A 72089-nucleotide genomic window follows, 5' to 3' on the forward strand; every position below is an offset into this window, starting at 1 on the left:
CCCCCATCTTACTATAATTCACCAAATGTCCGTCCGTCTGTTTGAAGGTACCGTAAAAATTGCTGAACCGATCGCAAAGATATTTTGGGTGGGTAATCCTGGGATCTCCAGGAGTAAAATAGGCTATTTAGTTTTCCCAATTTCAGCTTTGGTCTCCAGCATTCTCAGGTTTGGACTCCCGCATAACATTCACGTTCGCATAACGTTCATTGTGACGATGTTCTCATTGTGACAATGTATGTGTTCACGGTAGTGTTTGACGTCACGGTGTGAACGTAATTTCGTAATGTTTTTCCTTTTGTAATCCTTTAATGAACGTTTAATGCCCTTCGATGTCCGGGACCGCAGGCGCGCTACACTGGACGGGCCAGCTTGTACCTTGCCCTTCGCCGTCAGGCTCGAGTAAACCGCTGAGCCCCATCCGTGATGGGGACTGGGGCTTGAGACAGTCCTTCATTAAAAGTATAATAAACGCTGTCTCCATCGACCTTGCCAAGGCCGTAACAGCCGTAACGTTTAATCTCTACATGAGAGAATTCCACATAGCTATGTGGGCGGTGAATACGCCAACAGATCGCTGTCTCCATCGATATTGCCAAGGCCATAACACCTATCGGCTCAAAAGCCTTTTGTTGATTTTGATTGACGTTGATTGTTGATTGACGTTGATTGACGTTGAAAATCCTTGTTCCGTTGATTTTGATTGTTGACGGGGTTGGCTCAACAAAACTGTTGATTTGGTACAGTTACACGTATCGGGAATTTGGTACCCGTATCGGGAGTACATACGACATAGCGATTGTGGACACGATTATCGATCACGATTCATGATCACGATCATCACGATCATAGCGTATCGATCACAATTTGAAACACGATGGAATAATATTTACCGATATGAACAGTGATGTGGCTTTTATTTAAATTCTAAAGATACTGTTTTGATTTTGATGATTTGCGTGTGATGTGATTTAACGGATGTTTAAATAAATCGTTTAAAATAAAATTTAAAACCTTCACTTTCTGATATTTTGCCTTTTCATTGGGGCCTCCCAATTGAAGCCCCGCCCATAGGGCGGGTACCGTTGCTAGTTACTATAATCCATCAGTTTACTTAGGCTTTGTAATATTATACTCATCCCATAAACTTATTGTAATTTGCAGTTACACCTCCTTCAACAACCACAAGCAGGTAGTTCCAACAGGGTAGCGGCACACAATGGCCTATCTCTCGAGACACCGGAGGATCTCCAACGTCCACAACGTAAACGGGGACGGGACGGCCGGCTTTTCTGTCGTCATCAGAAGTACGTGCTCCGAGATGCAGCACCACCTTTCCAGTTATGTTCGAACTTTGAACCCAAATGAGACAAATCAATGAAGACAATGGCACCAGCACGATCCTTTGTGTACGCCGGACAAAGCGAGCTTAAGACACGCGAAAGACAAAACGTTGTCGGAGTAGTGGAAGGAGAGACGTACCGGAGTATCCGTCCAACCACAGCTGGTATACCTCTTCATCAATCAAGGTCGTGTTCCCCACAAACACGTCCATTTCCAGACTCATGACGACGTTCACAAAATGACTTCCAACGAGAGCAGAAACACATTCACAATCCGCTTAGAAGGATTTTTTTGTCCTGCTCTGATCATCGACAAACATTTATTGCTTTATTTGATAAACATCGATGACGAAACCAGTGCGAAAATGACAATGTAAACGATGAGAACACCCAGTCCAAACCACAATGACCCCACCGACATTTTACTTCCGGATGGACACGTGACACGTCACTCTTTAGTCTTTTCACGTGAAAACAATTAAAATTTAAAAGGAGAGAAAACGACTGATGTTGGGTAAACGGTTTCGATGTAACTGATGTTTTGTAAAAATCACAATTTCTGGGTGGGAATCTCTACATTGATTGGTCGACCGATTGCGAAGCCGAGGCCATTTTATGACCCCCGAATTGAGAAGCTGCTTGCCGAGCGGCGGCCATCTTGTCACCCCTAAATTGAGAAGCTGCCAGCCGAGCGGCGGCCATCTTTTGACCCCTAAATTGAGAAGCTGCTAGCCGATCGGCGGCCATCTTGTGACCCCCAAATTGAGACGCTGCTTGCCGAGCGTCGGCCATCTTTTGACCCCCAAATTGAGAAGCTGCTCCATTAAAACAAGCGTCTTAAAAACCGTGGTTAAGCTCCACGAAATCGACGACAACACTTTGTACTTGTACTTTACACACTTAATCTTGTGGTTTTTGCCGTATCATGAGTATAATTGTGATAAGTAAAATGCCTTCTTGTGTAGCATTTACAAAATAACGGGCACCCTTTGCCTGTGGTGAGTTAAGTTACCAAGTATCTTGTGGAGAGCTCAACAAGTCGCTTAAGCACTCAAACAAGCACTCCATTCAAAACCGTGAATAAGGAAAGCCTGGCTTAGCAAGCGCTAACGAGCTGCTTAGTGATTGAACACTTCCCTGTTGTCTCTCCTGGACAAACATTACAAAAAACATTTTTGCTGTGACTGTTACAGCAAAGAAAGTCCTGGGAAAACCACATTTCAAATCTGGCCTCCAAAGCCAGTCGCCGACTGGGCATCCTCCATCGTGCGAAGACCTTCCTTGGCACACCTGAGCTCCTCACCACATACAAGGCTTTCATCCACAGCTCAATGGAATACTGCTCTCCCCTCTGGGCTGGTGCTCCTGCCTCACACCTGGTTCGGCTTCACGCTGTTGAAACCAAAGCATTCAGAATCATTGGAATCTCCCGCGATGAAGCTAACTCCGAGGGCCTCTCACTCACTCACCGCAGGCAGGTTGGTGGTCTTTCTGTTTTCCACAAACTCCTCTCCGGCCTTGCCCCCCCTGTGCTCTGTCCCCCAAATATTCCTACAGGTCGCACAAGATCTGCCAGCAACCCGCTTCTGATGAAACTGCCAAAATCAAGACTCTCTGCCTTCCAAGACCTTCACTCTTTCATTCCTCTTTTCTCCCACCTCTGGAACAAACTCCCCCACTCTCTTCAATCCCACTCCTCGTATTTAAAACAGCTGTTCACCACCATCTCTTATCTTCCCCCATCCAAAACCTTGATCTTTTCTACCCCCCTTGATCCACTCTAAATCCACCTCCTCTTTCAAATCCCATATTCTTTCCTGGAATCCCATGTAGTGTCCATCTTGCTTATCCCGTGTACCCCGCCCCAGCCCTCTCTCTTCCACACATCTTCCGATGTCCCTGTTATCTACTGTTGTTGTACTTCCCTCTCTCTCTCCCACTCTCTTTATTATATGTTGTGTGTTAGCTCTTACATGAGCCTCGACTGAGTATACAAAAAATTAAAATGAAAAGGTCATTCAGGGCCTTCATGTCTTGGAAGCCTCTGTTCTTAAGAAATTCATGCAATACAATTCTATGACTCATTGGGACTGACACAATCTGTCAATTTCCCGACCCGGATCTCAGTCAACGGAGCATCTTCTCTTCTAGACTTGGTTATGACTAACTTCCCTGAAAATGTCTGCTGCTCTTCTGCTCCAATCGGCTCATCTGATCATGTGCTTGTTAAAGTGGACATCTCTCTGACCATTCTCAGAGAGCCTCCTCAGCGTCGACGAGTCTGGCATTTCACTCAGGCCAACTGGCACGGTCTTCAAGCAGCCATCAATCATCTGGACTGGTCTCCCATCTCTACCGCCTCTGACATCAACTCATCCTGGGAATTCTTTCAAAGTAAATTGCTCTCTCTCATGCACAGATTTATCCCATCTCGTCTTCAGTTGTCATACCCTTCCTCCCGTCCATGGTACACGGAATCTTGTGGTGAGGCTGTTGCCTAGAAACAACTTGCCTTCGCCTCCTGGAAAGCAAATCCAACGGAAGGAAATCTCATTTCCTTTCACAAAGCCCGAAACAAGTGTGTGTCTCCCCTCAGGAGAGCCAGGAAACAATATCTCTACTCTCAAGATTGAACTCTCAAACCTGTCTCCTTCCTCCAAATCCTGGAGGTGCCTGGTCAAATCCGTTTCTGGTGTTTGTTCCCCCTCCATCCCCTCCCTTACCTCAAACGGCTACACAGCTGACTCCGCACGTGAAAAAGCTGAATGCCTCAACTCTGTGTTTGCCTCTAAATATTGTGTCCCAAACCCATCTCTCTCTGTACCCACCTTACCCAGCTGTTCCTGGACTCTGTGTCCTTCTCTCCTAACAAGGTGAGGTTTCTGTCAATCCTTGACTCAGATTCTGAAACTGGACCTGACGGCATCAGCCCACGGGCCCTAAAACCCTGCTCTGCCGCTCCATCTCACCCTCTCTCTGTTCTCTTCACCCTCTCTTTTGCTCAAGGTCATCTGCCATCAGCTTAGAAATCGGCCAACATTTCCACTTTGCACAAAATAGAGGTTCCAGGGAACCTGAACTCAACTGGTCTATATCAATATCGTTAGAATATGCATAATAGAACCACAAACTATATAGTTTATATGTGCTAAAGAGGTACGGTAACGTTGAAGGTATCTCATGGTTAAACAGGAAACTAGAAAAAAATTGAGTTTTAAGTGAGGCATGAAAAGTAAAACTACAATTACTTTTCTCAGATTTCAGACTTGAATTTATTTAGAAAGACATGGCCAAACAATATACATGTATGGTATTGAATCAAGATATGTTGAATATTTTAATAGATGTGTTCAACAGGGTTTAAGTATTCATTCATTCATTCATTCATCAAACAAACAAACAAACAAACAAGCACACACACACACACGCACACACACACACACACACACACACACACACACACACACACACACACACACACACACACACACACACACACACACACTCGTTACATTACAACTTAGTCATTTTCTCTTGAATTATCCATACATTCTCACACTGTCAATAGTTTGAAAGACTAGAACATAGACAGGAAAAACAGTTGCTTAGTTGTGGAGTGGACAAATGCGAGATGCTCTTTTACTATGTTCCTAGATGATTGTTCTAGTAAACAGCTTTCCAACATTTCGATCTTGAACTGTACGACTCATCAAATTCAAATTTCATCAAATGCAAAAAAATTAAAAAACACAAAAAAAAAACATTTCAAAAAATTTGATCAGTATTTGTGACTTTTAGAGCTTGGACGTCGTCCAAACTGATGTTTATGGGTCGTCATGTCATAGGTCATGACGAGGTCATTTTTCGGACATCGTCAAAACCCGTAATATATGTGTTGAGGTTTGTTACATATTGTCTACACACCAAGTTTCAGCCTTCTAGCTACATTAGGAAGTACCAGATTGACAAAAATGGATTTTTCAATATGGCCACCCTGCCGCGCCCATTTTTGGGCGTCCAACGCCCAAATGCAATCCCAAACTAGTTTATGTCTTAAAGATGCTGCATAACAAGTTTCATCAAATTTCATCAATATTTGTGACTTTTAGAGGGTAGACGTCGAATTGTTTACAGACGACCGACAGACAGACAGACGACGGACACTGGGTGTCGACAAAAACTCAGCTGGACATAGTCCAGTTGAGCTTTAAAAAAGGTGCAAAAACAGATCCTTGTAACTACAGACCAATCAGCCTGCTCCCAATTATCAGCAAAGTCATGGAATCCATCATTGCTTCAGATATCAAATCCTTCCTCTTCTCCAATGGCTTGATCTCCGATCATCAATTTGGATTCAGACCTGGTCACTCTACCCTGGACATGCTGCTTCTGCTGTCTCAACAATGGATGGAGGTCCTCAATGCCAAACAGGAAATTAGAGCCGTCTCCCTTGACATATCACGTGCCTTCGATACGGTCTGGCACCCCGCTCTGCTCACCAAACTCTCCTCCTTTGGTATCCATGGAAACCTTTGCTCTTTGCTTATCCAAGTTCCTTCTGACGATTAAAATGCAGTACTTATTTGGTTTTTCATTTGTTTATGTTTGTACTATATCATGATGCTGTGTTGACGGCGCTTCCCCGCGGACCCCTGGTAGCTTGTACCTGTTGCTGTGTTTGTGCCTCGGGAGGAACTGCTGAAATCTATCTATCCGGGTTCTTCCCGACATCTTTGATATTTGTTTCTTTCAACTTTTTCACATTTCTCTTTCTTCATTCAAATTATTTCTTTTTGTTCAATTTCCACTCTTTCATCTCCCCATTACTCTTCATTTCTTCCTTTCTTTATGGAGATGTCTCAGGAGAAATGAATTCTTAGGAAAAATTATTTTGTGAGGCTCACTGAGCTGCACCAGGATAGCTTTTAGGGTCGTGCAGTGGTGTTGAAGGGTGGTGGATATATCCAACATATATATATACCACTTCGGGCTGGTAGGATGGCCTATAGGTATGCAACCTTGCCTCGAAACTGTCTAGCCTAGGTTCTAATCTCAGGCCAGGTATAAAACGTTAGAGATGCAGGATGATTCATCAATTAATATCCCTTGGATGGACGTTAAGCTAGGCGTCCCCTCTGCCAGAATCAATTGGTGGACGCTAAATATCCCACGGTGTCCTTTGCGAAGAGTATGTGAGCTATCACCGGTATCTTGAACAAATTCTAAATTTCCTGCCCTAACTACTGCTAGGAAGGCCGTGACAAACCACCGAGCATAACCATTGCAAAGAAACTGGTTCGGCATCACCGACGTTTTGTAACGGAGGATGGTACATCAGAATCAGATTATACTACTTCATGGAAAACGATGCCAGTCTGAGGCATTAACTTTGTTTTGAAAGTTACTCAAAATAAAAATGAAAGGACGAGGTGACACCACACACGGTTGATGTCCCCTCGCTGTTGATAGCAACCCAGGGGTTTGCCAACTTTCGCCCGACCATCAGCAGTGCTCCTTGGTCGACCAAGATCTTCAAAGAAACCAATAAATCCAATGTTGGGGTGAGATATGTCCGCTCTGGTTGGCTACACACACACGAGGCATGCTGCGTTTGGAGCAAAGGTGAACGCATCTCAAGATCAGGTATAGTGAGGACGTTTCCCGGACGGCTGAGCAGAGAGCAACGCAACTGCAGCAGCTAAAATTTGAAAAATCTGCATTCTAATCGTTGGCATTTGTTTTATTGAGAGGATGCATAACTTAAACGTCTCTTATCGAGAGTGAGTCTGATGAAAGAATGCAACAAGACTGCTGATCATTTCAGAGTCCATTTCGATGGTCACGGTCACAGCGACAGAATCAACGCGTTCAAATGTCACTCCAAAATATAAAAGGCTACTTCTTGTTCGCAAGAAATACTTAGTGCACTGAACACGAGAAGAGATGGAGAGAAACACACAGTACTGAAATGGTTTACATCTGACCAGTTACAAAGCAAAAACCTAAACGCCCTTTTGAACTTTTCGCTCCACAAAGCAAGCAAGAAGCTGTTTATGTCCCAAATTCTATGTACAGAAGATTAATTTAGAAAAAGTTTACCTTAATGAGGGACACATTCAATGATGGAAACGAGTGGGGTTAAAGGGGAGGATGCCCGATAATGGCAGGAGGGTTCGTTTGTGGCGTGGCACAATTCACTTTGCAATGCAAAAAGGGCACAAACCAAACTGAAAATAAAAGTACAAAATCTTTCCGAATACACAAGCTGCGTAAATTGTTTAAATTCTGCAACATGGGCTCAAAACCAGTTATGATGGAAAGATAGAAAAGACCTGAGTAACTGGCATAACTGATTTAGTTTCGAGATTGGAAACCACCAATTCAGCTGATAAGAGAAAAATATGTTATTTGAGCGTGGCGAGTTTCATGGTGGGGTGGGTTAAACAGAGGCCGAGGCTCACGGGGGAACTGGAGAACAGGGTGTGAAACCAGCGCACCTGTGACATCACGTCTTGCATGTGGCCGGGCGTACCTCTGCGGCACGTTAATGTTAACAGCCCGAATGACAATGTTGATTACAGACATTGGTGATGACTGCAATCAGGCAGGCACACTTCTTTTACTTCATTAAACAGGCATAGCTGAAAAGTTCATACATGGTGACAGTTTTGGAATTTTTCACCTTGATTTTTACAAATCGTTATGTTTAAGCTTCTACAATAGGAACTGAGAAAAGTGATCAATTCATCTGTTGTTAACTTCACATTACCATCACCGGTGCCAGCTTCTACTGCGCTTGTCCTGCATGCCCGTGATGCGGACCTGAGGCAGACCGGGTGAAGGCAGGGCGGCACCGGGTGAGGGGGGCATCGGTGCCCGGTGAAGGGAGCCGGGCAGGGGTGGTAGTGCAAAGGCGCCCTGTGGTACGACTGGGGGTGGCGGTGGATGCAGGTGGCTGGGTGCGCAGGGCAGAGGGGGAAGTGGAGGCGGAGGTGGGTGCCCTAGAGGAGGCGTATTCGGAGCTAGATGGTGCGGCGGTGGAGGAAGGTAATTTCTTGCTGGCCCATAGGCAGGGGGAGGATAAGACGGATGCGGTGGGGGTGGGATGCTGGGTGGTGGGGGTGGCATCGACGTAGGTGGGAAGGAACTTGGTGGTGGTGGTGGCGGTGGAAAATTGGTCGGAGGTGGTGGTGGATATGGAATTGGTACAGGAGGAAGAAAAGAATGAATTCCGGTGTAAGTAGAACCCGATTCTGTGTAGATGGCAGAGGGAAGCGATTTAAACGAATCTCCGCTCATGAAGCTGTTTGCTGTAGTCAAACACGTGGAGAAGTCAGAGGGTGGAGGAGGCTGGACAGGAGGTAGTTGTGGAGGAGCAGCAGGAGGAGGTAGAGGCGGGGCTTGTGGCAAACCTCCTCTGATTGGTCCCTTCAAGGACTCTGCAAGATTGGTGGCACTCGCATCAATGTCCATTGAAACAAGAGTGATGTTCGATGAAAGGCGCCGTTCTGTGGTTGCCAGATTTGCAGGATGCACTGAGGACGAAAAATTAAAAATCAAATAAATGATAAACATGTTTTGTGCCTCCCAAAAATAAACAATTCAGTTGAAGATTACTGGATTCAAAGGAAGGTCTCTTTGTCTGAATGAATGAATGAATGAATGATCGTTTTACGGCCATTTTCTTTGTCTCATCGAATGAATACGAGATAAGAGGTTAGTATGTTTAGTGCTGCATCGGCCAAGAGCTGGAATCCTTTCATTGGACATCAGAATACTGGGAAGTGCAGGAATTACTTCACCCTGAGCTCACCGGTTTAAATCCAAATAAATACAGCACTTGAACAGCAGAGGCAGGACCACAACATCCAATGTAGGTTGATGGCACAGTTAAAGAATCATGATAGAAGTGGGTGGAAACAATTTGAACACAACAGAAAAATGTGACAAGAGCCAGATGGTGAAGATATTTGGAAATAATAATAAACTAGAGCTTCCAGGGAAGCAGAACTCAACTGAACACTCTGGACAACTTTAAAGTAGGCCAGTTGTCTGTACTAGATTTGACTTAAATGAAAAGCCAACAACCTTGTTAAAGTCTTATCGTCAATTCGGAGCTGAAAACAATATGGCGGCCTATGGTGGCCATTTTGTGACGGATCGGGTTGGAATGCAATAGCAACCTACCTTGTGTGGTAAGGGTTAAACATTCTAAGTTTGATCAAAATCTGTTCATATTTGTGGACGCTAGATTGTTAACGTCGTTTTCATGACCAAAAACAAAATGGTCGCCTAAGTCCGCCATTTTTCAACGGATCGGGCTGAAATTTAATACCAACCTGGTCCTTGGGGTAAGGATGCTGCATGTCAAGTTTGATCAGAATCGTTTGATATTTGTGGACGCTGGAATGTTAACGTCGAAAAGTTAACGGACGACAGATGACGACGACGACGACAGACGACGGACGCCGGAGGGTTTAGTATGTGATTAACTCAACTGGATGGTAGTCCAGTTGAGTTAACAAACACATTGGTGTAATATCAACTCCAGTGAAATGTTTCCCAATGTTTGTGAAACCTTCCTCAAGTATAAGCAAACATACCAGGTATAGGTTGGAGGGCTGGTTCCACCTTTTGCACCTTGGGTCGCGGAGAGTCTGCAAAATGACAATCATGCAACAACGTCGATGCACAAATGGTAGTGAAGCAACATATCAGGATAAAAATCTCACTCTTATTACAAAGTAAACGAGGAAAGTTTTTGTTGATTTTTTATTGTTTTAAAGAGGACACTTAAAAACACTGGAATTGCACGAGGTAGAGCGCATAACTCTGTCAGACTGAACAGTTCACATTTGTATCCCACCGATAGGCCAGATATGGATCCAGACCTGAACCAAAATCGAATCTGCTTGTTCTTATCACCTGCCCAACTCGTCCACCTAACAATAATTGGCCGTTGAATTCCATAACATGATGTGCAAATCCTCTTGAAATTTCAAGTCAATCAGATGAAAATTGAGGATGCTAGAGTTTTAAAAAAATTTTTGGATACAAGATCGAGTCTCGTGAAAGAGCTAACATTGATCACAAAAAGACAAACTGACACATAAAACATAAAACGTATGATAAAGGGAGTGGGAGACAAGATGGAGAGCAGGGACATTGGGAGATCTGTGGGAGAGGGCTTGAGGGGAGGAGGCATGGGAAGGGGGGTGGGGGGGGAGAGATAAAAAAAAAAAACCACATGGACACAGCTAGAACTTCCAGGAAAGAGGTCAGTATTTCAAAAAAGTGGATCTGGGGTGAATTAGCGGGGGTAGAAAAGATCAAGGTTTTGGATGGTGGTGAACAGCTGTTTTAAAGACCTGGAGGGAGGGGTGGGATTGAAGAGAGTGAGGGAGTTTGTTCCAGAGGCGGGAGAAAAGGGGAATGAAAGAGTGAAGGCGAATAGAGAATCTTGATTTTGGTTTAACCATAAGAGGGTTGCTGGCAGATCTTGTGCGACCTGAAGAACTATTTGGGGGACAGAGCACAGAGAGAGCTGGGGGAGCAAGGCCAAAGAGGAGTTGGTAGAAGACAGAAAAACCACCAACCTGCCTGCGGTGAGTGAGTGAAAGGCCCTCGGAGTTAGCTTCATTGCAGGAGATTCCAATGATTCTGAAAGCTTTGGTTTCAACAGCGTGAAGCCGAGCTAGGTGTGAGGCAGGAGCACCAGCCCGGAGGGGAGAACAGTATTCCATTGAGCTGTGGATGAAAGCCTTGTATGTGGTGAGGAGCTCAGGTGTGCCAAGGAAGGACCTCGCATGAAGGAGGATGCCCAGTCGGCGACTGGCTTTGGAGGCCAGCTTGGAAATGTGGTTTTCCAAGGAAAGATCATGGCAGATAGTGAGAGCCTAAAGCTTGAGTGACAGAACTTCTTGGAGAGGATTGTTGAGAAAGTAGATGGGAGGGTTGTCCAGTCTGTCTTTTTGGAGAGACAGAGTGAGAATGTGAGATTTGTCAGGATTGAAAGACATGTTCCACTTGTTTGACCAGTCTGTGAATTTGTCCAGGTCTGCAGAGAGTGAGGAGGCTGCAGACTGCCAATCTGAGGGATGAGGTATGGAGCGGCAGAGTGTGCAATCAGCAAAGAAACACAGAGGATTATCCAGAGAGTCGGAGAGATCATTGATGAAGACCAGAAAAAGCACAGGGCTCAGAACACTGCCTTGGGGAACTCCAGCCTGAAGAGGAAGGGGAGATGATAGAAAACCATTCAGGGCCACATGTTGACTACGACCAGAGAGGAAGTCCGCAAGCCATGCGTGGAGATTTCCATGGATACCATAGGAAGAGAGTTTGGTGAGCAGAGCGGGGTGCCAGACTGTATCGAAGGCACGTGAAATGTCAAGGGAGACAGCTCTGATTTCCTGTTTGGCATTAAGGACCTCCATCCATTGTTGAGACAGCAGAAGCGGCATGTCCAGAGTAGAGTGACCTGGTCTGACACCAAATTGATGATCCGAGATCAAGCCATTGGAGAAGAGGAAGGATTTGATGTCAGAAGCAATGATTGGTTCCATGACCTTGCTGATTATTGGGAGAAGGCTGATTGGTCTGTTGTTGCAAGGATCCGTTTTTGCACCTTTTTTGTGTAAAGCGGTAATGTTGGCCAATTTCCAAGCAGATGGCAGATGACCTTGAGCAAAAGAGAGGGTGTGGAGAACAGAGAGAGGGTGAGATAGAGTGGCAGAGCAGGATTTTAGGACCCGTGGGCTGATGCCGTCTGGGTTGTTAGTCTAGGAGCAGCTGGGTTCGACTGGGAAAGGTGGGTACAGGGAGAGATGGGTTCGGGACACAAGATTTTGAGGAAAACACAGGGTTTAGGTATTCGGCTTTTTCACATGCAGTGTTGGCTGTGCAGCCATTTGAGGTAAGGGAGGGGATGGAGGGGGAACAAACACCAGAAACAGATTTGACCAGATGCCACCAGGATTTGAAGGAGGGAGACAGGATTGAGAGTTCAGTCTTGAGAGCAGAGATATATTGTTTCCTGGCTCTCCTGAGGATGGGCACACACTTGTTTCCGAGCTTTGTGCAAGGAACTGAGATTACCTTCAGTTGGATATCCGTTCCACGAGGCGAAGGCAAGTTGCTTCATGGCAACTGCCTCACCACAAGCTTCAATGTACCATGAACGGGAGGAAGGTATGACAACTGAAGACGAGATTGGATAAATCTGTGCATGAGAGAGAGCAGTTTACTTTGGAAGAATTCCCAGGAAGAGTTGATGTCAGAGGCAGTAGAGATGGGAGACCAGTCCAGATGAATGATGGCTGCTTGAAGACCGTGCCAGTCAGCCTGAGTGAAATGCCAGACTCGTCGGCGCTGAGGAGGCTCCCTGGGAATGGCCAGAGAGATGTCCACTTTAACAAGGAAATGATCAGAAGAACCGATTGGAGTAGAAGAGCAGCAGACATTTGCAGGGAAATTAGTAAGTAAAAGTTAGTAAATTGCATCTAAGTTGTTGACCTTTGGCCTATGTTGACCTTTTCACCTATGTTGACCTCAAATATAATTGGTGGTTGAATTCAGTGACCTCATATGCAAATCCTTTTCAAACGTCAAGTCAATCGTTTGAAAACTGAGGATTTTACAAATTTCGACAAAGTTGTTGACCTTTGATCTCAAAATCAATAGGCATCTTCCTTATGGCAAACTCTACCATTTGGTAAAGTTTCATAAAGATCTGTTTGAAATTGTGACCTGTAGGTGATCGACATACAGACAAACAAACAGAATAGCACAAAAGACTAATCAATACACGTGAAAAATCTTCGATTTTCGCAAGTACCAAACGGACCCAAATGCAATACCTTAGTCTTCTGGCAAGGGTAACTAGAACAGCACTCGGTAGAGCGCATACCTCCGCCAGGCTGAACAGTTTATGTTTTGTATCCACTGATAGGCCGGATCTGTATTCGGACCTGAACCAGGATCTAATCGGCTTGTTTTGGTCACCTACCCAACTCATCCACCAAGTTTAGTCATATCTCGTCCATAACTTTTTGAAATATCATGTTATACATCACTTGTCACCCGATCTCTCAATGGTGCAGAATCACTTTAAAAAAAAAAAAATCTAGTATCCGGATTTGGATCTCCAGCAAAATCGAATCAATTCTTCCTCGTCACACACCCAATATTGCCCACAAAGTTTCATCCGACTCCGTCCAGAACTTTTTGAGATATCGTGGTATATGTCGTTTTTGTGAAGTATCTCAATTATCTCAATAATACTATATCTCAATTGTGAAGAATCATTGAAAAATTATAGTATCCGAATCCGGATCTTCACCAAAATCAAATCATTTCGTCATTGTCACACACCAAACCTCACCTCTCCTGCGAATTTCGTCCGAATCCGTCCACAACTTTTTGAGATATCGTGCTTACAAACAGACAGACAAACATATAGACAGACAGGGGTGAAAACATAACCTCCGCCCACCTTCGGTGGTGGAGGTAATAATCATACGTCATTATGCCAAAGTGACAGAAAATGGATACAATAGCATCAATATAGAAATCAGGAAATGCAATGACGATGCATTTTACACTGACACAAAAATCAAAAAACTTGCTCCGCCAGTAAATTTTATCTTAAGGGGGTGAAACCCATTCAAACACACACGCAGGATTATTATTGTGATTTGTTTTCAAACTGTTTCCACAGTTCAAATTTAGGGTTATCAACACATTATGACTCGTATAAGTCAATCAACCAGAAAAATTTCACATCTTAATCTGTCTCGCAGGGAAAAAATAAAAAAATAAAATTACCGTGCTTTTCATCGTTCACTGGTGATATCTGCAGGAAAAAAACAAAAGTACAAACAATGACAAATTTGAACTTTCATCAGGGTCAGAAACCTTTCAGTTGTTATACATTTCCAGTATTAGCAAAAATACCCTCCCTGCTCCCCTCGAGGCTGCGTCGTACGAGACCCCCCTCCTCCCGCTCCCCCTTTCTGTGTGTCATCACTCATCACTCATCAGCATCTCACAATAAGAAGCTGAGTTTACAGACTGTGGGCAATTTGGTAGCTTTGTAGTCCTTACCTCTGCAACCAAGGGTGGATGGAGGTTGTGTTTTCACCCCTGTCTGTGTGTCTGTCTGTCTGTCTGTTTGTGAACAAGATATCTCAAAATGTTGTGGACGGATTCGGACGAAATTTGGCAGAGATGTAGCGAATGTCACAATGACGAAATTATTAGATTTTGGTGAAGATCTGGATCTGGATCCGGCTAGTATAATTTTTTAAGTGATTCTTCACCATTGGGGGATAGGGCAAAAAACGATACAAAGCAGGACATCTCAAAAAGTTGCAGACGGATTATTTTGATTAAATGTGATTTTGTATTGTGATTTTCTGATCTACTCTGGGATACAAAACGTAAACTGTTCACCTGGTGGAGGTATGCTCTCTACCGAGTGCCGTTCTAGTTTTTCTGGTTTTTGCTCCTCTCACTCTCTCACCTGACTTCCCGACCCCCCTGCCCTCCCAGGTGATGTGCATTCCACCAGAAACCCTTACCTTGTGACTCCCCTTAAGACCAAGTTTAACACTCCTCCACTCATTCATCCCTCTCTTCTTTCACCTGTGGAACCATCTTCCTGAGTCTGTTATCTCGTGCTCTTCAGTCCAGGATAATGAAGTCTGCTGCCCACCTCCACCTCATGGTCTCTCCCATTTCCACCTTTAGAAATTTTCTACTCCCACCGAGACCCGATACCGTATACCATTTCCTGAAATTTCCCTCCCCACGCTGTTTTGCAACCATAGGTTCTCGTCCTCCCATTTCCTTTCTGTTCACACTTTGTTCCTCTTCTCTTCCATAAGAGTTTTAAAAAAGCATCAAATTGATGGACACGTGAAAAATATGAGTTTCAACAGTTAAACACCTAACAATGTCATTTTGAGTTTAAAGACGTGTTACTCATTTTTCCTGAACAGTGACGGCAGACTTGAATAAAACAGTGATAGTAGGAGATATATTCAGGGATTCAGGTAGGGCCAATGGGAGATGTGAGATGGCAGGAGATAGATGTGGAAGATGGCAGGAGATAGATATGGGAGATGGCAGGAGATAGATGGGGACGATGGCAGAAGATAGATGTGGGAAATAGCAGGAGATAGATGGGGACGATGGCAGAAGATAGATGGGGACGATGGCAGAAGATAGATGTGGGAGATGGCAGGAGATAGATGTGGTAGATGGCAGGAGATAGACGTGGGATATGGCAGGAGATAGATGTGGGATATGGCAGGAGATAGATGTGGGAGATGACAGGAGATAGATGTGGGAGATGACAGGAGATAGATGTGGGAAATGGCAGGAGATAGATGTGGGAGATGGCAGGAGATAGATGTGGGAGATGGCAGGAGATAGATGTGGTAGATGGCAGGAGATAGATGTGGGAGATGGCAGGAGATAGATGTGGGATATGGCAGGAGATAGATGTGGGATATGGCAGGAGATAGATGTGAGATATGGCAGGAGATAGATGTGGGAAATAGCAGGAGATATATGGGGACGTTGGCAGAAGATAGATGTGGGAGATGGCAGGAGATAGATGTGGGAGATGGCAGGAGATAGATGTGGGAGATGGCAGGAGATAGATGTGGGAGATGACAGGAGATATATGTGGGGGATGGCAGGAGATAGATGTGGGAGATGGCAGGAGATAGATGTGGGAGATGGCAGGAGATAGATGTGGAATATGGCAGGAGATAGATGTGGAATATGGCAGGAGATAGATGTGGAATATGGCAGGAGATAGATGTGGGATATGGCAGGAGATAGATGTGGGAGATGGCAGGAGATAGATGTGGGAGATGGCAGGAGATAGATGTGGGAGATGGCAGGAGATAGATGTGGGTGATGGCAGGAGATAGATGTGGGAGATGGCAGGAGATAAATGTGGGAGATGGCAGGAGATAGATGTGGGAGATGGCAGGAGATAGATGTGGGAGATGGCAGGAGATAGATGTGGTAGATGGCAGGAGATAGATGTGGGAGATGGCAGGAGATAGATGTGGGATATGGCAGGAGATAGATGTGGGAGATGACAGGAGATATATGTGGGGGATGGCAGGAGATAGATGTGGGAGATGGCAGGAGATAGATGTGGGAGATGGCAGGAGATAGATGTGGAATATGGCAGGAGATAGATGTGGGATATGGCAGGAGATAGATGTGAGATATGGCAGGAGATAGATGTGGGAAATAGCAGGAGATATATGGGGACGTTGGCAGAAGATAGATGTGGGAGATGGCAGGAGATAGATGTGGGAGATGGCAGGAGATAGATGTGGGAGATGGCAGGAGATAGATGTGGGAGATGACAGGAGATATATGTGGGGGATGGCAGGAGATAGATGTGGGAGATGGCAGGAGATAGATGTGGGAGATGGCAGGAGATAGATGTGGAATATGGCAGGAGATAGATGTGGAATATGGCAGGAGATAGATGTGGAATATGGCAGGAGATAGATGTGGGATATGGCAGGAGATAGATGTGGGAGATGGCAGGAGATAGATGTGGGAGATGGCAGGAGATAGATGTGGGAGATGGCAGGAGATAGATGTGGGTGATGGCAGGAGATAGATGTGGGAGATGGCAGGAGATAAATGTGGGAGATGGCAGGAGATAGATGTGGGAGATGGCAGGAGATAGATGTGGGGAATGGCAGGAGATAGATGGGGACAATGGCAGGAGATAGATGTGGGAGATGGCAGGAGATAGATGGGGATGATGGCAGGAGATAGATGTGGGAGATGGCAGGAGATAGATGTGGGAGATGGCAGGAGATAGACGTGGGATATGGCAGGAGATAGACGTGGGATATGGCAGGAGATAGATGTGGGATATGGCAGGAGATAGATGTGGGAGATGACAGGAGATAGATGTGGGAAATGACAGGAGATAGATGTGGGAAATGGCAGGAGATAGATGTGGGAGATGGCAGGAGATAGATGTGGGAGATGACAGGAGATATATGTGGGGGATGGCAGGCGATAGATGTGGGGGATGGCAGGAGATATATGTGGGAGATGGCAGGAGATAGATGTGGGAGATGGCAGGAGATAAATGTGGGGAATGGCAGGAGATAGATGGGGATGATGGCAGGAGATAGATGGGGATGATGGCAGGAGATAGATGGGGATGATGGCAGGAGATAGATGTGGGAGACGTCAGGAGATATATGGGGGAGATGGCAGGCGATAGATGTGAGATATGGCAGGAGATAGATGTGGGAAATAGCAGGAGATAGATGGGGACGTTGGCAGAAGATAGATGTGGGAGATAGCAGGAGATAGATGTGGGAGATGGCAGGAGATAGATGTGGGGAATGGCAGGAGATAGATGGGGACAATGGCAGGAGATAGATGTGGGAGATGGCAGGAGATAGATGTGGGAGATGGCAGGAGATAGATGGGGATGATGGCAGGAGATAGATGGGGATGATGGCAGGAGATAGATGGGGATGATGGCAGGAGATAGATGTGGGAGACGTCAGGAGATATATGGGAGAGATGGCAGGCGATAGATGTGAGATATGGCAGGAGATAGATGTGGGAAATAGCAGGAGATAGATGTGGGAGATGGCAGGAGATAGATGTGGGAGATGGCAGGAGATAGATGGGGATGATGGCAGGAGATAGATGGGGATGATGGCAGGAGATAGATGTGGGAGACGTCAGGAGATATATGGGGGAGATGGCAGGCGATAGATGTGAGATATGGCAGGAGATAGATGTGGGAAATAGCAGGAGATAGATGGGGACGTTGGCAGAAGATAGATGTGGGAGATAGCAGGAGATAGATGTGGGAGATGGCAGGAGATAGATGTGGGGAATGGCAGGAGATAGATGGGGACAATGGCAGGAGATAGATGTGGGAGATGGCAGGAGATAGATGGGGATGATGGCAGGAGATAGATGGGGATGATGGCAGGAGATAGATGGGGATGATGGCAGGAGATAGATGTGGGAGACGTCAGGAGATATATGGGAGAGATGGCAGGCGATAGATGTGAGATATGGCAGGAGATAGATGTGGGAAATAGCAGGAGATAGATGGGGACGTTGGCAGAAGATAGATGTGGGAGATAGCAGGAGATAGATGTGGGAGATGGCAGGAGATATATGTGGGAGATGGCAGGAGATATATGTGGGAGATGGCAGGAGATAGATGTGGGAGATGGCAGGAGATAGATGTGGGAGATGACAGGAGATATATGTGGGGGATGGCAGGCGATAGATGTGGGGGATGGCAGGCGATAGATGTGGGGGATGGCAGGCGATAGATGTGGGGGATGGCAGGAGATAGATGTGGGAGATGGCAGGAGATAGATGTGGGAGATGGCAGGAGATAGATGTGGAATATGGCAGGAGATAGATGTGGAATATGGCAGGAGATAGATGTGGAATATGGCAGGAGATAGATGTGGGATATGGCAGGAGATAGATGTGGGAGATGGCAGGAGATAGATGTGGGAGATGGCAGGAGATAGATGTGGGAGATGGCAGGAGATAGATGTGGGAGATGGCAGGAGATAGATGTGGCAGATGGCAGGAGATAGATGTGGGAGATAGATGTGGGGAATGGCAGGAGATAGATGGGAAAATGGCAGGAGATAGATGTGGGAGATGGCAGGAGATAGATGGGGATGATGGCAGGAGATAGATGTGGGAGATGGCAGGAGATAGATGTGGGAGATGGCAGGAGATAGATGGGGATGATGGCAGGAGATAGATGTGGGAGATGGCAGGAGATAGATGTGGGAGATGGCAGGAGATAGATGTGGGAGATGGCAGGAGATAGATGTGGGAGACGGCAGGAGATAGATGTGGGGGATGGCAGGAAATAGATGTCGGAGATGGCAGGAGATAGATGCGGGAGATGGCAGGAGATACATGTGGGAGATGGCAGGAGATAGATGTGGGGGATGGCAGGAGATAGATGCTGACGGTGGCAAGATGGCAGGAGATAGATGGGGACAATGGCAGGAGATAGATGTGGGAGATGGCAGGAGATAGATGTGGGAGATGGCAGGAGATAGATGTGGGAGATGGCAGGAGATAGATGTGGGAGAAGGCAGGAGATAGATGGGGATGATGGCAGGAGATAGATGTGGGAGATGTCAGGAGATATATGGGGGAGATGGCAGGAGGTAGATGGGGATGATGGCATGAGATAGATGTGCGAGATGACAGGAGTTAGATGTGGGAGATGGCAGGAGATAGATGTGGGAGATGACAGGAGATAGATGGGGATGATGGCACGAGATAGATGTGGGAGATGGCAGGAGATTGATGTGGGAGATGGCAGGAGATATATGTGGGAGATGGCAGGAGATAGATGTGAGAGATGGCAGGAGATAGATGTGGGAGATGGCAGGAGATGGATGTGGGAGATGGCAGGAGATAGATGTGGGAGATGGCAGGAGATAGATGTTGGAGATGGCAGGAGATAGATATGGGGTATGGCCGGAGATAGATGTGGGAGATGGCACGAGATAGATGTGGGAGATGGCACGAGATAGATGTAGGAGATGGCAGGAGATAGATGTGGGAGATGGCAGGAGATAGATGTGGGAGATGGCAGGAGATTTGTGGGGACGATGGCAGGATATAGATGGGGGAGATGGCAGGAGATAGATGGGGATGATGGCAGGAGATAGATGTGGGAGATGGCAGGAGGAAGATGTGGGAGATGGCAGGAGGAAGATGTGGGAGATGGCAGGAGATAGATGTGGGAGATTGCAGGAGATATATGTGGGAGATTGCAGGAGATAGATGTGGGAGATTACAGGAGATAGATGGGGACAATGGCAGGATATAGGTGGGGACAATGGCAGGATATAGATAGGCACAATGGCAGGATATAGATGGGGATGATGGCAGGATATAGGTGGGGATGATGGCAGGATATAGATGGGGAGAATGGCAGGAAATAGATGGGGAGAATGGCAGGATATAGATGGGGAGAATGGCAGGAGATAGGAACTATAGAAGGAGATACATTGAAGGATTTAGCGAGGTTTTGTAAAATAGAAAAAGAAGAAAAGGAAAAGTCAGCGGGCATTAAGAGGCCAGAACCCCCAGGAAAATAGTTGAAATCTAAGCTGCAATCCTCAATTCTGCTGATTTTTGAAGGGATACAAGTATCGGAGGCAAGCACCCCAATTCAATAAATTACCGCAGGAACCTCACCTAACTGCAACAAAGCATTTGACAAAAATATTGGCAATTTATTAAGGATTTACATTTTTGTATAAATGGCAATATTACAAATCCATAAAATATATTCTAAAGTGACTTGAGTTTAAATTCCAATGGAAATTATTATACGATATTTTACTTTCCATTATTTACTTTTGGTGAGAATAAATGTTTTGATCGTCATATCTTCCAAATTAAAGTTTTTATAAAATAATAATGATTTAATAATTCCCTCACTAGGATTGCAAATGCAGGACGAGGCCAATAAGCCCATCAAGCCAGCACAATGGTTGCCAACCTATGGTTATTAGTCCGTGCTTTTATGCAATGCGTGTAATTTTCAACCTGCATGAATTGCTTTCTGGATCCTCGTGAGTTCCATACGTTTTGTTGCACATGCGTGTTCGCCACTCATGACACATCGTCACTTCCTGTAGAACAAACTTTATATTAAGCAAAACCAAGTGTGCATAGTTTGTCACCAAAGGGTGTCTTTGTCTAGTTCCTTGTCAGGCCAATTTCACTACCACATGGATTATATTTTTGTGACTTTCGTGATCGTCTTCTTTTTGTCAACAATGTCGACTCTCACCACCGCTGAATAGTACTGCCAGCTCGGTTCCCATTCTTTGATGATGATAGAAGAACAGCAATCCTTCCAATTTTTAAAAACATGAACATGACCGCTCTTGTCCCAGGGTGGCATATCAGATGTTTCAAATACTTTATCACTATTAACAAAATAAAAACAGGTAATGTATGAACAAGCTTCTCCAAAAGTCTCAAAATGAATTATCATTAAAGAATGAATGAATGAATGATCGTTTTGAGGCCATTTTTCCCTGCTAGAGCGGGGGTTAGCCTTGCGGGCCCCATGACAATCATGGTTCCCTGTTTGAGGCAATGTTTTTATGGCCGGATGCCCTTCCTGACGCCAACCCTTAGTCGCCTCTTACGATGCGCAGGGATACGGTGTGCCTATTCTAAATCGGGGTAGACACCGGGATCATTCATCCCAGCAAGCTGGTACTCAATTTGCCGACCTCGGAAGAATGACAGGCTGAGTCAACCCCCCTGGCGTTAATTCAGCGATCGACCGGGATTCGAACCCAGGATTCTAGGATCCCAAGCCGGCACCCTAACTGCTAAGCCAACACCAGGCTAAATTATCATTAAAGAAAAGCTCTAAATTCATCTTTAAGATAACTGCATCACACAGGAAATCACAACCCGCAGGCCAAATGGAGTCCAAGGCACAAACCTGGATGGGGCGTTTCGCCGCACGGGGTGGGCTTCCTTGCGGAGAAGGCTTCTTAGGTGTCGGTGGTGCTGGCAGAGACATTGGAACTGTGGTCTGCAGGGCCGTGGCTTCCATCGGCAAAACATGTGGAGCAGGGCCAGAAGGCTGAACTAAAAGAGGATGCTGTTGGTGGCCATGTGACAAGGCCTGGGCCTGCGGGGCCTGTGAGTACAGATCCAGTACCTGATGGCAGATGTCTGGGTAGGTAGAGGACAAAACGTGCAAAATATAGATCAGTTTAAAAATTAAGAGGGTTACATGACCTTCACATTGTGCATCCCTCGTGTTGAAAAACTTATTTATATAGTTGAGACAAATGAAAAGAAAAAATATCCAGGAGATGAAACAAAACGAATTCATATCTCATCATTATGCCATAGACAGAGCCAGGGTTTCAAGATGCATGTCTGATATGAATATGTACACAAACATAATTTTTTTATACAATCAGCAAAAAAACAAAACAAGCAGCAGCAATATAATTAAGGAACATTGCAGAAACTTGAAAATAGAGTTTGATGTAGATGCATCAATGGATACGCCTCTGCCTACATTAATTAGAGGTCAACCCACTGTTACGTTTGATTTCAATTCAAGGTCACATGTGAGAGAGAGTGAGAGAGTGAGAGAGTGAGAGAGTGAGAGAGTGAGAGAGTGAGAGAGTGAGAGAGTGAGAGAGTGAGAGAGTGAGAGAGTGAGACTTTTTATGTCCTTTTCTTACAAAAGTATTAAAAAAACAATAAATGATTCTTCAAAGAAAACAATCACAACAGTTGCACAAACCTTTACATGATAAATAAACAAAAGTATAAGCAAACAAACAAGTATTAAGAAAATCAACTACATAGTAAATACTAACTGACCCTCAGCTATTTTGCAAAATGCATTTCTTATACACCACTGCTTCTTAAAGAGTTGTAACTCAGAACAACAAAATTCGAACTTAATTCTTGAAACACAGAGAGCTTTAAACATTTCCAAAACATCTGTACTATAAGAATCATTTTGTATCTTTGATTTCCTGGTCTTGTATATTGCAAACTTGGCTTGCGAAATAAAGAAATGAATTAAAATTGTTGTTGGGGAATTGGTGTTTCGTCAATCATGGCGCACATCACATGATTGCTCAGTTTCAATAAAATTAACTTCTTCAGGAAAGTTTTGTGCCAGAGTCACATTTGAAGATTCTTCGGGATGTGAGGTGGGGGACTCCAAGCCTGTTAGTGACATGATCACGATGCTCGGTTCATGGATTTCACTCTCCTTTAGTGGATTTAAACTATCATCTTTTATTTTCTCAGTGTCCTTATTTTCCTCATTTATTCCTTTTCTAGGGAGATATTTTAAGTGCTTTTCCTCCTCTTGCAATTGACAGGAGGAAGCTGCACAATGAACGTCCTCGTGTGAGGTGACACTGTCTGAGGGATCAGAAACACTCACTGGGATTGGAAAATTAGATTCCACTTTTTTCTTGATAGTGTTTGTAGTAGTGGAGGTTTCTGAATGATTCTTTTCCTCTAATAAGGCAAACCTGTTATCACATTGAATTCCAGCAATGGAGTTTTCACTGATTTGCCTTTTCCCAGAAGGTAACGCACTTCTTACAGCCGATTTACGTTTTTTAACTTTTGAAACGGTAACAAACCCCTCATTTGTGCTGTCCATTGGTTCAACGGGAGGGGGCGTGTCCACTTGTCCACGTGTCTGGTTTATCCTGCACATTTGTCGAGCAGGAAACGTTCACATTAATCTGAGAGTCATTGTTACCCGTTTTGACCATGTTAGGCTGTTCCTTCTGAAGGTGGCAAAACCGTTTCATGTGTCCCACTGCACCACAAACAAAGCACTTTCGGGTGTCGGTGGACAACATTCAAAGAGGAATATTCCTTTTTGAGAACCATACCATTCATTTTTGAGACTTGGCTAAAGATGGTGGAAGAAGAAATGTGGGCAAGGGGGTTAACAAGGACGGATGCAGAAAATAGGGCAAAATGGAGAAGATCGTCATGGGGACCGCAAGGCTAACACCCGCTCTAGCAGGGAAAAAGGCCTTAAAATGCATGTTGTTGTTGTTGTTGTTGTTGAGAACCATAAATACCTGTCTACGGAAACTCATCACGTGACTGACACGTTCATCCTTACAGCCCAGAGGGAGCATTATTAATGGGGACGCACAGTGACCATATCGCTGCAGCGCTGCAAGGATTGCATCGCTATCCAGGAATGTTGGGACATTCGAAACAACAACTTTATGAGCAGGAGTATCCAAGGGATAATCCATAACAACGTGTCCAGAGTCGAGGGACAAACCTTGTTGTACGATGAGAGCAACGTGCTCTACATCGGACACAAACACGATAACTCGTTTATTCATACGCGACGCCGCACGTACCTTATCAAACCCGATCTTGTTCCCGATTGCGAGAACAATCGCTTCCACAGAAACACCCTCCGGTGGAGAACACGCAATCCCATGCTCACGTGAAAATTGCTCAAACGCTGCATATCGCTGCGAGTGAGCAGCCGCCATGTTTGAACACACGGGGCTCGACCTCGTCCTCCCAGCTCGGGAAGAGGAAGTTGGTAATGCACTCCGACTTTCCCAGCTTAGGGAAAGGGAGCGTTAACAAAACAAACTAAGGAATTGTAAGCGAGAAAAAAAGGTTTAAAATAAAACAGGTTTAAAGTGAAAAAATAAGTTGGGAAAAAAAAGAACAGGGAACCGCCCAAAAACGACGATTACCCTTAACCTACACGATAAGTGTGCTCTATGGCTCTCGTGCTCTATGGCTCTCTCTCTCTCTCTCTCTCTCTCTCTCTCTCTCTCTCTCTCTCTCTCTCCTCAACATAGAAGGGAGACACAGGGAAGCTTTACAAACAAACAAGGACACTAAGGAGTAAAATTGGGGGGGGGGGGGGAAGAGTATGAAAAACAACCAAGACAGAGCACTCACGACACGAAGTGGGAAGCCGCCATGACAGTACACACAGTGCACCAACGACCAGCAGGGGGCGAGAGGGCGAGAGAGGGGGGGGAGAGAGAGAGAGAGACTTTGACTTTTAAGCTCTTTTTATTATAAAAGTATAAAACAAGAGTGCCACCAAAAGCAATTCAATCAGGACAATCAGTAAAATCATAGCAATCCCGGAAGGAAAAAACAATCGGTGCACTGCAAACCAAGCAACAGAAAAGGTGCAAATACCAGAAGAAAAAAAACAACGCACGATAAGAAACACCCGCACTGTATTATACAGAAATTAACAATTTGTTTTCTTGGACCTCACAAATCCCTCCAACACACCAGGTCGCAACAAAATTTGCAAGGTCGTTTGCCGTTTGGACACAGCCAAATTCAAGCTTGAGCCTTGCTGACACCAATGAACTAAAAAACACCATAATACTGCATTCCTGCATGGGTCTGCCGCCCAGCTTCGCCTTCCGCGACAGGTATACGGCCAGTTTAGCAGTAGCGGTTAGGAACCCGAATACAATAGATGTGGTTCCCTTTTTGGGAGGAAAGCCAAAGATGTAAGCTTTCAAAGAAAAGGTAACCTGCAATCTATGGGAAATAAAATTTAACCAATGAAACAAAGGAGAAAGTCTTTCACAATTAATGAAAGCATGAAACAAATCTTCCCTCACCGGACAAAAGGGGCAACAGCCGGAAATGGGGGAAAAAAAACGAATGACAGCATTGGAAGGAACAATCCAGTGGGCCAAACGCCACTGAAGGTCACCTGTTCTTTTAGAAATAAGTCCAGCATACATTGTATCCCATAAAGGCTCAGAGGGGGGACCGGGAGGCAAGAGTCCTTTCCACCGGGTAACCCCAGCTAGAGGTGGGTCCCCAAGAAGAAGTTTCACACAAGACCTATAAATACTCTTGCTGCTCATAACATGGGGGGTGACCCTGCGCTCATGGGGGGCAGCTCGTTTGGGGTAAAAGCGACACTAAATTTTGGGACTGTGGGCTCAACCTCTGCGTCCTGTGTCCAATGTAGGCCTAGCTGGTGGCCCCTTCGGATCACCGCTCTTAGTATGTTCCCGATTTGCCTCCTGGACCGAACACCTGTTAGGTCCGCCAGCTCGTTCGCAGGCTTCCATCCCTGTCCAGAATCGTGTCGGAGGTGACACACTTTCAGGATGTTGGCCACTATAAAATGCTGGCAGAAGTCGCGACTCCTCGGGATATCGGGGAAAAGTGGGTTGAAAAATAAAGGCTCGTGTGCATACATGTTAGTGCCATACGAGTCTGTTTGGCGACTTATCGAAACGCCCTGCCAGGCATTCAAGAGGCTCTGATAAAAGACTGGGAGCAGAGATGTATCGACGTGTTGAAGGTTGGTCAGGAAAAGTTCCTGTCCGTATCCGAGCCTCCCAGCTCGTTGAAGAATGGAGTAGGCTAAGGGCTTTCCTGGTAGGTGTTCTGCATAAAGCAAGCGTTGGATGGAGCGGAGCCGGAAGGCCAACAGGCGGCATTTCACATCGACTAGGCCATGACCACCCTCGGCCAAGGGACAACATATGGCGCTGGGTCGAAGCCAGTGGTAGCCTCCCCAAAAAAAATCCACCAGTTTCCTCTGGATAGCTTGGAGCAAAACCTCCGGTGGTTGCAGGCAGATGAACCGGTGCCACAAAAGGGTAGTGACGAGGTTGTTGACAACTAGCGCGCGACCCTTATAGGAAAGGTGGGGTAGAGCTCTTTTCCATCGGCTCAAACGCCCATCTACCTGGTCAATGATCCTGTCCCAATTGTTCTGGGCATACTGAGGAGGACCGAGGAAGACGCCCAAATACTTGATGCCATCGTTTGCCCACACTAGCTCTGCAGGAAGGGGAGGTGGTGGTAATAACGGTGGCATAGGTAAGTCATTTTTTGGAAAGGGGATCCACAGAGCCTTGCTTTTCCCCCAATTACACCTTAATGATGAGGCAAGGTTGAAGTCCGACAAACACTTTGCCATGGCGTCACTGTCGCATTTTCTTTTTATAATGACACAAAGGTCGTCGGCATAAGCTGACAGGGTCAAAGGTGGGTGTCCTGGAGAAAGGACAAGTCCAGGGATATCCTTTCTGAGGGCGATTAAGAGGGGCTCCAAAGCGAGGGCAAATAATAGACCTGAAAGTGGACAACCTTGCCTTACCCCTCTCTGAACCTTTATGGGTGGGCAAAATTCGTTGTTAACTTTGATCAAGCTGGAGATGTTTGCATATAACAAAGCTATGTAGGCTCTAAAATTAGTGCCAAGCCCGCAAGCTTGTAACACATGACACAAAAACTCATGATCAATGCTATCAAAGGCCTTTGCGAGGTCAAGAAACACCAATCCAAAATCCTCTTTGACACATTTACCAGTTAACAAATCTCTGACTAGGAATATGTTGTCATAGATGGATCTGCCAGGGATGCCGCAACTTTCATCAGGTGACACCAGGTCCCCAATAACTGTCTTCAACCGGTTCGCAAGGACCTTGGAAAACAGTTTGTAATCCGTGCACAACAAAGAGATCGGACGCCAGTTTGACAGGTGTCGGAGATCGCCAGTCTTGGGTAGCAGGCAGAGTACTGCTCTTCTAAAACTGAGCGGTAATTCTCTGGATAAAAGAGATGCATCCAGAACATTGAGCAGCTCTGGGCCCAAAATGTCCCAGAATGCCGAAAGAAATTCGGCCGGTAGGCCATCGATGCCAGGGGCTTTTCCCGACTCCATCTCAGCGAGTGCACCGGTTAGCTCTGGAAGGGTAATTGGAGCATCCAGTTCCAGACGTTGGGCCTCAGCCACGGAAGGAAGATGAGAGGTCAAAACATTCATCATTTCGTGAGAAACTGTTTTGGCCTTGAAAAGTTCAGAAAAGAAATCGATTACATTTAATCTTATATCACTCGGATTTGTTAGGATGTTCCCCCCTGGGTCCAAAACCGAAGATATAAGTCGTGCTGGTTTCTCTACAGTTTCTAGGTGAAAGAAAGCCTTAGTTGGGGTATCTGAAACCTTTATATTTTGTATTCTTAGCCGAACTAGTGTGCCCGCTGCTTTTTCATGGATCAAATCCCTTAATTGGGCCTTCTTCTCGAGTAGCAGCCGATAGTTCACTGGGTTGCTCTCATTGGCCAACTTGCTCTCTAACCTTAAGATGTCTGCTTCCAAGCAAGCCATCGTGATATGTTTTACATTGGTACAGTGCGAATTAAATTGTTGACAAAATACTCGAATCCCACCAGAGACTAATTGAGGAGAAAGATGATTTTTTAGTACTCATGTCAGCCCAGAAATCACGAAAGGAGTCTGTAAATAAACTATCTTCTAAAAGTTTAACGTTAAACTTCCAGTAACTATTTCTGCATGTGGGTCGAGGAAAAGAAAGGTCTAAGGTTACCATATGGTGGTCTGAAAACAATGACGGAAAACAACCTGAAGAGGCCGCGACGTTCCTAAAGGGTACATTAATGTACCAGCGGTCGAGTCTTGCCGAAGACACCCGGCCATTGGCACATCGACACCAGGTAAACTGGATTATGTTGGGGTGATGCAATCGCCAAACATCCAGTAGACCGGCCGTCTTAAAGAAACGGGATAGGTCCGCATGGGACTCGGGGTGGGGTTCTGCCGAGTTTCTATCCTTCGAAGGGTCAAAGGTGCAATTAAAGTCACCACCAATGCACACACATTGGTCGAGATCAACTGATTTCAGGTGGTTTACCATGGAGGTGAAGAAAGCCTTTCGGTCCCTGCTCTCACTAGGTGCGTACACATTGAAAATGGTACAGCGGAAGTTTTGATGTGCAAGCTGAAGGGAAATAAGCCGGCCTTTTATGACTTCCTGAAAATGACAAGACTCAAAAGCTAGACCTGGCTTTAGAAAAAACCCAACCCCAGCAGATGAGGCTGACAGATTGCTAAAATAGCATTGCCCTTTGAAAGTTTGGCACCAGTCATGTTCCACGTTAGGTGTGATGTGGGTCTCTTGTAGTAAAAGAACATTTGCCTTTTTACGGTCAAACAAGTTTTTGACTTGGGCCTGACGGAGGTGACTTGCACCCCCACCATTCATGTTTAAGGTCGCAAAGGAAATGTTTTTCATTCCGTGGTAATGAAATCGCCCTGTGCTTGGGAACACTCTGCACCTGCTCGGGTAACGAACTTTCTTAACCTGTGGAATTGAGATTTCGTCAGGTCAAAATCCTCACGCGCTTTGATTATTGACTTTGCGGTGCACATGAATGCAGCCAAGTCAGGGAAATAGTCTTTAATGACAATGTTGCGGTGACGATACGTTTCGTTAAGGAAGGTAAGAATGAGTTGAGGGGATACCTGCGAGTGACCTGTCATCGCTTGTGACAGCGCGGTTGCCTCAATGTCATCTTCGGACTCAGACACGTCAGATAACATGTCGTCAGGATCTGGGGTATTACCCGCTGCCCCCGCGGTCTTGTCTGGAGGCACCTTCACAAGTTTCCCAAGGTGTTCCCGAGAGCACTCGTTAACACTTTGGTGGATATTTGTATCTGGGGTCGGAGCTTGGGTTTGAGGTCCCGGCAAACTCAGATTTGCCGGCCCCGTTTGTACAGTGGGAACGTTTATTGAATCCTTAGTCTGCTCGGTATTTAAAGGGGGGACAAGCGGAAAAACATTTCCCAGCTCGGAAATGGTAATACTTTCACTGGAGGTTTCGCACTCGGAAACTTCCAGGTGAGAGGTACAAATTTTATTTTTTGGCTCATTTACATAATGAGACTCACTGGTGTCATTGGCAACGGTATTCATGTTCTCAGTTAGTGAGGGAATGTCAGAGGGGCACTCGGACACATGTGCACCGGAAATGGTGCCGCCCATGACCGCCTTCTTTGCAGCACCAGCGAAACTGCTTGGCGCTGGTGCTCTTCGCTTTTTAGCAAACACTATGGATTCTTCGTTCATGGGTTCAGGAAAGGGGGCAATGCTAGTTGTGTCAGTCGCATCGGTGGGTGTCATCACATTGGAATCGAAAAGCACCGGTGTGACAGACGACTCAGTCGGGGTGTCAGAAGGTACGGTCGGGGTGTCAGAAGGTACGGTCGGGGTGTCAGAAGGTACGGTCGGGGTGTCAGAAGGTACGGTCGGGGTGTCAGAAGGTACGGTCGGGGTGTCAGAAGGTACGGTCTGGGTGTCAGAGGGTACGGTCGGGGGGTCAAAGAGTACGGTCGGGGTGTCAGAAAGTACGGTCGGGGTGTCAGAAGGTACGGTCGGGGCGTCAGAAGGTACGGTCGGGGCGTCCGAAGGTGCGGTCGGGGTGTCAGAGGGTATGGTCCGGGTGACGGAAGGTACGGTAGGGGTGACAGGAGATACGGTCCGGGTGACGGAAGGTACGGTAGGGGTAACAGGAGATACGGTCCGGGTGTCAGCGAGCATGGTCGGGGTGTCACAAGGCGCGGTGGAGGGATTGGCCTTTTTACAAACCCTTTCGTTATGTCCCGGTTCACCACACTTCGGACAAGCGGCCCTAGGACAGAATCTTTTAACGTGTCCGAATTCTCCACAATTAAAGCAAGTTAAGGAGGCTGAGGAAGCATACATGTGGTATTCCCGATCATCCAACGATACTTTAAAGGATATATTTAAACCTGTATCGGCTCCGCGATCCGGGAGAATCATGTACACCTGCCTCCTAAAGCTCATTACGTGTTTAACACGATCGCTGCGACACCCGAGCGGAATCATTGAGATTCGGGAAACAATTTTTCCATAACGAGACAGAACGGATAGGAGTTTCTCGCCTGGCACAAACGGTGGAACGTTGGATATTGTTATCTTGGTAGCTGGCGTATCCATAGGGGATACCGTAATATAATGACCCCCTTTTATGGTTAGACCGGTACTAACGACGTCATGAACGAGTTTTTCTTCTGACACGAAGACAACAAATTTCTGGTTCATTCGTGACGCCGCACGAACATTACCGTCTCCTATGATGGATCCCACGGCAAGGATAATGTCCTCAGTAGGAGCGCCTTCGGGCGGAACACATGCGAATGCATGCTTACGCGTTAAATTTTCGAACGCCTCGTAACGAGAGCGTGTATTCGCCATACCAGCGAAATCCCCCCCCCCCCCCCCCCCCTTGTCCGAACCGGACAAGAAGGTATCAAACCTAAATAATCGAACTAAAGTAAATAATAAACGTGCATTATAAGCACAAAAAAGGCTTACAAAGCGTCGTCAAAGCCAGTAGGCCGCACCCAAAATGGGCTCGCTCTCAATCCTCTCTCTCTCGAAGACAAGGGTGCAGAACGGATGAAAACACGATGCCGAAGCACACAGGATGGAAAAGGAGAGGGAGGGGGGGGGGCAGGGGAGAGCAGGAGAGGGGGGAAAACTCACAACGGACTCACCAAAACACCGAGCAGTTGCTCACAGCCGCCATGACGCTACACCCAACGCACCGACAGCCGATAGGTGGCGCCAGAGAGAGAGATAGAGAGAGAGAGAGAGAGAGAGAGAGAGAGAGAGAGAGAGAGAGAGAGAGAGAGAGAGAGAGAGAGAGAGAGAGAGAGAAAGAGAGAAAGAGAGAAAGAGAGAGAGAGAGAGATACGTAGAAGAGAGAAAACATTAGATGCTTAAAACTCGAGTTATGATCTGCAAAATGATTTTCAAAGGGCACGTTATCTTTGACCCAATTACCTCAAAATTGAATAAGTTAATCCTTGTATTACAGTTCATACTTTTGCAAAGGTTCAGTATATCACTAGTTATTGCAGTAACAAAAATTCTGCTGCACTGGTGGAGGTACATCCTTAAAACATCACCTTCGGTTGTAGAAGCATAAAAACTATGTGTCAAACAACATTCAAAAGCTAACTTTAAAATAAATACAACGTTGTTCCACTCCACCCCACTCTCCTCTCCTCTCCCCCCCACCCCCCACCTCCTCACTGACATTAATCTAACACTGACAAAGGTTTGAACGAACGGTCGGTTGGGACATTGGACCAATGTCAGTATGCTATCCGAATCTCTTTTGTCCATCCTCCCCGCCTCGGCCCGTCTCAGACCGTGTCCGTCTCGGCCCGCCTCAGACCACGTCCATTTGTCTGTCTCAGTGACAAAAGGCAGCCTACACAATAAATACACAAGGAAGACCAGACAGGAAGCTGCTGCATGATCGAAGGTCTGCATGGTATGGGTTATATCGCAGACAATCGCAGCGTGCCCAACACACACTGCCAGCTCACCCTCAAGAAGTTCAACAGGGACATCCTGCACAAACTGCTCCCACCAACGGCGATGGTTTGGGCGCAACGTCCACTCCTGGATCTCAAACTTGCAAAGCCGTCCAGCCAAGTACATCACAGCCACACCGATGATCTCTGGCTCCCACTGCAGGCACAATGTTGTGCATAGGCTGAGGGACAGACAGGAGGAAGGACATCCAGGTTGGTACTAATCAGCTATGACCAATTAAGAATGTCAACATTAAAAATAGCACCGCAAGGCGGGCGTAACCCCTCAGCCAATGCTTGGTGGAAACCAATTTCAAGATGGCTGCCGTGGCGGCCATATTGAAAATCGCAGCATGCCCCTTTTCGAAAGGAACCTTCCTCTACTGAACCCCAACACACACTGCAAAAATGGATTTAATCGGACAAGCCATTCTGCTCGAAATTGATGGAAACCAATTTCAAGATGGCTACCGCGGCGGCCATATTGAAAATCACAGTGCGCCCATGAACCTTTCTCTACTCAACCCAAACACACACTGCAAGCATTGATTTAATCGGACAAGCCGTTCTGCTCAAAATTGACGGAAACCAATTTCAAGATGGCTACCGTGGCGGCCATATTGAAAATCACAGCGCGCCCATTTTCGAAAGGAACCTTCCTCTACCCAACCCCAACACACACTGCAAAAATGAATTTAATCGGACAAGCCATTCTGCTCGAAATTGATGGAAACCAATTTCAAGATGGCTACCGTGGCGGCCATATTGAAAATCGCAGCGTGCCCATTTTCGAAAGGAACCTTCTTCTACCCAACCCCAACACACACTGCAAAAATGAATTTAATCGGACAAGCCATTCTTCTCGAAATTGACGGAAACCAAAAGTTGACGGACGCCCGGATGGCTGCTGTGGCGGCCATATTGAAAATCGCAGCGCCCATTTTCGAAAGGAACCTTCCTCTACTCAACCCCAACACACACTGCAAAAATGGATTTAATCGGACAAGCCGTTCTCCTTGAAATTGACGGAAAACCAAAAGTTGACGGACGCCCGGACGACAATACCCCTTAGCCCAATTTGGGCTGAGGGGTGAAAAGGATTTGAAATAATTAATTTTTATTTATATCACATTTGCGCAAATAATTTCAATCCCATTCATTGTTTTAGTCGATGTAAAAGAAGACATTTTGTGAAACAAAACACTGCAGAGGTACTTGGTTAATGGCATCAAGTCAAAATAACACAAACAATGACCATTATTCATTGGGAAAAATTTAATAGCAAGTTTATATTTTTGAGGTGGCTCTTTGTAATATGGGGATAGATGTACCATGCTGTGTAATGATGGAAAGTCCGTGCTGGATCTCCTGAGAACGTCCACATTATCCTATTCTTAAATTCACTGTGGACCAAAAAATAATAATATTACCTGTCATTAACAAATGTCCAAGCCATCTGCACCAATCTCTGCAGCTTGTTCTTATCACCTGTATGAGAAATGAGCAGAAACTTGGGGTCACGTAAAACAAAGGCTGGGTGACCACCCAGGGAAAAGCTCATTCAACCTGAACTCTCAGGATATGCACTTGTAATACCTTTGAGTTGCTTTGCATACTTCAGGAGGAACTGGTATGGATGTTCCAACTGCAAGTCAAACTTGATTGTTTGAAGGAGAATTCTTTCCAACACCATCACTTCCTCCTGGCAACAGTAGCAGTGAAAGCAATCATGTCCCAAAAAGATCACTACAAGTCATAAGGAGAGCATTGAAGAAACGTTTGCTTCATTTTTCATATGCAAACAGTGTATGTTTTGACTCAAGGTAGGCCGATGTCATCACACCAAAAAGACTGCATTGCCTGAGAATATTTGGATTAAAAACAAACAAACATTTTGCACGAATATTATTAAATTATCTACAAAATAGAATTTGATGCGAATGCGTCGATGGATATACCTCACTACCTCAGCGTTAGATGTCAACCAACTGTTGTGTTTGATCTCAATTAAAGGTCACACGAGGGAGAGCGGAAGAGAGAAAAGGGAGAAGAGTAGAGCGGAGGCCATAACAGATGCATCCAACTCAAATTATGGCCTGAAAAATGATTTTCAAAGGGCACATGACCTTTGACCCATGAACCCAAAATTTAATCATTTCGTCTTTGTATTGCAGTCTATAATTGGGCCATGTTTGGTTGAAATTCCTTCAGTGGAGCTCACAATTTGTTTGGGTACCAAAATTATTATATATTAAAGATCACATGCCATTTCACCTTTTGAACCTAAAATGTAATAAGATCATCCATTTTCGATACTTGTGCTAAGTTTGGTTGAAAGGTCTCTTCAATGGTTCACAAGTTATTGCAGTAACAAAGATTTTTAATTAACGGGTGCATGAGCTTACGGCTTAGACCATCAACCGTTTGAACCGAAAATCGAATTGGTTCATCTTTGTACAACAATCCATACTTGTGCGACGTTTGGTTGGAATCCCGTCAGTGCTTCACAAGTTATCATGGTAACAAAAAGCCGATAAACACACGGATGGATGACAACCCCAAAACAAAATGCTTTATGTTGGTTATGGAGCATGATAGGCTACGGGGGCAAAAAAAGGAATGATGCACTTACTGTACTTGCAAAGTGTACAAAGGAAACAATCAATCGGGGGGGGAGGGGGGGGGGGGGGGAAAGGGATGTGGAATGTGCTAAGTGTCCATGTCACAAACCACAACCCACAAGCTTTACTACCCAGGAACAGAATGAAGAACCCGTCTTGCTCGTGAAGGCTGGTGTCGATTATTAGCATACCTCAATCAATGTGCTATTCGATTAATCTACATAGGAACGCAAGTTCTTTCTACTTTTTTTTTTTTTTACAGAGTAGGGCTGCCAGGGTACCCTCGAGGTATGCACAATCACCTTTGAGCAGTTTCGCCTGCGTTTGAATTTCGGCCCAGGCATAAACTGCCATCCTGGTGTTTTGCAGTCTCGGCGAGCATCAATGCGAGTGCCACATCCCTACCGTGAAGATCCGGATTCGGATCCGGCCAGTAGAATTTTTAAAGTGATTCTTCACCATTGGGACATAGGGCCAAAAACTATACATAGCAGGATATCTGAAAAAGTTATGGACGGATTTAGCCGAAACATGGTGGACATGTTGTGTGTGTGACAAGGAAGAATCGATTCAATTTTGGTGAAGATCCAGATCCGGATCCAGCGAGGAGAATATTTAAAGTGATTCTTCACCATTGAGTTATATGGCCAACCAGGTGGAGGTATGCTCTCTACAGAGTGCCGTTGTAGTTTCCTATCAAATTGTCTGTCCCAAATTGTATCTTGTTGTGTTAAATCGTCGCGTTTGTGGCCCTGGCAAAGTCTGCCCTCCTGTTGAGAGAGAGGTTGTGCTTCTGCCTCCGTTTTTTAAAATCCCACATTCCACGTTTTCACTCCTTTTATCCCAAGTTTTGTTACTTCTGATACCTCAGCTCAATCCTTTTTCCTTCCTCACCCCTGGTGTTGGGCTAGCGGCTAGGGTGCCGGCTTAGGATCCTAGGATCCTGGGTTCGAATCCCGGTCGATCGCTGAATTAACGCCAGGGGGGTTGACTCAGCCTGCCATCCTTCCGAGGTCGGCTAATTGAGTACCAGTTCACTGGTAATTCCCTGTTTTCATTGAAGGCGGCAAAAAGGGTTGGCGTCAGGAAGGGCATCCGGCCGTAAAACATTGCTTCAAAAAGGGGACCAAAAAAACAACAACCACGGTTCCCGAAAAAGGCCAACCCCCGCTTGCGGGGAAAAATGGCCTCTAAAGGTGGTTTTTTATATACCCCAAAAAGTACAAACAATATAACTCCTCTTCAACAACAACAACAACAACAACGGCATTTTAAGGCCATTTTCCCTGCTAGAGCAGGGGTTAGCCGAGCGGGTCCCATGACAATCTTCTCCATTTTGCCCTATTTTCTGCATCTCCCCTTGTTAACCTCCTTGCCCGTATTTATTCTTCCACCACCTTTAGCCAAGTCTTCCTCGGTCGTCCCCGTCCTCTACTTCATATACTTCCTTCTACATTCATTTCCATCACTCTTCTCAACCAGTCAATTTCATCCTTCCTCAACACATGACCAAACCATCTCAACCTGTTCCGCTTCACAGCATCCATCACAGGTTCTATTCCCATCATCTTTCGCAATTCATCATTTGTCTTCCTCTCTCTCAACATACTCCGCAGATCCTTCACTCTTCTTCACTCCAAAAAAATCAGCAGCAGAAAAAAACAACTATCTCCCATGCTCAGTTGCAACTTAATTACGTATATCTTATTTTTTTCAATATCCTCAAGCTGAATCTCCATGGAATAAAACTTTTCTTCTCCCTGTCTACTGTATCCTCCGGTATGATCAACCTTAACCCCGTTCTGGCGGCGCGGTTACACTCTGCATGAAGAACTGTACATTTCTTATACATTTACACTGTACATTTCTCACTCTCCATGTGCCACGCTTGCATCTCACAAAAACCAGGAGGTGATGGGTTGGTAGCCTCTCTTTTCTACCATCTTTCTTCTGGTGTTGCTCCCCCTTCTCTTTCAGGCCCCTGCTCCTCAAAGTTGCATACAACAACAACAACAAAACAACAACAACAACAACAACAACAGGCATTTGCAGGCCATTTTCCCTGCTAGAGCAGGGGTTAGCCTCAAAGTTGCATGCATTCTTCAAATAACCATGTCCTTGTGATCTCTCCAAAATACAGGATTACGGTTCATCTCCACTACTTTGTTCCTCTTTTTTCCCCACCAGAGTCAGTACAGTCACCATTTCCTTCAGACCTTCAAGATGGCAATAAACTACCGGTAATTATTCATCCCTCTTGTGATCCTCGCCAACCCTCCCACAACCCTTCCTGTTAACCAACCATATACAGTCACGTGAAAAAGTAAGTACACCCCATGTAAAGTTTTGACTTTTTCAACATATTTCAACATACAGCTATTTGATCTTCATTTCAACAATATTGATAGATAAAGGTGATATAATATAACAAATATCATGAAACATTTACATTTTGTAGTCCATTGTTTAATTTAAATAAACATAAATGCAAATTTCGCATGTGGAAAAAGTAAGTACACACCTGGCTCCAATCGGTGGTATTGCCCCCTTTGGCAGAAACAACCTCAAGTAGGCGATTCTTATAACTGTCTACCAGTCTCTGACATCGACTGGAAGAAATATTTACCCACTTCTCCATGTAGAATTCCTTCAGCTGCGCGTTGTTTGAGGGGTTTCTTGCATGCACAGCTCGTTTCAAATCCCCCCACAACATCTCGATGGGATTTAGATCCGGGCTTTGACTTGGCCATTCCAGAACACTCCATTTCTTTCTTTTCAGCCATTCCTTGGTGGATTTACTGGTATGTTTAGGGTTATTGTCATGTTGCAAGGTCCACCTTCGGTTGAGCTTCAACTTTCCGACAGATGGCCTCACATTATCCTCAAGCACCCTCTGGTACAATGAAGAATTCATAGTGGATTCTATGATGGTGAGCTGCCCAGGCCCTGATGCAGCAAAGTTGCCCCAAATCATAACATTTCCACCACCATGCTTTACAGTTGGTATCAGGTTCTTGTGGTCAAATGCTGTCTTTGGTTTTCGCCAAACATGTCTTCTGGTACTGTGGTCAAATAGCTCTACCTTTGACTCATCTGTCCAGAGCACACAGTTCCAGAAGTGCTGGTCTTTGCCGAGGTATTCATTGGCAAACTTTATTCTTGCCCTGATGTTCTTTCTGGACAGCAAAGGTTTCCTCCTGGCACACCTCCCATGTAGATCAAATTTGTGCAGCCTCTTTCTAATGGTAGACTCGTGCACTTTGACATCAACAGTAGCAAGAGCTACCTGTAGGTCCCGTGATTACATTCTGGGGTTCTTAGACTTCGTTCAGCATCTTGCGGTCTGCTCTCGGGCTGAACTTGCTGGGGTGGCCTGGCCTGAACAAGTTGGCAGTTGTTTGGAATCTTCTCCACTTGTAGATGATCTTCCCGACAGTCGAATGATTGATTTCAAATTGTTTGGAGATCTTTTTAAATCCCTTCCCAGACACGTAGGCATCTATAACCTTCTTTCTGAAGGCCCCAGAGAGCTCTTTTGATCTAGGCATGGTGACGCCACACACTTCAACAACAAAGAGCAAACCAAACTAAATGTCTGAGGTTTAAATAAGACAGGTTCCTCCAAGATCCTCTCGAACGATGTTCTAATCATTTGCACCTGAGCTGGTGCACCTGATTCTAATTTTAGGTATTTGAAGTAGTGATAAATGTAGGGGTGTACTTACTTTTTCCACATGCAAAATTTGCATTTATGTTTATTTAAATTATACAATGGAAGCGAAATTTGCATTTATGTTTATTTAAATTATACAATGGACTACAAAATGTAAATGTTTCATGATATTTGCTATGTTATATCACCTTTATCTATCAATATTGTTGAAATGAAGATCAAATAGCTGTATGTTGAAATATGTGGAAAAGTCTAATCTTTACATGGGGTGTACTTACTTTTTCCACATGCGAAATTTGCATTTATGTTTCTTTAAATTATACAATGGAAGCGAAATTTGCATTTATGTTTATTTAAATTATACAATGGACTACAAAATGTAAATGTTTCATGATATTTGTTATATTACATCACCTTTATCTATCAATATTGTTGAAATGAAGATCAAATAGCTGTATGTTGAAATATGTTGAAAAAGTCAAATCTTTACATGGGGTGTACTTACTTTTTCACGTGACTGTACCTTTCTCAAACCTGAAGTATATGATCAATTGAGCGTAACAAAACACAGAATTGCGAACCAAATCTTCATTAAAATTAAGAGCGTTCAATAGTAATCGGAGATTCTGCAATTATTAAAGTGTACACTCCCATAACACTGTCGTGCTCTGCTGTATTGGGCATACACGACTTTTGAAATGGTGTAATCCGCCACAATATGCTCGGTGCTCATGCACAAACCTAAGGAAACCAGCATGTTTGGGGCATATTCCAAAGTGTTCGAAAGGAAGCACATTATGTGTCCGGGAAAGGGATTGTTACCTGGAATGGCTCACAAAGCTATAAAATAAGTGGAAAATACTTGGAAAAGTACCTGAGAGAAAGAGCTGTGCCTCTGCACAATGAAAGACTTGGAGAGCTTTCTCAGTTTGCTGAACGGGCAGCTGCTCGTACTGCAAACTCTTGATCACGTTGGTCGGTGCAAGGCCCGAGTGAACGGGCGTGTATTACTCAACCCCCCCGACCGATTTATACCAGGAAATGGACAGTGTATCTGGAATAGGTACTTCCAAGAGTGAAACTGCAGAAATTTTTTTAAAAACAAAAAAACACTCCTTTGTAGGTGGTCCGGAAGCATGATCCCCTGGAAAATTTTGCTAAATTTATGTCAAAATATGCATTTTGTCAGGTGATTTTGTCCAAATTGTAACAAAAAAAACTATGCAAATAAAAAAGTAATATTTGGGGAAATGTTTTATTTCACCTGAACATCCATTACTGAGAAGATTATTTTCAGTTAGTAAAGCACTTCATTATTATAAAATAAATTAATTCTGAATACCACATACCTTTCAAGGACTTTTGATACACTAGTGGTGCTGTTGGTCCAAATTTTCATTGGTCTTCACGGCCTTGTAGCATGCCTACCTGCTGTAGTGCTGGAGCATTAGCTTACCTTTCACCAAACCCAGATATGCTCGAGCCAGGGTGGGGGTTATAGGTTCATTATTATTATTGACAAATGCATTACTACTGTATTATTATTGTTGTTAATATTATTGGTATTAATTTTAAAATGCTTTGTTGCAATGTATCTTTTTTTTTTTTTTTGAATTATAATGCCATGGAAGGACCTATTAAGATGCTCTATATACACACACATCTCATTTTTTATTTCTGTTACTCAATTCGGGGAGAGGGAGAGTGGAAGCTACGGGAGCTGTGAGGGCTGTTTTAAATATAATGTTTGTTTGGTTACGGGGCCTCAAGAGAGATATTAAATTTTTGAATATATTGTTAAAAGGAGAAGCGCCCATTCACGTATGTGTGTGTGTTTTATATACACTGCCGCTGCCCGCTTATAGTTTAAACAGGTAATGTTAAAAAACCGAACACCGCTCATCCATGGATATTTCTCATATTTCCTAGATTTTCTTGAGTCCAATTTGCATTTAGAAATAGAACAATTATGGTTAGCCATTTCTAAATTTCCACTATTTCGTTTAAATGCTGAAAATTTTATTTTAATATACGATTTGAATGAAAGATTTCATGGCAGCAATGGCAGGTTATAGGGTGCCCGGCGAGCCGAACTAAATCACCGTAAACACATGCACAAAAGGCCTCATATCGCATTCATACGTAATTTTTAAAGCCCCATATTAATTGGAATGGAAGGGAATGAAGAAAAGTATATTTTACACTCCAGGTGCTCTTCTATATTTACCAGGTGATCCATTCCATTGTTATCCCTATTTTTTAACTGAAAAAATGCAAGCCCAATATGCATCATCTGTCAATAGACCATTTAAAATTCAGAGATTTCTCTGTACACAAAAAGGGGCTTTTTCTGCCAGACATTGATCAAGTAAAAAATTAACATACCTTAGGGTCCTCACCAAACTGTGAAAACTGCACATCACTGAGCAAGCTGCGTGCAGTCTTGATTATATCCTTGCACTTCTTAGGCGTCTCTTCCACCTTTCCCGCCAGGAAGAGGCAGCAGGCTGCTGTCACCTGCCAGCAAAATTACTCTCAAATAGAGGAATTACAATTTCCTCATTGAAACTGCGCATTTGTTTTTTTTTTAAATTTTGAACTGTTCCAACTTATTCCTCATTCCCAAAACACCTTCCTGGCCATCATCCATCATCCGATTGCCACAACTAATAGTCAACATCACAATCCGATAAGCCTTCTCCATCAAAGAGAGATATGAATAATCCATCACCTTATCCTTTAATCTCTTGGTGTATTGTTTGCAGTCAAATATTAGTTTAACCAAAGAAAATGTCATAGAAGCAAGTTTCTTGTCCATTCAAGGAAGTAAAGTGGACTGACCAATCAGATAGTCTCTATGACTAGGGTTAGAGTTCAAAATACTTACATAGCGTGCAAACTGTTTGAAGGAGTGGAACATGTAAAATCTGTGGAAGTAAACAATCCCAGTGGCCAAAGTGTCGTAGTGTCTGCTCCGTTGTTAAGACAAACCAAAACCCACATGAGTGGTTGCATTACACAAATGAGTGCAACCAAGAAGTACAATGAAAAATCCAGCATCAAGATGTGACAATTTGCTAACACGTTCATTTTGGGGTTTTTTCACGAGAAACGTTAAATTGACAGTGGGGTAAGCGGGACAATAACTGCACAGAATTCTTTTTTTAAAATACTTGGTCTAAGTCAAACATGTAAAGTTTTGACTTTTTCAACATATTTCAACATACAGCTATTTGATCTTCATTTCAACAATATTGATAGATAAAGGTGATATAACATAACAAATATCATGAAACATTTACATTTTGTAGTCCATTGTATAATTTAAATAAACATAAATGCAAATTTCGCATGTGGAAAAAGTAAGTACACCCCTACATTTATCACTACTTCAAATACCTAAAATTAGAATCAGGTGCACCAGCTCAGGTGCAAATGATTAGAACATCGTTAGAGAGGATCTTGGAGGAACCTGTCTTATTTAAACCGCATTTAGTTTGGTTTGCTCTTTGTTGTTGAAGTGTGCGGCGTCACCATGCACAGATCAAAAGAGCTCTCTGAGGTCTTCAGAAAGAAGGTTATAGATGCCTACGAGTCTGGGAAGGGATTTAAAGAGATCTCCAAACAATTTGAAATCAATCATTCGACTGTCTGGAAGATCATCGACAAGTGGAGAAGATTCCAAACAACTGCCAACTTGTTCAGGCCAGGCCACCCCAGCAAGTTCAGCCCGAGAGCAGACCACAAGATGCTGAAAGAAGTCTCGAAGAACCCCAGAATGTCATCACGGGACCTACAGGTAGCTCTTGCCACTGTTGATGTCAAAGTGCACGAGTCTACCATTAGAAAGAGGCTGCACAAATTTGATCTACATGGGAGGTGTGCCAGGACGAAACCTTTGCTGTCCAGGAAGAACATCAGGGCAAGACTAAAGTTTGCCAATGAACACCGAGGCAAAGACCAGCACTTCTGGAACAATGTGCTCTGCACAGATGAGTCAAAGGTAGAGCTATTTGGCCACAGTACCAGAAGACATGTTTGGCGAAAACCAAATACAGCATTTGACCACAAGAACCTTGTGGTCATCGTGGCTATTGCCCAGAAACAACTTGCTTTCGTCTCCTGGAAAGCAAATCCAACGGAAGGAAATCTCATTTCCTTTCACAAAGCCCGAAACAAGTGTCCACCCTCAGGAGAGCCAGGAAACAATATCTCTCCGTTCTCAGAGAACGTTGGTGTTGGCTTAGCCTGGTGTTGGCTTAGCGGTTAGGGTGCCGGCTTGGGATCCTAGGATCCTGGGTTCGAATCCCGGTCGATCGCTGAATTAACGCCAGGGGGGTTGACTCAGCCTGTCATCCTTCCGAGGTCGGCAAATTGAGTACCAGCTTCCTGGGATGAATGATCACGGTGTGTACCCCGGTTTAGAATAGGTACACCGTATCCCTGCGCATTGTAAGAGGCGACCAAGCGTTGGCGTCAGGAAGGGCATCCGGCCATAAAAACATTGCCTCAAACAGGGAACCATGATTGTCATGGGGCCCGCAAGGCTAACCCCCGCCCTAGCGGGGAAAATGGCCTTAAAGCGTTCATTCATTTCTCAGGACCGAACTCTCTTATCTGTCTCCCTCTTCCAAATCCTGGTGGCGTCTGGTCAAATCTGTTTCTGGTGTTTGTTCCCCCTCCATCCCCTCCCTCACCTCAAATGGCCACACGGCTGACTCCGCACGTGAAAAAGCTGAATGCCTCAACTCTGTGTTTGCCTCTAAATCTTGTGTCCCAAACCCATCCCTCTCTGTACCCACCGTACCCAGTCGTACTCAGCTGCTCCTGGACTCTGTGTCCTTTCCTCCTGACAAGGTGGAAAAGTTTCTGTCAACCCTCGACTCTGATTCTGCAACTGGACCTGACGGCATCAGCCCACGGGTCCTAAAATCATGTTCTTCCACTCTTTCACTCCCTCTCTCTGTTCTCTTCACCCTCTCTTTTGCTCAAGGTCATCTTCCATCTGCTTGGAAATCTGCCAACATAACCGTTGCACAAAAAAGATGCAAAAACAGATCCCAGCAACTACAGACCAATCAGCCTTCTCCCAATTATCAGCAAAGTCATGGAATCCATCATTGCTTCAGATATGAAATCTTTCCTCTTCTCCAATGGCTTGATCTCTGATCATCAATTTGGTTTCAGACCTGGACACTCCACTCTGGACATGCTGCTTCTGCTTTCTCAACAATGGATGGAGGTCCTCAATGCCAAACAGGAAATTAGAGCAGTCTCCCTTGACATATCACGTGCCTTCAATCCGGTCTGGCACCCCGCTCTGCTCACCAAACTCTCCTCTTTTGGTATCCATGGAAATCTCCACGCATGGCTGGCGGACTTCCTCTCTAGTCTTAGTCAACGTGTGGCCCTGAATGGGTTTCTCTCATCTCCTCTTCCTGTTCAGGCTGGAGTTCCCCAAGGCAGTGTGTTCTGGGCCCTGTGCTTTTTCTGGTCTTCATCAATGATCTCTCTGACTCTCTTGAAAATCCTCTCTATCTCTTTGCTGACGACTCTACTCTCTGTCGCTCCATTCTTCATCCCTCAGATCGGCAGTCTGCAGCCTCCTCACTCTCTGCAGACCTTGACAAAATCACAGACTGGGCAAACAAGTGGAACATGTCTTTCAATCCTGACAAATCTCACACTCTTACGATGTCTCTCCGAAAAGACCGACTGGACAACCCTCCCATCCACTTTCTGAATAATCCTCTCCAAGAAGTTCTGTCACTCAAGCTTTTGGGTCTCACTATCTGCCATGATCTTTCCTGGGAAAACCACATTTCAAATCTGGCCTCCAAAACAACAGCACAAGGACAAAATGATTCGATTTTGGTGAAGATCAGGATCTGGATACGAGAATTTTCTAAGTGATTCTTCACCATTGGGAGATAGAGCAAAAACTATACATAGCAAGATATCTCAAAAAGTTGTGGATGGATTTGGACAAAACTTGGTGGAGAGATTGGGTGTGTGACAAGGACTAATCGATTCGATTTTGGTGAAGATCTGAATATGGATTTGGATGACCACCTTTAGAGGCCATTATTCCCCCGCAGAGCAGGGGTTGGCCTTTTTCGGGCACCGTGGTCCCCTTTCTGAAGAAATGTTTTATTGTCGGATGCCGTTCCTGCCGCCAACCCTGTTAGTAGCCTCTTGCGACACACAGGGAATTATCAGTGAACTGGTACTCAATTTGCCAACCTTGGAAGGATGACAGGCTGAGTCAACCCACCTGGTGTGAATTCAGCGATCAACCGCGATTCGAACCCAGGATCCTAGGATCCCAAGCCAGTACCCTAACCGCTAAGCAAACACCAGGCTCCAATAGCAATCCAGGCAACAATATGGATTCGGATACGAGAATGATTTAATTTGTAAGTGATTCTTCACCATTGAGTGATGGGGCTAAAACCGATACACAGCAAGATATCTCAAAAAGGTATGGACGAGTTATGACTAAAGTTGATGGACGAGTTGGTTAGGTGACAAGAACAAGCAGATTAGATTTTGGTTCAGGTCCGAATCCAGATCCGGCCTATCAGTGGGATACAAAACATAAACTCTTCAGCCTGGCGGAGGTATGCGCTCTACCCAGTGCCCTTCTAGTTTAGTATGATGTTCATTTATCAGAACAGCATTAGTCCGTGGGCTGAGTAGGGTTTACATGCACCCCCCCCCCCCCCCACAACTTAACTTCCCAGGTATGTCCATGTACCCCCCACCCTAGGGGTTAGGAAAAACCATGTTAACAGAAAAAAACTCATTCCCTCATAGTTTGACCTCTGGTGACCTCATTAGTGACCTCATTTGCATATAACACATATCATTGTAAAGAGTGTCACAGGACAAACATTTTGAGGGGTCATATGCAACCATAGGATGACTAGGTATAAATTTATGGCCATTTGAATTTCGCCTACCCCTAATTTTCGGAAATCACTGACACAGGGGGGGTAACATCAAAATATGCGTGAGAGTTACCTTGGGAATGAGTTTTTTTTTCTGTTAACATGGTTTTTCCTAACCCCTAGGGTGGGGGGTACATGGACATACCCAGGAAGTTAAGTTGTGGGGGGGTGCATGTAAACCCTACTCAGCCCACGGACTACATCTAATCAATTCTAGATCAGCTGAGAGTGATGTAACTGCAATCTGCCTCGCAGAGGGATGAGGTAATGCACAACACAATTTAGAGCCATCTGTAAAAAGGAAGAGTTTTCCAGAGCTTCGGAGGGGTCGTTTATGTAGATGAGGAACAAGACTGTGCTCAATACTGCCTTGGTGAACTCCAGTCTGCACTGGGAGAGGCAGGGGAGGGTTCCATTGATGGCAACACATTGACTGCATGATGGGAGGAATTGCCAAATCCAGCAATGAGAGCAGCCTTGTATACCACAGGCAGAGAGAGAGCTTGGCAATTAAAGCAGGATGCCTGACTGTGGAATACCTAATATATGTCCAGAGAGATGATCCTGACCTCTTGATTTAAATTCAGATGCCCCTTGTGAACATTGCTGAAGGAGGAGCAGCAGCATGTTCAGAGTTAAGTGACCGGGACGTTATCAGGGGAGCAACAGCATGTTCAGCGTTGTGACCGGGATGTTATCAGGGGAGCAACAGCATGTTCAGAGTTAAGTGACCGGGACGTTATGTAAACTGATTGTCAGATCACGGTGTTGGTGTCCCTTGGAGTCAGGGTGTCCCAAAACTTCCCCTTCCCCCCCCCCCGCCCCCCACCCCCCGCCCAGCTCTACTGGGTCGCCACTGTACAATGGCGGGCATATAGCGGGAAGGATCATTCATTTGACATCTCAAATACCAAATTTAATAATGATCTAATGAGCCTTTCTTGTTCTGTTGCAGATTTTGTGAAGTGATGTCGTGGTCGGGTGATTCCGAGAAGAAAAGGTGGATATGCCGCATCATGGCTATCGCGTTCCGAGTCGCCAGGGATCAGGCGCCGGGAACCATATCCCGATCCTGGGTTGCCAAGTACCTGAACAGGTCTGAGGACTTCGTCAAACGCAATTGGAACCGTGATCCCTTCGATTGCGAGATGGACAGCCGGCCCGAACAGACAGCACAATGTTTGTCTCAGGAAAGAAGGGATATCATCATTGAGTCGCTTGCCAAGGAGAAGAAAAGCATTTGAGGGCTCCAAAAGGAGATTGAACGGGTTCGAGGGAAGAAGAACAGCTTATCAAGTATCCACAGGTTCCTTCAGTCCATTGGCGCAAAGGCTTTTCACCAAATTCCAGCACCGAAGCTGACGGAGAAGAACGTCGAGGATCGAATGTGGTTTTGTGAGTTTTTGAGCGAGTGGACCTCTGATGATTTTCTTTTCCTGGCCCCTTCTGATGAATTTTTCATTTTTGAGGCTCGACGTCCCAACTTCCAGAACGACAGAATTTGGGCTCTTCACAATGATGACATTCCACAAGAACTCAAGATTCGAGAGAAATCGAAGACAGCACGGTGCGTTGGCGTCTTCTTGATGTTCACAGCGAAAAGGCTGATGCGAGTCATCAAAGAGCAAGGACAATCATGAGACGGCAAATACCTCCGAGACATTGTGCTGACCCGCCATGTTATTCCGTTCTTACGGAACCCAGAAAATGTCCTCAGCATCAAGGAGACCACGTTTCTGCACGACCGAGCCCCGTGCATGAGCGCACTGGTGACCCAGAATCTTCTGAAGGCGAACAAGGTCGATTTTTTCGGAAACGATGAGTGGCCGGGAGCATCGCCTGACCTCAACGCCTGTGAACATTTGGGGGCGATACTCAAGGACAGAGTTGAACAACGCCTCCAGAACACCAGGGAAGAGCTTCTCACTGCTTTGACTAACGTCCTCGAAGAAATGGAGTTCGATGGTGACTTGTTTATGTCTCTCTTGGAATCCTACCCCACGCGTTTGGAGGCAGTTCGGTCGGCGGGCGGTGGGCACACCAAATATTGAACCAAAGCTTTGAAACTGTGCACATGAGATGTCGAATAATAAAGCTTTTTTCCCCTATTCGTGGTTTCTCCCTACCTCTCCTACGTTGGGCTGGGCAGGGGGGGGGCGGGGGGAGGGCTAAGGTGTTGGGACACCCGTATACACCAGCATAAAGATGTGACCATGTGATCATGCATAACTTTCTTATGTGCCTTTAGCCACCAAGGTGCTTGGCAGGCATTGCAGGAAGTACCTGTATTTACTTTTTTGTTTCTTTGAGGGTGGCATGTTCACATCAAAAAAATTAACATCAATGAGGGGGCACTTACTTGTTACATGCCAATGGGAGAGAGTAGGACTAGTTTGGGAAAATCAAAAGAGAGGAAAGGAAGGGAGAATGGGATGAGTAGGAGGAGTGGAAAGAGAAGACAAAGAAGGATTGGATTGAGAGAGATAGTAATAAGAAGGCCCGAGAGAAAGGGTATGTACCAAAGGATGTATGGTTGTGTTGACGAGGTAAATGCCACTATTTTGTTTATGTCATAAACCATTAGTATCAGACGCATGATCCAAGAGAACAAAATATGACATCACCTGGAACAATACATGTAAAGGATACAGGCCAAGTTTTGTGCCCACGTCAAATATGAATCGAGCTCCTTCTCGGCGGTACCGTGACTCGGTCATAGAATCCAAACCCTCCACATGCGAGGGGGTATGCACCCTCTCCTTCTTATCCCAATACCAACATGGCATTCGCTGATCGTACTTTACCAAGCTGCAGGTCATTGTGAAAGAATGCGACCTGCGATGCAGTCGATGTCACCAGCAAACAACCCTGTCGCAGACAGAACCGCAACACGTACAAGACCTTATTCACGATGATAAAAAAGACTTGCAAAAGTGAGGGGAAAAAAAATATTCAACCCAGCTGGGATTCAAACTCACAATCCCAGCTTGGGAGTCTGATGCCTTATCCATTAGGCCATTGAGCCAGTACATTATATATATTTTTTTATATTCTAAAGGGGTATAAAGCGTGTATACATGTATATTTACATATATATAATATACCAGTAGAAGCAGAGAAACGCAATTTCAGTCCCCATGTTAAAGTTGCATATAGAGAAACGATCCCATTTAAAGGGAGGGGCGCTGCACACCTCCCTTTGATATTGCAGATATCAAGCCTGGTGTTGGCTTAGCGGTTAGGGTGCCGGCTTGGGATCCTAGGATCCTGGGTTCGAATCCCGGTCGATTGCTGAATTAATGCCAGGGGGTTGACTCAGCCTGTCATCCTTCCGAGGTCGGCAAATTGAGTACCAGCTTGCTGGGATGAATGATCCCAGTGTGTACCCCGATTTAGAATAGGTACACCGTATCCCTGCGCATCATAAGAGGCGACTAAGGGTTGGCGTCAGGAAGGGCATCCGGCCGTAAAAACATTGCCTCAAACAGAGAACCATGATTGCCATGGGACCCGCAAGGCTAACCCCTGCTCTAGCGGGGAAAAATGGCCTTAAAACGATCATTCATTCATTTTCATTCCATTCCTCAATCAGTCCTCATCACATTATCTCAACCTGATTAGATCACGGCAGTGATTGTCCGTATGCCAACCCAGGGAGCTACAGTTGGTAGATTAAAACAGGTTTTCTTTGAGATCATGAAATGACATCAAATATAATTAGTGAAATCCAATACGAATAGTAAAAATATTATTAATGATATATTTGTATAAATACGTTATTTTAAAAAACCATATAAAGTGTGTGTATATATTGTTGCGGATCTCAACGTCGGCCTTTCCCCTTACCAAGGGGGGGTTAGTCCCCTTGTCTTTTACTAGCCGACGTGATCCGGGGCTATGACGTTCCTTCCGGTCAGCGTTGGGTAGGGTCGTAGGCCGAATTCCTAATACCTAATTACCAACGCCTCCCAGGAAGCAAGGAAATAACCCCGCCGAATCACGGTTGTAGTGGAAACGCCGAGCGATAGCGAGCCGTGATCCGAGCTGTTAACAGGAACTAAACCCGATCTGAGCTGTTCCGAATCGTGCCACGCTTACCCAATGGAGGAAAGGACTGATACGGTCAAATTAGGAAGAAACAAAGAAGAACAATTGGTTTATTAATAAGTTGTACAGGAAGGAGGAGAAGAACACACAGTGAAGCTTATACAGTCTTAGCTTATCCCTGGACACGGGCCCATTTCACTCTCAGACACACTCACACAGGGATGTAGAAGGTCAGGGTGATGGTCCCGGGATGATGGCATCCAGGCAGTTTCCTCCGGTCCCCGACTCGTACTGTGAAGCAGATGGTCAGAGCGGCAGAAGCTCCCCGCGGGTCATTTACGCGGAGCGGACAGTTACAGGGCGAAAGGCATGGCTGGCTGGCGGTTACTGGCGACCACGGTCGCGTACGTATTAAATGCACTGGCGCTATATGTGCTCCCAATGCCGCTCAATAGGCGCTCCCCAATGCGCTTTCCTCACGAGGCCTCTTTGCACAATCACGTCGCATAAGCCCTTTGGTAGCAAGCGCGATTCCTTCAGTCCTCTTATACAGTTCTCTCATAAGGGCAGTCCTTTTCAACGAGTGCAGTTGTGTCAGTCCTCTTACAAAGCCCCTCGCTCATCAGTGCTTCTGGTAAGTCCTGTTACAAAGCCCCTCGCTCATCAGTCCTTTCAAGGGCTGTGTGCGCGCGTTTATATAGCGCAGCCCAGCGAACCCACTCGAACTTACCAGCTGCACCCTTACCACGCCCTTTCACCCGAGCCCTGGTTGGTTGTTGGCTCTTACCGTCTCGCTGCCGCTCCCCGACCTCAACGCCAGCTCCACCCTCTCTCAGGCCTACCTCGTGTCATTTGGCTGGTTTTGAGCGAAAACACTTACCAGCAGCGTACGCTGCTGGCAAAGGAGGTGGATTAGCCGAATCAGGGCGCGGGATGGATGCTGCCCAATGAGGTTGATTTGGAGGGTGGAGGCAAAATGAACAGGACCTAAACTTAATTCTTTTACACAATGCAGGTATCACGAATGGAAATGGCCTTATTCTCACACATACTATGACATAACTAATGTTCTAAGGTGGCCTACGTATTGCTTGTGGACTAACTATGGGGGCAAACCTTTAACCTTTAATGATGGTATATGTACATTCTCAGAACCGCAACAATATACAGTGAAACCTTGACTTACGAGTGCACCAACTTACGAGTTTTCCGAGATAAAAGCCGTCGCTCGGGCGGTTTTTTGCTTTGAGATGCGAGCCGAGATCTGAGTTACGAGCTTATGCCACCCGCCACTAGGTGGCCCAACGAGCGTTCCGGTCACGTGGTTATCTTGCCGTGCAAGCATCTCTGCCGTATATCGCTGCTGCTTTGTTTTCGCATGTTGGTTATTTTGGAAAATTTCTTAGTTTTAACCATGGGTCCTAAGAAATTGAGTGCCAAGGGCAGTACTGAGAAGAAGAAGAGGATGATGCGCTTGGATATAAAACACGCAATCGTCGAAAAACATGAGCGAGGTGTGCGTGTTGTCGACTTGGCGAGGCAGTACGATCGTAGCAGTACGATCTAAACATTTTGAAAGGGAGGAAGAAACAAACCTCGTTGGACAGGTTTTTATTGAAACGCCCTGCAAGTGAAAGCGAGGAAAGTGTGGCGAAAAAGGCAAAAGTCATCTCCTCCACCTCCGCCAGCATCTTCGTCTGATCTTCAAGGTAAATACACTTAATAAAACCAGTTTATTTCTTTACATTGTGGCGGACACGGAAGCCCACTGGCGTGGTGACATCATTCCGCGCACCAAGTGGGCGGCGGCCACGCCGAGGGGTAGGCGTGGCCTCAGGATATACACCGGGCGCGCAGCCCGGACCGCGCCAGTGTTACAGTGAGCTCTTGAATAAAGACTCTGACAAATTACCGCGTTGTCCGCTTCCTCCTTGTTTACAAGCAGCGCGCGTAACGCCGCTTATTATGTACAGTATATACGAGGTCGTGCTTGTTTATACATTATTTGTTATTTATAAAGTACATTTTTCTTATTTAAAAACACGTAACAAAAAAAATTGGTGTGGTTTTTTGGGGGCTGGAACGGATTAATAGCATTTCAATGCATTTTAATGGGGAAATTTAATTTGAGAAACGAGCAAATTGAGTTACGAGCTCGGTCACAGAACGAATTAAACTCGTAAGTCAAGGTTTCAATGTATATGTATATATATATATATATAAAAGCGAAATGTGCGTTTGTTTGTTTATTCATTTGTGAACCTACTCCTCTGAGCTCCCATGGTTAATCGGCACGAAACTTTATAGGATAACATCTTTTACCACCCTGCACATAAATAGGTGTTTTAAAACAGTTATTTTTCACAATTCATAACTTAAAACCATCCGAGCCGCCACCTGTCGCCATGATCTCCGAGGGTTGATCCACATAGACAAATCTTTATAAAAAGCCAAATTTTTATCTGATTTCAACACGGATATCGATATAATTAGTTTGATGGTGTGCTCCGATAATCAAATATGTTATCATATGTGAGAAACTACTCTTCATCAAGACGTTACCATGATCGGGAAGTTCGGCAAAGAAGGAGTCACGTGACCTCTCAAATGAGCGAATTATTCAAAAACCGAAAATCGTACGAACACAATCTATACATCATTTTAAAGGTAATTTTACTGCTCATCTAACATCACTTTCAAGTGTGAAAAAATTGTTCGTAGAAAAAAGGACCCATGTGACAGTGTGACACCAACTACAAACAGCCACTTGACAACGGGTGAACCTCCAATGATTATGATTACCTCATCCTCACATCAAGGTGAGTTGTTGTTTTGCTTTTTGTTTGGGATCTTACTGCTTTGAGCTCCCAAGGTTAATCACAACAAAACTTTCTACTGTCAGATTTTTAACCACGGTATACCTGAAAATGGGTTTTATACCATGACGGTGATGAGGAGGTCATTTGGCCTGTTATTGTCATGTTGCACTCCCAAGTTAATTTATTTACGAACCCGAGGTAATTTATCTACTACACCTTCACTCCTTTCCACACTTTAGACCCTTTCCACCGCTTAGACCCCTTTGACCCTTTACACCCCCTTAGATCCCTTTGACCCTTTACACCCCTTAGACACTTTAAATCCCTTAGACATCTTTCGACCCTTTACACCCCTTAGATGCTTTAAACCACTTAGAAACCACTGACCCTTTGCACCCCTTAGACTCTTCACACCCCTTTTAACCCTTTACACACCTTAGACATCTTTCGACCCTTTACACCCCTTAGATGCTTTAAACCACTGAGACTCTGTTCGACCCTTTACACCCCTTAGACCATTTACACCCATTTAGACCCATTACACTCCTTAGACCTTTGACACCCCTTTAGACCCTTCACACCCCCTTATACCTCTTTAACCATTTACACCCCTTAGACCCCTTTGACCATTTACACCCATTCAGACCCCTAACACTCCTTAGACCCTTTACACCCCTTCGATCTCTTTAGACCCTTTACACCCCTTAGATCTCTTTAGACCCTTTACACCCCTTAAGACCCCTTCGACCATTTACACCTCTTTAGACCCCTAACACTCCTTAGACCTTTTACACCGCTTAGATCCCTTTCGACCCTTTACACCCCTTAGTCGTCTTTGACAATTTACACACCTTTAGACCCCTTACACTCATTAGACCCTTTACACCCCTTTTACTCCTCTACACCCCCTTTAAACCCCTTAGACATTTACAGCCTTTAGACCCTTTCATACCCATTTTGACCCTTTTGAGACATATACACCTTTTGACACTTTTCAGACCTATTGACTTTTTAAGACACTTTGGCCAATTTAAGACCATTTGGACACTTTTGACCCCTTTTGCTCTTTCGTCCTTGGACACCTTTAAACCCCATTTGGCCCTTTTAAGATCCTTGATTCTTTAAACACTTTAGACCCCTTTATGACCGCCCCCCCCCCCCCAAAAAAAACTTTAGGCCCCTTCGATAATTCGAAAAAATTTCCTCCCAAAATCGGTTTTGACGACCTTTTCTGTGCACTATTCGCATCGCATCACAAGTTGCGATGACGAATCTAAACTGATATCTCAAAATGAAACTGATGTTGAAACGTGGGAGAGGGGGGAAGAGGGGGAAGGGGGGAGGGGGAGGCAGGAGAGGAAGAGGGTTCATATATATGCTGTTGGGTGAATGTGGTGTTCATCACGTTTCTGAGTTGTGTGAGGCCGATCAGGAGGAAGAAGAAGCCGTATTACCAACTTCGTACACTTCCGGAATTATTTGATTTATTTGTATTCAAATGTCTGGTGATTGTTTTGTATTTATTTATGCGAATGTGTACCTGTATATAACTGTCATTTAGTCTAGTAGGAAGACTAGGTCCCCCTGCACCCCCCGGAGATATACTTCTAATCAGTGTTTCTAGATTGGAAAAAATGTGTAGAAAATGACTAGCTATGGCCCCAAGCTGAAATAATGTCCCACATACCATTTTTATGCAAATTACTGCTGCCATTATCAAAAAAAGACTAGGTCCCCCTGCACCCCCCGGAGATATACTTCTAATCAGTGTTTCTAGATTGGAAAAAATGTGTAGAAAATGACTAGCTATGGCCCCAAGCTGACAAAATGTCCCACATACCATTTTTATGCAAATTACTGCTGCCATTATCAAAAAAAGACTAGGTCCCCCTGCACCCCCCGGAGATATACTTCTAATCAGTGTTTCTAGATTGGAAAAAATGTGTAGAAAATAACTAGCTATGGCCCCAAGCTGAAAAAATGTCCCACATACCATTTTTATGCAAATTACTGCTGCCATTATCAAAAAAAGACTAGGTCCCCCTGCACCCCCCGGAGATATACTGAAACTGGCAGTGACTGGTGATTGAAATGCGGTGCCTTTTTGTGTTTCAGGTCGAGGTACGTGAACTCCCCACGATCTACAGCAACCAGGAAGAGACTGATACCAGGGTGGTTCTGTACCTCCATCATGCTGCTACCATCGGATACAAGAACGCTGTAGTCAGAACACCGGACACAGACATCCTCCTGATCCTGCTCCACCATGCCCACAACATCAAGCTGACGGTGTACCTGGATACAGGGTCAGGGAAGCATCGCCAACTTGTCAACGTCTCTGAGCTGGCAGAATCCCTGGGAGAGGACTACTGTGCCACTCTCCTGGGGTACTATGTGTTCAGCGGAGAAGACTGCACCAGTGCCTTCAAAGGGAAGGGAAAAGTCGGGCCCTTGAAAAAGCTGGAGAAGAATCCCAGGTTTCACAGGGCATTCGGTGAATTTCACAGGGTATTTAGAAAAATAAAACTTTGTGTTAACGTCTGTGTAGACGGACCTTAATATGAGTCTATTATTTCGTAAAACTGTGATTATTTTGTAAATAAAGCACTAATTAGCATACTAGTATACCATAGACACATGTAATCATGTTATGAATAGTTCTATCATGATCTATGCCCTTCAAAACATGGGTCTAGACACCTTCATTTTTCAATTATCTGCAATATTGGCTGAGATATGTCAAAAATCGTTTTTTTGATAATGGCAGCAGTAATTTGCATTAAAATGGTATGTGGGACATTGTTTCAGCTTGGGGCCATAGCTAGTCATTTTCTACACATTTTTTCCAATCTAGAAACACTGATTAGAAGTATATCTCCGGGGGGGGGTGCAGGGGGACCTAGTCTTTTTTTGATAATGGCAGCAGTAATTTGCATAAAAATGGTATGTGGGACATTTTTTCAGCTTGGGGCCATAGCTAGTCATTTTCTACACATTGTTTCCAATCTAGAAACACTGATTAGAAGTATATCTCCGGGGGGTGCAGGGGGACCTAGTCTTCCTACTAGACTAATTAATTTTTAAAAGCTTTGGCACTATCGAGCTTTTTTTTTAACTCCAAAAAAAACGGTTTGTTTTTTTTTCCATTTTTTTTTTTTTTTTTTGTCGAAATGCAAAACACTCCCTGGCATTCACTGATGAACCTCTGAAAGTTTGACTTAGATCCGTTCAGCCATCTCTGAGAAAAATGGCAACATACACATCTCTCTTATAATTATATAGTACTAGTAGATACAATTCTCGCCAGCTCTTCGTGTTGTACGTCAATGACCTGCCGACTAAGATACAGAAGTCAGAACTCTGTCCAGGTTGATCTGACGACACGAAGATCTATGGGGACGGCACAAACCGAGCACACTCACCAAAGCGTGCAACCCGCGCAATGGCCAATGTATTGACATCGTCCATGACGTTTATCTTTTCAAAGCGTATGGTGTGCCGAGGGAAAATAACTGCGTCTCACGATGCAAAACTTAAGAAACCCATCCATTTGCAATAACTATATCAGACTTTAATTCTCACCTTTGTATTTGCCAGACAGGTTTATCCAACTGTGTGTGTGATCCGCTTTGCTTTCCCCCATTTGCTTCAACAACTCATTCACCGAACACCACCCGCCATTTTGTGAACTTCCGGAAGCACTTCAAGGGGTACAGGAAATTCCTACTTCGCCGGTTTTTCCTCAAACTTTTTTTCCCACAAACCACCATGATTTTTCCTCAAACTATAACAATCCAGTGTTCGAAGGTTATAGTGCATATTATGGAATATTCAAACACATATATTTATTTATAAGACTCAAATGCATTTTTAAAATCTCGTCTTCGTCCAGAATGACGTCGGCAAATACACGTAAGCGCTTCATAATTAAATAATGCAAATATATGACAAGATATATTAATTAAACTTCATTATCTACACGAGATGTTTGCCACAATTAAAATAAATAATAGCTTTTTATTATTAAGAGCCCTTGGCATCTCATCTATACACCGCCACAATCGCCCACAAAAGCAAACAAATGCTCTTCCGTGAACTTCGCTCTTGAAGAAAAAGAAATGTAAATTAAATTCGGTATAAAACAAAAAATATGAAGAATCTAATCATAAAATAGTATTATAAATTATTTGCAATCAAATATAGCTGCAGCAGTTATTTACCTGGGGTGTGTTTGATTTGATTTCGTTACCGAGCAGGTAGCGCTTGCCAAGCCAGCCGTACCTTATAAATGGAGTGCTTGCTTGAGTGCTTAAGCCGCTTGGCGAGAGCTCCACAATAAACTTGGTAATTGAGCTCCCGCTCTTGTTTGGACATTATATTTATTTTATAATGTGACGGACACGAAAGCCCACTTGCGTGGTGACATCATTCCGCGCACCAAGTGGGCGGCGGCCACGCCCGAGGGGTAGGCGTGGCCTCAGGATATACACTGGGCGCGCCAGTGCTACAGTGACCTCTTGTCAAAAAAGACACTTTTGTTTAACTGCGTTGTCCGCTTCCTCCTTGGTAGCAAGTCGCGCGCGTAGCACCGCGCTTCATTGGTGACTCCGACGTTTTGGTCGGCCGTCACTGACCACCCGAACCCGCCACAGCCATGGCAACCAACGCAGTAGCGATAAAGCTCCCCGAGTTCTGGGAAGCTCAGGCGGAGATCTGGTTCCTGCAGGCCGAAGCCCAGTTCAGGCTTCGACGCATCACGGCGGACGAGACACGCTACTGCCACGTGGTCGCCTCCCTCGGGGCCGGCGCAGCCGCCCGTGTCGTGTCGGTCCTGAGGAACCCACCGGCCCACGACAGGTACGGGGCGATCAAGCGTCTCCTCCTCGCCACGTTCGGCCTCACGGTGGACGCATGGGCCGATCGCCTCTTGGACCTCCCCGAGCTCGGTGACACGCGACCGTCGGTCCGAATGGACCATATGCTGTCGCTCATGGGCGACGAAACCCCGAACGCTCTATTCCGGGCGTTATTTCGACGCCAGCTGCCGGCACGAGTCTGCCTCGCGTTGGCCGGTTCCGCGACAACGGAACCCCGTGCGTTCGCGGCCGAGGCCGACAAGTTCTACGCGGCTTTGGACACGCGGGCGAGTTTCGGTGCGGCCGTAGCCCGAACCTCCTGCGGGTGCCCACCCCTGCTCCGAGGGGCGCCTCGTGGCGGCCGCCACGCCCCGCCCACCACCACCGCGGAAACCGCGGCCTCCGGCTTCGCCGCAAACCTGATGCCATTTCCACGCTAGGTTCGGCCACGAGGCTCGGCAATGTCGCCCGCCGTGCTCATTCGGCAGGTCGGGAAACGCCCGGGCTGGCCCTCGGTAGTGGCACTGAGCGCCGGCCGATTAAACAGCCTCCTATACATAACGGACACCTTATCCGGGCGCCGTTACCTGTGCGACACGGGAGCGCAGATGAGTGTCTTTCCCGCCGGTACGTCCGACAAGCAGTCCGCGGGCCGGGGCCCCGCGCTGCTTGCTGCCAACGGTACGCCCATTCGCACGTATGGAAAACGCTGCCTTTCTCTGCGGTTCGGAGGGCAGGTTTTCCGATGGTCGTTCGTCACTGCCGACGTGCCTATGGCACTGCTCGGCGCGGACTTCCTTTGTGCCAATGGCTTGTTGGTCGATGTCAAGCACAGAAGGCTTGTCCAGGCTGAGACGTCAGCTCGCTCGCTTGCACGTTGCCCGCCTCGTTGAGCAGCTCACGGAGCGGCTCATCGAGCGGCTCGCAGAGCGGCTTGCTGAGCGGTTCGGTTCCGGCCAGGTTCATCTGCACGCTTCCGGCAGCGGACGAATTCACCCACCTCCTCGCCCGTTTCCAGGCCCTCACGAGGCCCACCTTCTCGACGGGGACCGTCAAGCACGGGGTGGAACATCACATCCCCACCGCCGGGCCACCGGTCTACGCCCGGGCACGCCGCCTCGAGCCGACAAAGCTCGCGGTAGCTAAAGCGGAGTTTGCTACGCTGGAGCGGCTCGGCATCGTGCGGCGCTCCGAGAGCGCTTGGGCGTCGCCGCTCCACATCGTGCCCAAGCCCCGCGGGGGATGGCGACCGTGCGGGGACTATCGCCGTCTCAACGACGCCACCACCCCCAACCGCTACCCCGTCCCCCATATTCAGGACTTTTCCGCCCGCTTGGCGAATATGTCCTTCTTCTCGAAGGTGGACCTCATACACGGTTACCACGAGGTCCCCGTCAGGCCGGAGGACATCCCGAAGACGGCTGTCATCACGCCGTTCGGTCTTTTCGAATTTCTTCGGATGCCCTTTGGTTTGAAGAATGCAGCTCAGGCATTCCAGCGCCTCATGGACAGCGTCTTGCGCGACTTGGATTTTGTCTACGTCTTTCTGGATGACATCCTCGTCGCAAGCGCGTCCCACGAAGAGCACCTACACCATCTCTGCACGGTCTTCGAACGTCTGGGCCAACACGGCCTGATCGTGAACCCCGCCAAGTGCCGGTTCGATGTCGCCGAAATCGACTTTTTGGGGCACCGCGTCACCAGGCATGGGGCCGTCCCCCTACCGGCCAAGGTGGACGCGGTGAAGGGGTTTCCGCGCCCCCGCACGATCACGGGGCTCCAGGAGTTCCTGGGCATGGTAAACTTTTACCATCTGTTCCTGCCCCGCATCACCCAGCTCCTGCGCCCCTTGCACGAGGCCCTCCGAGGGAAGCCGGGCAAAGGTGACGTCACCTGGACCGAGCAGATGGATGCGGCGTTCGTCGGCGTGAAGCTCGCCTTGGCCAACGCCACCATGCTCGCGCACCCGGCGCCCGATGCACCGATCGCCCTCACCACCGATGCCTCGGACTACACGGTGGGCGCGGTGCACGAGCAATGGGTGCGTGGAGCTTGGCAACCGCTGGCGTTCTTCAGCCGGCAGTTTCGCCCGCCCGAACGCCGGTACAGTACCTTCGACCGCGAGTTGCTCGGGGCTCCACCTGGCGGTCAGGCACTTCCGCCATCTGCCCGAGGGCCATGCGTTCACGGCCTTAGTCGACCACAAGCCACTGGTGTTCGCGATGGGCAAGGTCGCCAAGCCATGGTCGGCCCGGCAGCAGCGTCACCTCTCGGCCGTGTCCGAATACACGACGGACATCCGGCTTGTCGCGGGGAAGGACAACCCGGTGGCGGATTTCCTTTCCCGGCCCGTTGCCCATGCGGTCCACCTCGGCATCGACTATGCCCGGATGGCGGCGGACCAGGCTGCCGACCCCGACGTCCAGGCCTTGCGGACCGCCGTTACGGGCCTCCACATCACCGAGGTGCCATTCAACGGCGCGGGCACGGCCCTCTGGTGCGACGTCTCCCTCGAGCGGCCTCGCCCCAACGTGCCCGTGGGCTGGCCGCGCCGGATATTAGACTCCATCCACGGCCTGTCCCACCCGGGCACGAGGGCCTCCCAGAGGTTGATCGCCGACAAGTTTGTCTGGCATGGCCTCCGGAAGGCCATCCGCGGCTGGGCCAGGACGTGCCTCGCGTGCCAGCGCGCGAAGGTGCACCGACACACCCAGGCCCCATTGGCCCCGTTTGCGGTGCCGGAACGTCGGTTTGACCACGTTCACGTGGACCTGGTGGGACCTCAGCCCCCCTCGCGGGGTTTCACCCACGTCCTGACCATGATGGACCGCACCACCCGGTGGCCGGAGGCCATGCCTTTGGTGTCAATGACGGCGGCGGACGTCGCGCAGGTGTTCATCGCCACCTGGGTCGCCCGGTTCGGCGCCCCCTCGGACATCTCGTCCGACCGCGGCCCCCAGTTCACCTCGGAGCTCTGGGGGGCGGTCGCGCGGGGGCTCGGGGTCCAGCTGCACCGCACCACGGCCTACCACCCCCAGGCTAATGGCCTGTGCGAGCGGTTCCACCGCTCGTTGAAGGCCGCGCTCCGGGCCACCCTCCGCGACGGCGGCTGGGTCGACAGGCTCCCCTGGGTCCTGCTGGGCCTCCGGACGGTGCCCAAGGAGGACCTGCGCACATCCGCGGCGGAGTTGGTCTTTGGACAACCGCTGTGGGTGCCGGGTGAGTTCCTCCCCGACCCCACGGCACCTTGGTCCACGGCGCAGGAGCGCTCCGCGCTGCAGGAGACCGCCCAGAGGTTCGCCCCGGTGCCGACGGCGCACCACGGGCACCCACCCATGCACGTCGCCCCGGAGCTTCGCACCGCGGAGTATGTCTTCGTCCGGCACGACGCCCACCAGACACCACTGCGGCCCCCGTACGACGGGCCTTTCCGCGTGCTGGAGACCGGGGTGAAATACTTCACCTTGGACATCGGCGGTACTCCCGACCGCGTCTCGGTGGATCGACTCAAGCCGGCCCACCTCGACGTGGACCACCCACCACCGGTGGCTCGGCCCCCGCGTCGGGGCCGCCCCCTTGCGGGCGGACCCCCGGCACCGCCCAGCACCGCCGGCACGCCGCCCCCCGGTCCGGCACCCATCCCGGGTACAGCCGGGGGCATCCCAGCTGGCATCCCTGCACCCCGGACGCCGCCGGTCGCCAGAGGGCACTTCGGCCGGGTCATCCGTTTGCCCCGCAAACTGGCCCTCCAGGTGCGTGGGAATTCTGGGGGGGCACGTGTGGCGGACACGAAAGCCCACTGGCGTGGTGACATCATTCCGTGCACCAAGTGGGCGGCGGCCATGCCCAAGGGGTAGGCGTGGCCTCAGGATATACACTGGGTGCGCAGCCCGGAGCACGCCAGTGCTACAGTGACCTCTTGTCAATAAAGACACTTTTGTTTAACCGCGTTGTCCGCTTCCTCCTTGGTAGCAAGTTGCGCGCGTAGCACCGCGCTTCAATAACCTACTTTAGGTTTAATAACGTAATTTAATGAAGTTACCATCTTTTTATACCTTTAGTAAGGATACTGTGGTGCTGTGCACACACGACTCGATTGCCAGAGAGGTAGCCACAACGCGTGGATACAAACGAGAGTCTTTATTACAAGCTCGCATATCAGCACTGGACGGGCTCGAGCTTAGAGCCCGCATATATGTCCCGAGGCCACGCCTTGCCCCCGGGCGTGGCCGATCGGCCGAAAGGCGGGGCATGTATTTCAGTTCCCCACCTGGACGCTCGCGCCACCCACTGGTGCGCGGAATTATTGACCCTTGTGCCCGCCCCCCCCCCCCCCCCCCCCCCCAGAATTCACGCGCACCTGAAGGCTGAGCTTGCGGGGAAGCTGGATGACCCGGCCGAAATGCCCCCTGGCGATGCGTGCAGGGCTGGGGGGTAGCGGGATGGCGGGGCTGGGGGGTGCCGGGGTCTGACCGCCGGGGGGCGGCCTCGACGCGGAGGCAGAGCTGCTTGCGGGAGGTGTTCCAGATCGAGGTGGGCCGGCTTGAGGCGGTCCACGGAGATACGATCCGGGGCACCGCCGCTGTCTATGGTGAAATGTTTGTCCCCGGTCTCCAGCACGGCGAAGGGCCCGTCGTACGGGGGCCGTAGCGGTGCCCGGTGGTCATCGTGCCGGACGAAAACGTACTCCGCCGTGCGAAGCTCCGGGGCGACGTGGGAGGACGGAAAACCATGGTGTGCCGTCGGCACCGGGGCGAACCTCCGGGCGGTCTCCTGCAGGGTGGAGCGCTGTTGCGCCGCGGACCAAGGAGCCGTGGAGTCGGGGATAAATTCACCCGGTACCCGCAGCGGTTGTCCGAAGACCAGCTCTTTCCGAGGACGCGCGCAGGTCGTCCTTGGGCGCCGTCCTGAGGCCCAGCAGGACCCAGGGGAGCCTGTCGGCCCAGCTGCCGTCACGGAGGCTGGCCCGGAGTGCGGCCTTCATCGAGCGATGAAAGCGCTCACACAGGCCGTTGGCCTGGGGGTGGTAGGCGGTGGTGCGGTGCAGTTTGACGCCGAGCCCTTGCGCCACCACGCCCCAGAGCTCCGAGGTGAACTGGGGGCCGCGGTCGGACGAGATGTCCGACGGGGCACCGAACCGGGCAACCCAAGTGGCGATGAAGGCTTGCTCCACATCAGCCGCAGACGTCGCCGCCAATGGCACGGCCTCCGGCCACCGTGTGGTGTGGTCCACCATGGTGAGGAGGTGGGTGAACCCCCGAGAGGGGGGCAGAGGTCCCACCAAGTCGACGTGGACGTGGTCGACCCGACACTCGGGCACCGTAAACGGGGCCAACGAGGCCTGGGTGTGGTGGTGGACCTTTGCGCGCTGGCACGCGAGGCACGTCCTGGCCCAATCGTGGACGTCCTTCTTGAGGCCATGCCAGACGAACTTCGCCGCGACGAGCTTCTGGGAGGCCTTCGTGCCCGGGTGGGACAGGCCGTGGATGGCATCGAAAACCGGGCGCTGCCAGCCAGCGGGCATGATGGGGCGAGGCTGGCCGAGGGAGATGTCGCACAGGAGGGCCGCGCACCGCGACGTCGAACGGCACCTCGGTGACGCGAAGGCCCATGACGGCGGTCCGCAAGGCCTGGACGCCGGGGTCGGTGGTCTGGTCCTCCGCCATCCGGGCAAGTCGCTCCCGAGGTGGACCGCGTGCGCGACGGACCAGGAAAGGCAATCCGCCAGCGGGTTGTCTTTACCCGCGACGTGACGGATGTCCGTCGTGTACTCGGACACGGCAGAGAGGTGACGTTGCTGCCGGGCCGACCATGGCTCGGTGACCTTGGCCATTGCGAACACAAGGGGCTTGTGATCAACGAAAGCCGTGAACCGGCAGCCCACGAGCAGATGGCGGAAGTGTCGGACCGCCAGGTGGAGCCCGAGCAGCTCGCAGTCGAAGGTGCTGTAGCGGCGTTCATGCAGGCGAAGCTGCCGGCTAAAAAACGCCAGGGGCTGCCAAGCACCACGCACCCACTGCTCGTGCACCGCGCCCACCGCGTAGTCCGACGCGTCGGTGGTGAGGGCGATCGGTGCATCGGGTGCCAGGTGTGCCAGCATGGTGGCGTTGGCCAAGGCCAGCTTTGCGCGCTCAAACGCCACGGCCATCGGCTCCGACCAGGTGGTCACCTTTGCCCGGCTTCCCCCGGAGGGCCTCGTGCAGGGGGCGGAGGAGCTGGGCGACGCGGGGCACGAAGCGGTGGTAAAAATTGACCATGCCCAGGAATTCCTAGAGCCCCTTGATCGTGCGGGGGCGCGGAAAACTCTTGACGGCCTCCACCGTGGCCGGTAAAGGGACGGCCCCGTGCCTGGTGATGCGGTGCCCCAAGAGGTCGATGGCGGCGATGCCGAAGCGGCACTTTGCAGGGTTGATGATCAGGCCATGCTGGCCCAGGCGTTCGAAAAGCGTGCGGAGGTGGAGCAGGTGCTCCTCCCGGGACGCGCTCACGACTAGGATGTCGTCCAGGTAGACATAGATGAAAGTTAAGTCGCGCAAGACGCTGTCCATGAGCCGCTGGAATGCCTGGGCCGCATTCTTCAACCCAAAAGGCATCCGCAGGAACTCAAAGAGGCCGAAAGGGGTGATGACGGCCGTCTTTGGGACATCGTCCGGTTGTACGGGGACCTGGTGGTAGCCCCGGATGAGGTCCACCTTGGAGAACACGGTCGTGTTTGCCAACCGGGCAGAAAAGTCTTTGATATGCGGGACCGGGTAGCGGTTGGGGGTGGTGGCATCATTGAGCCGGCGGTAGTCACCGCACGGCCGCCATCCGCCGCCGGGCTTCGGCACAAAGTGCAGAGGAGAGGCCCAAGCGCTGTTGGAGCGCCGTACGATACCCAGCCGTTCCAGCGTGGCGAACTCCGCTTTCGCCATGGCGAGCTTCGTGGGGTCGAGGCGGCGTGCCCGGGCGTAGACCGGCGGCCCGACCGTGGGGATATGGTGCTCCACCCCGTGTTTGACGGCCACCGCTGAAAAGGTGGGCCGCGTGAGGGCCGGGAAACTGGCGAGGAGGCGGGTAAACTCGTCCGCTGCCGGAAGCGTACAGACTAACATCGCCGGGACGGAAACTTTCAGCAAGCCGCTTGGCAAGCCGCTCGGTGAGCCGCTCAGCGAGCTGCTGAACGAGCCGCTCAGCGAACAAGCGAGCGAGCTGAAGGTTTCGGCCTGGACGAGACGTCTGCGCTTGACGTCGACTAACAGCCCATGCGCACATAGGAAGTCCGCGTCGAGCAGGGCCATTGGCACGCTGGCGGTGACGAACGACCATTGAAAGCGCTGCCCTCCGAACCGCAGTGAGAGGCAACGCTTCCCGAATGTGCGGATGGGTGTACCGTTGGCGGCAAGCAAAGCGGGGCCCCGGCCCGCGGCTTGCTTGTCGGACGCGGAGGCAGGGAGGACGCTTACCTGCGCTCCCGTGTCGCAAAGAAAACGGCGCCCGGACGAGGTGTCCGTGATGAACAGGAGGCTGCCAGAATGGCTGACGCTCATGGCCGCAAGTGAGCGCCGGCCCAGTCATTTCCCGACCCGTCAAAGGAACACGGCGGGCGGCACGTTTTAGCCTTGCGGCCGAACCTGGCATGGTAGTAGCACCAGGTTTGCGGCGGTGGCCCCCGCGGCGGCCGTGCCGGCGGCGGTGGTGGTGGCGGCGGCGGTAGTGGGTGGGGCGTAGCAGCGGCCACGAGGGAAGCAGGGGGCGCTGTAGTCTCCGCGCCGGGATTCACTACGGCAGCACCGTACACCGACCGCGTGTCGCAGGCCGCGAAATACTTGTCGGCCTCTCCAGCCAGGGCACGGGGTTCCGTTCTTTTGGAACCGGCCAGCGCGAGGCGCACCTGTACAGGTAGCTGGCGTAGGAAAAGTGCTCGGAATAAGAAATCCGGGCGCTGGTCTCCAAGCAGGGACAGCATGAAATCCATCCGGATGGATGGTCGTGTGTCGCCGAGGGCGGGAAGGTCCAGGAGGCGGTCGGCACGTTCGACCTCCGTGAGCCCGAACGTGGCGAGGAGGAGACGTTTGAGCGCCTCGTACTTGTGGTCGCCTGGCGGGCACCGAAGGATGGACACGACGCGGGCGGCAGTGCCGGGCCCGAGGGCGGCGACCACGTGGTAGTACCTGGTCTCGTCCACCGTGATGCCCCGGAGTTGGAATTGAGCTTCGGCCTGCACAAACCAAACGTTGGCTTGCGCTTCCCAAAACTCCGGGAGTTTGATTGCGACGGCGTTGGTAGCCATGGCGCGTTCGGGGGTCAGCAACGGCTGAACCAATCGGGGTCATCAGTGTGGTGCTGTGCACACACGACTTGATTGCCAGAGAGGTAGGTCACAACGCGTGGATACAAACAAGAGTCTTTATTACAAGCTCGCATATCAGCACTGGGCGGGCTCGAGCTTAGAGCCCGCATATATGTCCCGAGGCCACGCCTTGCCCCCGGGCATGGCCGATCGGTCGAAAGGCGGGCATGTATTTCAGTTCCCCGCCTGGACGCTCGCGCCACCCACTGGTGCGCGGAATTATTGACCCTTGTGCCCGCCACAATACTTCAGTTTGAGTGTATGAAAAGTTTTATTGACACTCCAAGTATAGTACCGGTAGGATCATTATGCTGACTAACCCCCAAAAAAATGCAAGAAAACGTTTTATGGTGTTTTCCTGTAGTATTTGGTCCAGAGAACAACATATCAAAAGTAGGCCGAAATTGGCTCATCAGAAAGGGTCCAAATTTGACGTCAAACAAGATGGCCGCCATCGGACCAAAATGTTCAATATATACGCATATCTTTTGAAACAAGCAGTTCTAAATCACTTTAAAAAGTAAAAATTAACCATAAAACGTATTACCTTGGATGTCTTGCAGTTGACAGGAGTGTCCCAATGACGCCATGACGTCATTCGTTGCATCATGACGTCATGTCATGACGTAATTACGTATAATCTGATGAAAAATTCAAATTTATGAAAACAGATTCACAAGAGTATTTGAAATAGTTTTTGTCCTTTACATCTGTATGGTATGGCATCATCAAATCACCGATGACGTCAAGATGTTGATGCCTCAGCCACTTTCTTTATTAACATGCAGTTTCATATATGCAAAACGACATGGAGTTTGGTCAATGTATCCTCTTTTTCTCAATTAGTTGATACCCAGAATGTCATTCCAGTTGGGATACCATTACTGCTTTACAAAAAGAAGTCACAAATCAGTCCTCTTTTTCATCTGAAATGGGAGCATGGTTCGTATTTTTACAGTTGCCATCCTGGCAAGGTCCACAAGCCCCGGTGCATTCAAGTCCGTACTTCTTACAACTACTGTACATCTAAATGTGTTGCATCCAGCTGAGCAGTTGCAGCGAACCATTTTTAGCAGGATGTCAGGAGCAGGGTTATTGTCCATCATTACAAGGTTTGTCACCTTGAATATCCCAGCCCCATTTTGCAGGGTCCATGTTGTCACTATGGCCCATCCATTCCATGACTTGAAGGTAACTGCATCTTGAGTGATGTTTTGTAGCTGAGGTTGTGGGGGGAAATCGCTCTGTGGTTACGAATGTCTTTGCTGTCGTCACTTTTTTGCAGAGATGACTTTACCGCAATGATGCAAGAGAGTCGGACTTTGTCCCGTTAAACAATGATAGCATTGCTTTACACCCAGCACTTTCTACAGCAACTTGATCTGTGTCTGGTGCACAGAAAATCCTTGAACAGGTACGCAATACAGAATCACCCTTGGTGACTTTTTGAAACACTGATTGTTTTTCCAACACCAAAGATTCTAGAGGTAGTGAGTGTCACACCCAGTGAATGCATGGGCAAACAACAAATCAGTACAGACATCATCCCCAAGTAACTTCTTCAAAATTTTGATATTGTACACATTTGGTTTCCCTTTGTCTGACCGAAAGTTGAGCTCCTTACTGTCTATTTTCCCCTGATACAGAAGTAATATTTCCCTTTCCCTCGTGGTCCCCATGTGCTGTCTTTCCCTCGTGGTCCCCCTGTGCTGTCTTTCCCTCGCGGTCCCCATGTGCTGTCTTTCCCTCGCGGTCCCCATGTGCTGTCTTTCCCTCGCGGTCCCCCTGTGCTGTCTTTCCCTCGCGGTCCCCATGTGCTGTCTTTCCCTCGCGGTCCCCATGTGCTGTCTTTCCCTCGCGGTCCCCATGTGCTGTCTTTCCTTTGCGGTCCCCATGTGCTGTCTTTCCCTCATGGTCCCCATGTGCTGTCTTTCCCTCGCGGTCCCCATGTGCTGTCTTTCCCTCGCGGTCCCCCTGTGCTGTCTTTCCTTCACGGTCCCCCTGTGCTGTCTTTCCCTCGCGGTCCCCATGTGCTGTCTTTCCCTCGCGGTCCCCCTGTGCTGTCTTTCCCTCGTGGTCCCCATGTGCTGTCTTTCCCTCGTGGTCCCCATGTGCTGTCTATCCCTCGCGGTCCCCATGTGCTGTCTTTCCCTTGCGGTCCCCATGTGCTGTCTTTCCCTCGCGGTCCCCATGTGCTGTCTTTCCCTCGCAGTCCCCATGTGCTGTCTTTCCCTCACGGTCCCCATGTGCTGTCTTTCCCTCGCGGTCCCCATGTGCTGTCTTTCCCTCGCGGTCCCCCTGTGCTGTCTTTCCTTCGCGGTCCCCCTGTGCTGTCTTTCCCTCGCGGTCCCCCTGTGCTGTCTTTCCCTCGCGGTCCCCCTGTGCTGTCTTTCCCTCGTGGTCCCCCTGTACTGTCTTTCCCTCGTGGTCCCCCTGTGCTGTCTTTCCCTCGCGGTTGTCAGCTCTTTCACGAGCCTCGATTCAGTATAGAAAAAAAAAAAGAAAAAAAAAAACTAGGAGATCTGTATCTTCTCCGATAAGGGTGGTTGATTTGATTTTGGACATAGTGACAGCTGCTTTCACTATGTCCACGTCGGCATCTCCCTCAGCCTGTACAACATGGCAGCGTTTTTGTCTCACGCACACCGTAATCATATCAATTAGTGACTTTTTGTTCCTTTCATTGGAAAGGAAATCATCCTTCTTCCCCACGAATTTGGTTGTCTCTGTAATATTGACAGTATTTCTCACAGTTGTTGTCTTCCATCGCTGGTGGGTGTTGTCCTTTGTGCTGGGTCCTCCATATCCGTCGAAGACAACGGTTGCTTTACCATACAATTCTGTCGCAAAATATGCGTAAGCATCAGCAATTGAACTGTATGTGCTTCCTTCAGTCCATTTCAGCCGATGTAGGAGGGAACCCCCGTCTAAGACATAGTGCTCAGTCTTTGGAATAGACTGAAGGACAGCATCATCCTTAGAAGTAGTATGGTTCCGTATAGCCTCGAGAAGCGCGGGTTTGTCTGGCTTTCGTAGTTGTTGAACAACAGGACAACAATATCTCTCAATGTCTTTTTTGTTTGTGTAATTCAAGTGACAGGTCTTGTGTACCTTCATTCCATCAGCTACGTTGATGATGTCACCTCTCTCGGCACTTGCATTGTTGTGATTCTGGTAGCTCCTTTTTTAGTAATTACAACGCTGTCCTCACTTCCTGCTGCTATCTCCCCATTGCACAAGACACAGGTTTCTTGATTTACATTCAGAATAAACTTTGTTTTGACTGGGATTCTCTATATGTGTACTGTACAATCAATAACAACACATGTATATCAAGTCATTTTAACTGTAGTTGTTACTGGGTATTAGTCATCCTTCACCTGGCAAAGGCCTCTTCTACACACAATTATACATGTATACACATGTCTCAAGAAAGCACATGGCATGCATGGCCACCAGTGTTAACTAAGTTAAACTGTAGGATGGTCTGATAGAAAAAAAAGTTGCCTTTAAAAAGTTTGTTTATCTTACCTGTGTAATCTTTATTAGTTTAGACACATTTCGTCATTTTCTGTATTGCAATAAAACACTTTGATTAGGTAAAATTTGGAAAAATCTGAATCTGATTGGAATCTTTTGTCTTAATACTCTGAAGAAGAGATGTTTGTAGATGGCAGCACTACACTTGTGGGTTGGCTGCCTAACCAGGAAAAACTATGTTAATGCACTCACCTACCTTTTGTTCTATGGCATGACTGGGGTTCCCTTTATAAAATTTAATGGCTAAAATGTCAGTAATACCATCTAAAATCTTCTTCATCTAAAATTTGCCACAAAAACTTGAAATTATGGAAAGCTACGTCATGACGTCATTATGACGTCATGACGTCATTGGGACACTTGTCAACTGCAAGACGTCCAAGGTAATAGCCGGCGAAGCCGGTGTTGTCAATGAACGCATACATATTATGTTGAAAAAACAGATTATGCTGGATCCCTTGGCTTGAGAATTTCGAAGCTTTGACGCACCAAATCGCTCAATGGAGGCCGCCACCTGCGGATGCGGAAGTATACACAACACATTTGAAAAAGTTCCATAGGAGTTTGTTTCACCCGTCTTTGTTTGATTCACAATCCTATGCACCTCTAATTTGTAATTAAAATACTTTAAGACCAACCTCGGCCCGCACAGGCCTGGTTATCTTCAACGAAAATCGTCACCAAACACAGGAACCAATGAGATTCGAGCATTTGAAAAAATATTTCAAAAACCAAATCACTCAATGGAGGCCGCCATCTTCCGGATGCGGAAGTATGCATAACAAGATTGCGAAAAAGTTCAATAGGAGTTTGTTTCACCCGTCTTTGTCTGATTCACAATCCAATGCACCTCTAATTTGTAATTAAAATACTTTAAGACCAACCTCGTTATCTTCAACGAAAATCGTTACCAAACACTGAAACCAATGAGATTCGAGCATTTGAAAAAATATTTCAAAAAAGCTTATTACGCATTTCGGAGGGTGAAAACGGCGTCAAATATTCTAAAATTGACGAACATTTTTTTATATAGAAATCTCACGGCCGTAGGGAATAGTTTTTCACGGCCGGAAATATCCGAAGTTGAGATGGAATTCACCGAATTCATCAAGAAGTAAATTTTATCAATTTTAATCTCATCCAGAATGCAAATGGTGTCATTTTAGGTCTGAATTTGCAAAACTTTGTGAGCTGACCAATGAGCGATCAGCTTAGGTCAGCCAATCAGCGCCATCGACACGGTTTGATTAACGACAGTCACACATTGCCGTTGAAACGGCGCTATCGTCTGATCTGTCGGCACTGATCTTACTGCAAGCTAACTTCTTCTGGTGGAGGAAGCCGCAGTGCCCGGAGAGAACCAGTCCTGACAGCGACTGAAGTTAGAAGACTACACACATACTGTGAAAACGTATATTAAGCCCAGTTAAAATTTCTTAAAATAGGCCTTAAGCGAGCACATCGTATAGTTACACCCTTAAGCTTCTTGTGACATTTATTGTATGTAAGACTGTAGGTATTGGGGAGGACTGTCTGCTCTTCTCTTTTACCAAGTCTTACCAGGTACGGTACCTACTACACCTACCTACTACCAACTACCTACCCTACTGATGCCATAGTGATGGGTAAAATAGTGGCAAGAGGCTTTGGCTTCGCCGGCTCATTGCGGCTTTGCAGTCGGGTACTAGTAGCCAGCGAAGCCGGTGTTGTGAATGAACGCGTACGTATTATGTTGAAAAGCCAGATTTTGCTGGATCCCGTGAGAATTCCGAAGCTTTGACGCACCAAATCGCTCAATGGAGGCCGCCATCTTGCGGATGCGGAAGTATGCATAACAAATTGAAAAAAGTTCAATAGGAGTTTGTTTCACCCGTCTTTTTTTGATTCACAATCTTATGCACCTCTAATTTGTAATTAAAATACTTTAAGACCAACCTCGGCCCGCACGGGCCTGGTTATCTTCAACGAAAATCGCCACCAAACACCGGAACCAATGAGATTCGAGCATTTGAAAAAATATTTCAAAAACCAAATCAATCAATGGAGGCCGCCATCTTCCGGATGCGGAAGTATGCATTAAAAATTTTCGAAAAAGTTCAATAGGAGTTTGTTTCATCCGTCTTTGTGTGATTCACAATCTTATGCACCTCTAATTTGTAATTACAATACTTTAAGACCAACGTCGTTCCCCGGGCCCACACGGGCCCTGGTTATCTTCAACGAAAATCGTCACCAATTACCGGAACCAATGAGATTCGAGCATTTGAAAAAATATTTCAAAAAAGCTTTTTACCACATTTCGGAGGCTGTAAACGGCGTCAAATATTTTAAAATTGACGAAGAATTATTTTTTAGAAATCTCGCGGCCGTAGGGGATAGTTTTTCACGGCCGGAAACATCCGAAGTTGAGACGGAATTCACCGAATTAATCAAGAAGGACATTTTATAAATTTTAATCTCATCCAGAATGCAAATGGTGTCATTTTGAACTAGGTACGGTACCTACTAAACCTACCTACTACCAACTACCTAACCTACTGATGCCATAGTGATGGGTAAAATAGTGGCAAGAGGCTTTGGCTTCGCCGGCTCATTGCGGCTTTGCAGTAGGGTACTAGTACGTTTTATGGTTAATCTTTACTTTTAAAGTGGTTTAGAACTGCTTGTTTCTAAAGATATGCGTATATATTTAACATTTTGGTCCGATGGCGGCCATCTTGTTTGACGTCAAATTTAGACCCTTTCTGATGAGCCAATTTCGGCCTACTTTTGATATGTTGTTCTCTGGACCAAATACTACAGGAAAACACCATAAAACGTTTTCTTGCAATTTTTTTGAGGTTAGCCCATTTATTTCATATTTTGACCCGACTAGTAAGCAAATCAGGAAAGGCGTCCTACGTCATGCCGTTCACAAAACCTCTCGAGAAGCTCCGCCCCTCTCCTCTCCCCTCTCGCCTATTGGTTGGATGGTAATTGCACCGGCCACCTTAGTCGAGTGAGCGTCATGCAGTCTTCAATGGAAAGGACCGCTACAGATCCAACAACATACGTCACAGACACTGCATGAAGAACAAGTACAAAAAGTTTTAATTAAAACAAAAGCCGCGTCGATGTTACACAATGCCTAGATG

The 72089-nt window shown here is 47.4% G+C and overlaps 2 protein-coding genes across 8 annotated transcripts in view; both read right to left on the reverse strand.

Annotated features, from left to right (window-relative positions):
- FIBP (FGF1 intracellular binding protein) overlaps positions 1 to 1793 on the reverse strand; it is a 32725-nt gene extending 30932 nt beyond the window's left edge. For 2 of the 4 annotated variants that reach the window (XR_013621120.1, XM_068131815.2), the window contains exon 1: positions 1483 to 1793. Coding sequence is in view for 2 of the 4 variants with exons in the window: in XM_068131815.2 (XP_067987916.1) it covers positions 1483 to 1567 (85 nt within the window). In the remaining 2 variants the exon portion in view is untranslated. The remainder of the gene's footprint in view (positions 1 to 1482) is intronic. The other 2 variants (XR_010986538.2, XM_068131814.2) reach the window with 1 other exon arrangement.
- A 5275-nt stretch (positions 1794 to 7068) lies between these two features.
- CCNK (cyclin K) lies at positions 7069 to 55930 on the reverse strand. 4 transcript variants are annotated; one of them, XM_068131818.2, is made up of 12 exons: positions 55810 to 55929; positions 49624 to 49699; positions 48011 to 48229; positions 41299 to 41380; positions 40797 to 40928; positions 33714 to 33819; positions 33548 to 33605; positions 32130 to 32299; positions 21880 to 22115; positions 14169 to 14196; positions 9947 to 10000; positions 7069 to 8878 (listed from the first exon to the last, which is right to left on the reverse strand). In XM_068131818.2, the coding sequence occupies exons 3-12, from the start codon at positions 48178 to 48180 to the stop codon at positions 8115 to 8117; spliced, it is 1800 nt and encodes a 599-aa protein (XP_067987919.2). In that variant the 5' UTR covers positions 48181 to 48229; positions 49624 to 49699; positions 55810 to 55929; the 3' UTR covers positions 7069 to 8114. The 4 variants fall into 4 exon arrangements, with proteins under 4 accessions (XP_067987919.2, XP_067987918.2, XP_067987921.2 ...); XM_068131817.2 differs by lacking the exon at positions 49624 to 49699 and having other exon boundaries at positions 55810 to 55930; XM_068131820.2 differs by lacking the exons at positions 40797 to 40928; positions 41299 to 41380; positions 48011 to 48229; positions 49624 to 49699; positions 55810 to 55929 and adding an exon at positions 36611 to 36912.
- Positions 55931 to 72089: the final 16159 nt, after the last annotated feature.

Source organism: Myxine glutinosa, chromosome 12 (assembly GCF_964187855.1).
Source record: "Myxine glutinosa chromosome 12, kmMyxGlut1.1, whole genome shotgun sequence".
Taxonomy (NCBI): domain Eukaryota; kingdom Metazoa; phylum Chordata; class Myxini; order Myxiniformes; family Myxinidae; genus Myxine; species Myxine glutinosa.

Coding starts and splice junctions, on each gene's coding strand:
- CCNK (XM_068131817.2), bottom strand. CDS start 48,180: ATGACCTGCAGCTTGGTAAAGTACGATCAGCGAATGCCATGTTGGTAT. Junction 41,381..48,010: donor GTGGGCACAAAACTTGGCCT/GTATCCTTTACA, acceptor ACAACGGAGCAG/ACACTACGACACTTTGGCCA. Junction 33,820..40,796: donor AGTTTGGTGAGGACCCTAAG/GTATGTTAATTT, acceptor TACTGTTGCCAG/GAGGAAGTGATGGTGTTGGA.